The sequence below is a fragment of the Crinia signifera genome, chromosome 1 (genome assembly GCF_055691185.1).
Source record: "Crinia signifera chromosome 1, ASM5569118v1, whole genome shotgun sequence".
NCBI classification, from domain to species: domain Eukaryota; kingdom Metazoa; phylum Chordata; class Amphibia; order Anura; family Myobatrachidae; genus Crinia; species Crinia signifera.
Genome location: NC_139217.1, coordinates 263,777,567 through 263,844,754, shown reverse-complemented (window position 1 = coordinate 263,844,754; position 67,188 = coordinate 263,777,567). Strand labels below are relative to the sequence as shown.

Below are 67,188 nucleotides of genomic sequence, written 5' to 3'. Positions count from 1 at the left end.
TCCACTTTTATTGCTATGTGTTGTAGGGGGTGGGGACTAAACGAGTGGATTCCAATTATTGGGAATTGGGAACTCATGCATTGTTAGAGTACTTAAGTAGTCATTGCATACGGCTGTGGCCGGATAGGCTGTGGGCCGATTTTATCTGTGGGCCTAGATTGAAGTGGGCCGTTATTAAAGTGGGAAAACTGATTCATAACTACAGCGTTATACCAGATTCATCTGACTCATCATCTCTTGTCTCCAACAGGTAACACACTGAACATCTCCTCTGTACTGCAGAGCATTACATCTATTGTGTGGGATTGATTTGTACTTCTAGGTAACACACTGAACATCTCCTCTGTGTACTTTACAACAGTACCTAGCATGTGTGTAGGGAGGAATTTATTTTTATTGTAGGTGATATATAGAATCCTGGAATGCTAGTTTTGTTTTCTGCTGTCCACTTTTATTGCTATGTGTTGTAGGGGGTGGGGACTAAACGAGTGGATTCCAATTATTGGGAATTGGGAACTCATGCATTGTTAGAGTACTTAAGTAGTCATTGCATACGGCTGTGGCCGGATAGGCTGTGGGCCGATTTTATCTGTGGGCCTAGATTGAAGTGGGCCGTTATTAAAGTGGGAAAACTGATTCATAACTACAGCGTTATACCAGATTCATCTGACTCATCATCTCTTGTCTCCAACAGGTAACACACTGAACATCTCCTCTGTACTGCAGAGCATTACATCTATTGTGTGGGATTGATTTGTACTTCTAGGTAACACACTGAACATCTCCTCTGTGTACTTTACAACAGTACCTAGCATGTGTGTAGGGAGGAATTTATTTTTATTGTAGGTGATATATAGAATCCTGGAATGCTAGTTTTGTTTTTCTAAGCCACTTTTATTGCTATGTGTTGTAGGGGGTGGGGACTAAACGAGTGGATTCCAATTATTGGGAATTGGGAACTCATGCATTGTTAGAGTACTTAAGTAGTCATTGCATACGGCTGTGGCCGGATAGGCTGTGGGCCGATTTTATCTGTGGGCCTAGATTGAAGTGGGCCGTTATTAAAGTGGGAAAACTGATTCATAACTACAGCGTTATACCAGATTCATCTGACTCATCATCTCTTGTCTCCAACAGGTAACACACTGAACATCTCCTCTGTACTGCAGAGCATTACATCTATTGTGTGGGATTGATTTGTACTTCTAGGTAACACACTGAACATCTCCTCTGTGTACTTTACAACAGTACCTAGCATGTGTGTAGGGAGGAATTTATTTTTATTGTAGGTGATATATAGAATCCTGGAATGCTAGTTTTGTTTTTCTAAGCCACTTTTATTGCTATGTGTTGTAGGGGGTGGGGACTAAACGAGTGGATTCCAATTATTGGGAATTGGGAACTCATGCATTGTTAGAGTACTTAAGTAGTCATTGCATACGGCTGTGGCCGGATAGGCTGTGGGCCGATTTTATCTGTGGGCCTAGATTGAAGTGGGCCGTTATTAAAGTGGGAAAACTGATTCATAACTACAGCGTTATACCAGATTCATCTGACTCATCATCTCTTGTCTCCAACAGGTAACACACTGAACATCTCCTCTGTACTGCAGAGCATTACATCTATTGTGTGGGATTGATTTGTACTTCTAGGTAACACACTGAACATCTCCTCTGTGTACTTTACAACAGTACCTAGCATGTGTGTAGGGAGGAATTTATTTTTATTGTAGGTGATATATAGAATCCTGGAATGCTAGTTTTGTTTTTCTAAGCCACTTTTATTGCTATGTGTTGTAGGGGGTGGGGACTAAACGAGTGGATTCCAATTATTGGGAATTGGGAACTCATGCATTGTTAGAGTACTTAAGTAGTCATTGCATACGGCTGTGGCCGGATAGGCTGTGGGCCGATTTTATCTGTGGGCCTAGATTGAAGTGGGCCGTTATTAAAGTGGGAAAACTGATTCATAACTACAGCGTTATACCAGATTCATCTGACTCATCATCTCTTGTCTCCAACAGGTAACACACTGAACATCTCCTCTGTACTGCAGAGCATTACATCTATTGTGTGGGATTGATTTGTACTTCTAGGTAACACACTGAACATCTCCTCTGTGTACTTTACAACAGTACCTAGCATGTGTGTAGGGAGGAATTTATTTTTATTGTAGGTGATATATAGAATCCTGGAATGCTAGTTTTGTTTTTCTAAGCCACTTTTATTGCTATGTGTTGTAGGGGGTGGGGACTAAACGAGTGGATTCCAATTATTGGGAATTGGGAACTCATGCATTGTTAGAGTACTTAAGTAGTCATTGCATACGGCTGTGGCCGGATAGGCTGTGGGCCGATTTTATCTGTGGGCCTAGATTGAAGTGGGCCGTTATTAAAGTGGGAAAACTGATTCATAACTACAGCGTTATACCAGATTCATCTGACTCATCATCTCTTGTCTCCAACAGGTAACACACTGAACATCTCCTCTGTACTGCAGAGCATTACATCTATTGTGTGGGATTGATTTGTACTTCTAGGTAACACACTGAACATCTCCTCTGTGTACTTTACAACAGTACCTAGCATGTGTGTAGGGAGGAATTTATTTTTATTGTAGGTGATATATAGAATCCTGGAATGCTAGTTTTGTTTTTCTAAGCCACTTTTATTGCTATGTGTTGTAGGGGGTGGGGACTAAACGAGTGGATTCCAATTATTGGGAATTGGGAACTCATGCATTGTTAGAGTACTTAAGTAGTCATTGCATACGGCTGTGGCCGGATAGGCTGTGGGCCGATTTTATCTGTGGGCCTAGATTGAAGTGGGCCGTTATTAAAGTGGGAAAACTGATTCATAACTACAGCGTTATACCAGATTCATCTGACTCATCATCTCTTGTCTCCAACAGGTAACACACTGAACATCTCCTCTGTACTGCAGAGCATTACATCTATTGTGTGGGATTGATTTGTACTTCTAGGTAACACACTGAACATCTCCTCTGTGTACTTTACAACAGTACCTAGCATGTGTGTAGGGAGGAATTTATTTTTATTGTAGGTGATATATAGAATCCTGGAATGCTAGTTTTGTTTTTCTAAGCCACTTTTATTGCTATGTGTTGTAGGGGGTGGGGACTAAACGAGTGGATTCCAATTATTGGGAATTGGGAACTCATGCATTGTTAGAGTACTTAAGTAGTCATTGCATACGGCTGTGGCCGGATAGGCTGTGGGCCGATTTTATCTGTGGGCCTAGATTGAAGTGGGCCGTTATTAAAGTGGGAAAACTGATTCATAACTACAGCGTTATACCAGATTCATCTGACTCATCATCTCTTGTCTCCAACAGGTAACACACTGAACATCTCCTCTGTACTGCAGAGCATTACATCTATTGTGTGGGATTGATTTGTACTTCTAGGTAACACACTGAACATCTCCTCTGTGTACTTTACAACAGTACCTAGCATGTGTGTAGGGAGGAATTTATTTTTATTGTAGGTGATATATAGAATCCTGGAATGCTAGTTTTGTTTTTCTAAGCCACTTTTATTGCTATGTGTTGTAGGGGGTGGGGACTAAACGAGTGGATTCCAATTATTGGGAATTGGGAACTCATGCATTGTTAGAGTACTTAAGTAGTCATTGCATACGGCTGTGGCCGGATAGGCTGTGGGCCGATTTTATCTGTGGGCCTAGATTGAAGTGGGCCGTTATTAAAGTGGGAAAACTGATTCATAACTACAGCGTTATACCAGATTCATCTGACTCATCATCTCTTGTCTCCAACAGGTAACACACTGAACATCTCCTCTGTACTGCAGAGCATTACATCTATTGTGTGGGATTGATTTGTACTTCTAGGTAACACACTGAACATCTCCTCTGTGTACTTTACAACAGTACCTAGCATGTGTGTAGGGAGGAATTTATTTTTATTGTAGGTGATATATAGAATCCTGGAATGCTAGTTTTGTTTTTCTAAGCCACTTTTATTGCTATGTGTTGTAGGGGGTGGGGACTAAACGAGTGGATTCCAATTATTGGGAATTGGGAACTCATGCATTGTTAGAGTACTTAAGTAGTCATTGCATACGGCTGTGGCCGGATAGGCTGTGGGCCGATTTTATCTGTGGGCCTAGATTGAAGTGGGCCGTTATTAAAGTGGGAAAACTGATTCATAACTACAGCGTTATACCAGATTCATCTGACTCATCATCTCTTGTCTCCAACAGGTAACACACTGAACATCTCCTCTGTACTGCAGAGCATTACATCTATTGTGTGGGATTGATTTGTACTTCTAGGTAACACACTGAACATCTCCTCTGTGTACTTTACAACAGTACCTAGCATGTGTGTAGGGAGGAATTTATTTTTATTGTAGGTGATATATAGAATCCTGGAATGCTAGTTTTGTTTTTCTAAGCCACTTTTATTGCTATGTGTTGTAGGGGGTGGGGACTAAACGAGTGGATTCCAATTATTGGGAATTGGGAACTCATGCATTGTTAGAGTACTTAAGTAGTCATTGCATACGGCTGTGGCCGGATAGGCTGTGGGCCGATTTTATCTGTGGGCCTAGATTGAAGTGGGCCGTTATTAAAGTGGGAAAACTGATTCATAACTACAGCGTTATACCAGATTCATCTGACTCATCATCTCTTGTCTCCAACAGGTAACACACTGAACATCTCCTCTGTACTGCAGAGCATTACATCTATTGTGTGGGATTGATTTGTACTTCTAGGTAACACACTGAACATCTCCTCTGTGTACTTTACAACAGTACCTAGCATGTGTGTAGGGAGGAATTTATTTTTATTGTAGGTGATATATAGAATCCTGGAATGCTAGTTTTGTTTTTCTAAGCCACTTTTATTGCTATGTGTTGTAGGGGGTGGGGACTAAACGAGTGGATTCCAATTATTGGGAATTGGGAACTCATGCATTGTTAGAGTACTTAAGTAGTCATTGCATACGGCTGTGGCCGGATAGGCTGTGGGCCGATTTTATCTGTGGGCCTAGATTGAAGTGGGCCGTTATTAAAGTGGGAAAACTGATTCATAACTACAGCGTTATACCAGATTCATCTGACTCATCATCTCTTGTCTCCAACAGGTAACACACTGAACATCTCCTCTGTACTGCAGAGCATTACATCTATTGTGTGGGATTGATTTGTACTTCTAGGTAACACACTGAACATCTCCTCTGTGTACTTTACAACAGTACCTAGCATGTGTGTAGGGAGGAATTTATTTTTATTGTAGGTGATATATAGAATCCTGGAATGCTAGTTTTGTTTTTCTAAGCCACTTTTATTGCTATGTGTTGTAGGGGGTGGGGACTAAACGAGTGGATTCCAATTATTGGGAATTGGGAACTCATGCATTGTTAGAGTACTTAAGTAGTCATTGCATACGGCTGTGGCCGGATAGGCTGTGGGCCGATTTTATCTGTGGGCCTAGATTGAAGTGGGCCGTTATTAAAGTGGGAAAACTGATTCATAACTACAGCGTTATACCAGATTCATCTGACTCATCATCTCTTGTCTCCAACAGGTAACACACTGAACATCTCCTCTGTACTGCAGAGCATTACATCTATTGTGTGGGATTGATTTGTACTTCTAGGTAACACACTGAACATCTCCTCTGTGTACTTTACAACAGTACCTAGCATGTGTGTAGGGAGGAATTTATTTTTATTGTAGGTGATATATAGAATCCTGGAATGCTAGTTTTGTTTTTCTAAGCCACTTTTATTGCTATGTGTTGTAGGGGGTGGGGACTAAACGAGTGGATTCCAATTATTGGGAATTGGGAACTCATGCATTGTTAGAGTACTTAAGTAGTCATTGCATACGGCTGTGGCCGGATAGGCTGTGGGCCGATTTTATCTGTGGGCCTAGATTGAAGTGGGCCGTTATTAAAGTGGGAAAACTGATTCATAACTACAGCGTTATACCAGATTCATCTGACTCATCATCTCTTGTCTCCAACAGGTAACACACTGAACATCTCCTCTGTACTGCAGAGCATTACATCTATTGTGTGGGATTGATTTGTACTTCTAGGTAACACACTGAACATCTCCTCTGTGTACTTTACAACAGTACCTAGCATGTGTGTAGGGAGGAATTTATTTTTATTGTAGGTGATATATAGAATCCTGGAATGCTAGTTTTGTTTTTCTAAGCCACTTTTATTGCTATGTGTTGTAGGGGGTGGGGACTAAACGAGTGGATTCCAATTATTGGGAATTGGGAACTCATGCATTGTTAGAGTACTTAAGTAGTCATTGCATACGGCTGTGGCCGGATAGGCTGTGGGCCGATTTTATCTGTGGGCCTAGATTGAAGTGGGCCGTTATTAAAGTGGGAAAACTGATTCATAACTACAGCGTTATACCAGATTCATCTGACTCATCATCTCTTGTCTCCAACAGGTAACACACTGAACATCTCCTCTGTACTGCAGAGCATTACATCTATTGTGTGGGATTGATTTGTACTTCTAGGTAACACACTGAACATCTCCTCTGTGTACTTTACAACAGTACCTAGCATGTGTGTAGGGAGGAATTTATTTTTATTGTAGGTGATATATAGAATCCTGGAATGCTAGTTTTGTTTTTCTAAGCCACTTTTATTGCTATGTGTTGTAGGGGGTGGGGACTAAACGAGTGGATTCCAATTATTGGGAATTGGGAACTCATGCATTGTTAGAGTACTTAAGTAGTCATTGCATACGGCTGTGGCCGGATAGGCTGTGGGCCGATTTTATCTGTGGGCCTAGATTGAAGTGGGCCGTTATTAAAGTGGGAAAACTGATTCATAACTACAGCGTTATACCAGATTCATCTGACTCATCATCTCTTGTCTCCAACAGGTAACACACTGAACATCTCCTCTGTACTGCAGAGCATTACATCTATTGTGTGGGATTGATTTGTACTTCTAGGTAACACACTGAACATCTCCTCTGTGTACTTTACAACAGTACCTAGCATGTGTGTAGGGAGGAATTTATTTTTATTGTAGGTGATATATAGAATCCTGGAATGCTAGTTTTGTTTTTCTAAGCCACTTTTATTGCTATGTGTTGTAGGGGGTGGGGACTAAACGAGTGGATTCCAATTATTGGGAATTGGGAACTCATGCATTGTTAGAGTACTTAAGTAGTCATTGCATACGGCTGTGGCCGGATAGGCTGTGGGCCGATTTTATCTGTGGGCCTAGATTGAAGTGGGCCGTTATTAAAGTGGGAAAACTGATTCATAACTACAGCGTTATACCAGATTCATCTGACTCATCATCTCTTGTCTCCAACAGGTAACACACTGAACATCTCCTCTGTACTGCAGAGCATTACATCTATTGTGTGGGATTGATTTGTACTTCTAGGTAACACACTGAACATCTCCTCTGTGTACTTTACAACAGTACCTAGCATGTGTGTAGGGAGGAATTTATTTTTATTGTAGGTGATATATAGAATCCTGGAATGCTAGTTTTGTTTTTCTAAGCCACTTTTATTGCTATGTGTTGTAGGGGGTGGGGACTAAACGAGTGGATTCCAATTATTGGGAATTGGGAACTCATGCATTGTTAGAGTACTTAAGTAGTCATTGCATACGGCTGTGGCCGGATAGGCTGTGGGCCGATTTTATCTGTGGGCCTAGATTGAAGTGGGCCGTTATTAAAGTGGGAAAACTGATTCATAACTACAGCGTTATACCAGATTCATCTGACTCATCATCTCTTGTCTCCAACAGGTAACACACTGAACATCTCCTCTGTACTGCAGAGCATTACATCTATTGTGTGGGATTGATTTGTACTTCTAGGTAACACACTGAACATCTCCTCTGTGTACTTTACAACAGTACCTAGCATGTGTGTAGGGAGGAATTTATTTTTATTGTAGGTGATATATAGAATCCTGGAATGCTAGTTTTGTTTTTCTAAGCCACTTTTATTGCTATGTGTTGTAGGGGGTGGGGACTAAACGAGTGGATTCCAATTATTGGGAATTGGGAACTCATGCATTGTTAGAGTACTTAAGTAGTCATTGCATACGGCTGTGGCCGGATAGGCTGTGGGCCGATTTTATCTGTGGGCCTAGATTGAAGTGGGCCGTTATTAAAGTGGGAAAACTGATTCATAACTACAGCGTTATACCAGATTCATCTGACTCATCATCTCTTGTCTCCAACAGGTAACACACTGAACATCTCCTCTGTACTGCAGAGCATTACATCTATTGTGTGGGATTGATTTGTACTTCTAGGTAACACACTGAACATCTCCTCTGTGTACTTTACAACAGTACCTAGCATGTGTGTAGGGAGGAATTTATTTTTATTGTAGGTGATATATAGAATCCTGGAATGCTAGTTTTGTTTTTCTAAGCCACTTTTATTGCTATGTGTTGTAGGGGGTGGGGACTAAACGAGTGGATTCCAATTATTGGGAATTGGGAACTCATGCATTGTTAGAGTACTTAAGTAGTCATTGCATACGGCTGTGGCCGGATAGGCTGTGGGCCGATTTTATCTGTGGGCCTAGATTGAAGTGGGCCGTTATTAAAGTGGGAAAACTGATTCATAACTACAGCGTTATACCAGATTCATCTGACTCATCATCTCTTGTCTCCAACAGGTAACACACTGAACATCTCCTCTGTACTGCAGAGCATTACATCTATTGTGTGGGATTGATTTGTACTTCTAGGTAACACACTGAACATCTCCTCTGTGTACTTTACAACAGTACCTAGCATGTGTGTAGGGAGGAATTTATTTTTATTGTAGGTGATATATAGAATCCTGGAATGCTAGTTTTGTTTTTCTAAGCCACTTTTATTGCTATGTGTTGTAGGGGGTGGGGACTAAACGAGTGGATTCCAATTATTGGGAATTGGGAACTCATGCATTGTTAGAGTACTTAAGTAGTCATTGCATACGGCTGTGGCCGGATAGGCTGTGGGCCGATTTTATCTGTGGGCCTAGATTGAAGTGGGCCGTTATTAAAGTGGGAAAACTGATTCATAACTACAGCGTTATACCAGATTCATCTGACTCATCATCTCTTGTCTCCAACAGGTAACACACTGAACATCTCCTCTGTACTGCAGAGCATTACATCTATTGTGTGGGATTGATTTGTACTTCTAGGTAACACACTGAACATCTCCTCTGTGTACTTTACAACAGTACCTAGCATGTGTGTAGGGAGGAATTTATTTTTATTGTAGGTGATATATAGAATCCTGGAATGCTAGTTTTGTTTTTCTAAGCCACTTTTATTGCTATGTGTTGTAGGGGGTGGGGACTAAACGAGTGGATTCCAATTATTGGGAATTGGGAACTCATGCATTGTTAGAGTACTTAAGTAGTCATTGCATACGGCTGTGGCCGGATAGGCTGTGGGCCAATTTTATCTGTGGGCCTAGATTGAAGTGGGCCGTTATTAAAGTGGGAAAACTGATTCATAACTACAGCGTTATACCAGATTCATCTGACTCATCATCTCTTGTCTCCAACAGGTAACACACTGAACATCTCCTCTGTACTGCAGAGCATTACATCTATTGTGTGGGATTGATTTGTACTTCTAGGTAACACACTGAACATCTCCTCTGTGTACTTTACAACAGTACCTAGCATGTGTGTAGGGAGGAATTTATTTTTATTGTAGGTGATATATAGAATCCTGGAATGCTAGTTTTGTTTTTCTAAGCCACTTTTATTGCTATGTGTTGTAGGGGGTGGGGACTAAACGAGTGGATTCCAATTATTGGGAATTGGGAACTCATGCATTGTTAGAGTACTTAAGTAGTCATTGCATACGGCTGTGGCCGGATAGGCTGTGGGCCGATTTTATCTGTGGGCCTAGATTGAAGTGGGCCGTTATTAAAGTGGGAAAACTGATTCATAACTACAGCGTTATACCAGATTCATCTGACTCATCATCTCTTGTCTCCAACAGGTAACACACTGAACATCTCCTCTGTACTGCAGAGCATTACATCTATTGTGTGGGATTGATTTGTACTTCTAGGTAACACACTGAACATCTCCTCTGTGTACTTTACAACAGTACCTAGCATGTGTGTAGGGAGGAATTTATTTTTATTGTAGGTGATATATAGAATCCTGGAATGCTAGTTTTGTTTTTCTAAGCCACTTTTATTGCTATGTGTTGTAGGGGGTGGGGACTAAACGAGTGGATTCCAATTATTGGGAATTGGGAACTCATGCATTGTTAGAGTACTTAAGTAGTCATTGCATACGGCTGTGGCCGGATAGGCTGTGGGCCGATTTTATCTGTGGGCCTAGATTGAAGTGGGCCGTTATTAAAGTGGGAAAACTGATTCATAACTACAGCGTTATACCAGATTCATCTGACTCATCATCTCTTGTCTCCAACAGGTAACACACTGAACATCTCCTCTGTACTGCAGAGCATTACATCTATTGTGTGGGATTGATTTGTACTTCTAGGTAACACACTGAACATCTCCTCTGTGTACTTTACAACAGTACCTAGCATGTGTGTAGGGAGGAATTTATTTTTATTGTAGGTGATATATAGAATCCTGGAATGCTAGTTTTGTTTTTCTAAGCCACTTTTATTGCTATGTGTTGTAGGGGGTGGGGACTAAACGAGTGGATTCCAATTATTGGGAATTGGGAACTCATGCATTGTTAGAGTACTTAAGTAGTCATTGCATACGGCTGTGGCCGGATAGGCTGTGGGCCGATTTTATCTGTGGGCCTAGATTGAAGTGGGCCGTTATTAAAGTGGGAAAACTGATTCATAACTACAGCGTTATACCAGATTCATCTGACTCATCATCTCTTGTCTCCAACAGGTAACACACTGAACATCTCCTCTGTACTGCAGAGCATTACATCTATTGTGTGGGATTGATTTGTACTTCTAGGTAACACACTGAACATCTCCTCTGTGTACTTTACAACAGTACCTAGCATGTGTGTAGGGAGGAATTTATTTTTATTGTAGGTGATATATAGAATCCTGGAATGCTAGTTTTGTTTTTCTAAGCCACTTTTATTGCTATGTGTTGTAGGGGGTGGGGACTAAACGAGTGGATTCCAATTATTGGGAATTGGGAACTCATGCATTGTTAGAGTACTTAAGTAGTCATTGCATACGGCTGTGGCCGGATAGGCTGTGGGCCGATTTTATCTGTGGGCCTAGATTGAAGTGGGCCGTTATTAAAGTGGGAAAACTGATTCATAACTACAGCGTTATACCAGATTCATCTGACTCATCATCTCTTGTCTCCAACAGGTAACACACTGAACATCTCCTCTGTACTGCAGAGCATTACATCTATTGTGTGGGATTGATTTGTACTTCTAGGTAACACACTGAACATCTCCTCTGTGTACTTTACAACAGTACCTAGCATGTGTGTAGGGAGGAATTTATTTTTATTGTAGGTGATATATAGAATCCTGGAATGCTAGTTTTGTTTTTCTAAGCCACTTTTATTGCTATGTGTTGTAGGGGGTGGGGACTAAACGAGTGGATTCCAATTATTGGGAATTGGGAACTCATGCATTGTTAGAGTACTTAAGTAGTCATTGCATACGGCTGTGGCCGGATAGGCTGTGGGCCGATTTTATCTGTGGGCCTAGATTGAAGTGGGCCGTTATTAAAGTGGGAAAACTGATTCATAACTACAGCGTTATACCAGATTCATCTGACTCATCATCTCTTGTCTCCAACAGGTAACACACTGAACATCTCCTCTGTACTGCAGAGCATTACATCTATTGTGTGGGATTGATTTGTACTTCTAGGTAACACACTGAACATCTCCTCTGTGTACTTTACAACAGTACCTAGCATGTGTGTAGGGAGGAATTTATTTTTATTGTAGGTGATATATAGAATCCTGGAATGCTAGTTTTGTTTTTCTAAGCCACTTTTATTGCTATGTGTTGTAGGGGGTGGGGACTAAACGAGTGGATTCCAATTATTGGGAATTGGGAACTCATGCATTGTTAGAGTACTTAAGTAGTCATTGCATACGGCTGTGGCCGGATAGGCTGTGGGCCGATTTTATCTGTGGGCCTAGATTGAAGTGGGCCGTTATTAAAGTGGGAAAACTGATTCATAACTACAGCGTTATACCAGATTCATCTGACTCATCATCTCTTGTCTCCAACAGGTAACACACTGAACATCTCCTCTGTACTGCAGAGCATTACATCTATTGTGTGGGATTGATTTGTACTTCTAGGTAACACACTGAACATCTCCTCTGTGTACTTTACAACAGTACCTAGCATGTGTGTAGGGAGGAATTTATTTTTATTGTAGGTGATATATAGAATCCTGGAATGCTAGTTTTGTTTTTCTAAGCCACTTTTATTGCTATGTGTTGTAGGGGGTGGGGACTAAACGAGTGGATTCCAATTATTGGGAATTGGGAACTCATGCATTGTTAGAGTACTTAAGTAGTCATTGCATACGGCTGTGGCCGGATAGGCTGTGGGCCGATTTTATCTGTGGGCCTAGATTGAAGTGGGCCGTTATTAAAGTGGGAAAACTGATTCATAACTACAGCGTTATACCAGATTCATCTGACTCATCATCTCTTGTCTCCAACAGGTAACACACTGAACATCTCCTCTGTACTGCAGAGCATTACATCTATTGTGTGGGATTGATTTGTACTTCTAGGTAACACACTGAACATCTCCTCTGTGTACTTTACAACAGTACCTAGCATGTGTGTAGGGAGGAATTTATTTTTATTGTAGGTGATATATAGAATCCTGGAATGCTAGTTTTGTTTTTCTAAGCCACTTTTATTGCTATGTGTTGTAGGGGGTGGGGACTAAACGAGTGGATTCCAATTATTGGGAATTGGGAACTCATGCATTGTTAGAGTACTTAAGTAGTCATTGCATACGGCTGTGGCCGGATAGGCTGTGGGCCGATTTTATCTGTGGGCCTAGATTGAAGTGGGCCGTTATTAAAGTGGGAAAACTGATTCATAACTACAGCGTTATACCAGATTCATCTGACTCATCATCTCTTGTCTCCAACAGGTAACACACTGAACATCTCCTCTGTACTGCAGAGCATTACATCTATTGTGTGGGATTGATTTGTACTTCTAGGTAACACACTGAACATCTCCTCTGTGTACTTTACAACAGTACCTAGCATGTGTGTAGGGAGGAATTTATTTTTATTGTAGGTGATATATAGAATCCTGGAATGCTAGTTTTGTTTTTCTAAGCCACTTTTATTGCTATGTGTTGTAGGGGGTGGGGACTAAACGAGTGGATTCCAATTATTGGGAATTGGGAACTCATGCATTGTTAGAGTACTTAAGTAGTCATTGCATACGGCTGTGGCCGGATAGGCTGTGGGCCGATTTTATCTGTGGGCCTAGATTGAAGTGGGCCGTTATTAAAGTGGGAAAACTGATTCATAACTACAGCGTTATACCAGATTCATCTGACTCATCATCTCTTGTCTCCAACAGGTAACACACTGAACATCTCCTCTGTACTGCAGAGCATTACATCTATTGTGTGGGATTGATTTGTACTTCTAGGTAACACACTGAACATCTCCTCTGTGTACTTTACAACAGTACCTAGCATGTGTGTAGGGAGGAATTTATTTTTATTGTAGGTGATATATAGAATCCTGGAATGCTAGTTTTGTTTTTCTAAGCCACTTTTATTGCTATGTGTTGTAGGGGGTGGGGACTAAACGAGTGGATTCCAATTATTGGGAATTGGGAACTCATGCATTGTTAGAGTACTTAAGTAGTCATTGCATACGGCTGTGGCCGGATAGGCTGTGGGCCGATTTTATCTGTGGGCCTAGATTGAAGTGGGCCGTTATTAAAGTGGGAAAACTGATTCATAACTACAGCGTTATACCAGATTCATCTGACTCATCATCTCTTGTCTCCAACAGGTAACACACTGAACATCTCCTCTGTACTGCAGAGCATTACATCTATTGTGTGGGATTGATTTGTACTTCTAGGTAACACACTGAACATCTCCTCTGTGTACTTTACAACAGTACCTAGCATGTGTGTAGGGAGGAATTTATTTTTATTGTAGGTGATATATAGAATCCTGGAATGCTAGTTTTGTTTTTCTAAGCCACTTTTATTGCTATGTGTTGTAGGGGGTGGGGACTAAACGAGTGGATTCCAATTATTGGGAATTGGGAACTCATGCATTGTTAGAGTACTTAAGTAGTCATTGCATACGGCTGTGGCCGGATAGGCTGTGGGCCGATTTTATCTGTGGGCCTAGATTGAAGTGGGCCGTTATTAAAGTGGGAAAACTGATTCATAACTACAGCGTTATACCAGATTCATCTGACTCATCATCTCTTGTCTCCAACAGGTAACACACTGAACATCTCCTCTGTACTGCAGAGCATTACATCTATTGTGTGGGATTGATTTGTACTTCTAGGTAACACACTGAACATCTCCTCTGTGTACTTTACAACAGTACCTAGCATGTGTGTAGGGAGGAATTTATTTTTATTGTAGGTGATATATAGAATCCTGGAATGCTAGTTTTGTTTTTCTAAGCCACTTTTATTGCTATGTGTTGTAGGGGGTGGGGACTAAACGAGTGGATTCCAATTATTGGGAATTGGGAACTCATGCATTGTTAGAGTACTTAAGTAGTCATTGCATACGGCTGTGGCCGGATAGGCTGTGGGCCGATTTTATCTGTGGGCCTAGATTGAAGTGGGCCATTATTAAAGTGGGAAAACTGATTCATAACTACAGCGTTATACCAGATTCATCTGACTCATCATCTCTTGTCTCCAACAGGTAACACACTGAACATCTCCTCTGTACTGCAGAGCATTACATCTATTGTGTGGGATTGATTTGTACTTCTAGGTAACACACTGAACATCTCCTCTGTGTACTTTACAACAGTACCTAGCATGTGTGTAGGGAGGAATTTATTTTTATTGTAGGTGATATATAGAATCCTGGAATGCTAGTTTTGTTTTTCTAAGCCACTTTTATTGCTATGTGTTGTAGGGGGTGGGGACTAAACGAGTGGATTCCAATTATTGGGAATTGGGAACTCATGCATTGTTAGAGTACTTAAGTAGTCATTGCATACGGCTGTGGCCGGATAGGCTGTGGGCCGATTTTATCTGTGGGCCTAGATTGAAGTGGGCCGTTATTAAAGTGGGAAAACTGATTCATAACTACAGCGTTATACCAGATTCATCTGACTCATCATCTCTTGTCTCCAACAGGTAACACACTGAACATCTCCTCTGTACTGCAGAGCATTACATCTATTGTGTGGGATTGATTTGTACTTCTAGGTAACACACTGAACATCTCCTCTGTGTACTTTACAACAGTACCTAGCATGTGTGTAGGGAGGAATTTATTTTTATTGTAGGTGATATATAGAATCCTGGAATGCTAGTTTTGTTTTTCTAAGCCACTTTTATTGCTATGTGTTGTAGGGGGTGGGGACTAAACGAGTGGATTCCAATTATTGGGAATTGGGAACTCATGCATTGTTAGAGTACTTAAGTAGTCATTGCATACGGCTGTGGCCGGATAGGCTGTGGGCCGATTTTATCTGTGGGCCTAGATTGAAGTGGGCCGTTATTAAAGTGGGAAAACTGATTCATAACTACAGCGTTATACCAGATTCATCTGACTCATCATCTCTTGTCTCCAACAGGTAACACACTGAACATCTCCTCTGTACTGCAGAGCATTACATCTATTGTGTGGGATTGATTTGTACTTCTAGGTAACACACTGAACATCTCCTCTGTGTACTTTACAACAGTACCTAGCATGTGTGTAGGGAGGAATTTATTTTTATTGTAGGTGATATATAGAATCCTGGAATGCTAGTTTTGTTTTTCTAAGCCACTTTTATTGCTATGTGTTGTAGGGGGTGGGGACTAAACGAGTGGATTCCAATTATTGGGAATTGGGAACTCATGCATTGTTAGAGTACTTAAGTAGTCATTGCATACGGCTGTGGCCGGATAGGCTGTGGGCCGATTTTATCTGTGGGCCTAGATTGAAGTGGGCCGTTATTAAAGTGGGAAAACTGATTCATAACTACAGCGTTATACCAGATTCATCTGACTCATCATCTCTTGTCTCCAACAGGTAACACACTGAACATCTCCTCTGTACTGCAGAGCATTACATCTATTGTGTGGGATTGATTTGTACTTCTAGGTAACACACTGAACATCTCCTCTGTGTACTTTACAACAGTACCTAGCATGTGTGTAGGGAGGAATTTATTTTTATTGTAGGTGATATATAGAATCCTGGAATGCTAGTTTTGTTTTTCTAAGCCACTTTTATTGCTATGTGTTGTAGGGGGTGGGGACTAAACGAGTGGATTCCAATTATTGGGAATTGGGAACTCATGCATTGTTAGAGTACTTAAGTAGTCATTGCATACGGCTGTGGCCGGATAGGCTGTGGGCCGATTTTATCTGTGGGCCTAGATTGAAGTGGGCCGTTATTAAAGTGGGAAAACTGATTCATAACTACAGCGTTATACCAGATTCATCTGACTCATCATCTCTTGTCTCCAACAGGTAACACACTGAACATCTCCTCTGTACTGCAGAGCATTACATCTATTGTGTGGGATTGATTTGTACTTCTAGGTAACACACTGAACATCTCCTCTGTGTACTTTACAACAGTACCTAGCATGTGTGTAGGGAGGAATTTATTTTTATTGTAGGTGATATATAGAATCCTGGAATGCTAGTTTTGTTTTTCTAAGCCACTTTTATTGCTATGTGTTGTAGGGGGTGGGGACTAAACGAGTGGATTCCAATTATTGGGAATTGGGAACTCATGCATTGTTAGAGTACTTAAGTAGTCATTGCATACGGCTGTGGCCGGATAGGCTGTGGGCCGATTTTATCTGTGGGCCTAGATTGAAGTGGGCCGTTATTAAAGTGGGAAAACTGATTCATAACTACAGCGTTATACCAGATTCATCTGACTCATCATCTCTTGTCTCCAACAGGTAACACACTGAACATCTCCTCTGTACTGCAGAGCATTACATCTATTGTGTGGGATTGATTTGTACTTCTAGGTAACACACTGAACATCTCCTCTGTGTACTTTACAACAGTACCTAGCATGTGTGTAGGGAGGAATTTATTTTTATTGTAGGTGATATATAGAATCCTGGAATGCTAGTTTTGTTTTTCTAAGCCACTTTTATTGCTATGTGTTGTAGGGGGTGGGGACTAAACGAGTGGATTCCAATTATTGGGAATTGGGAACTCATGCATTGTTAGAGTACTTAAGTAGTCATTGCATACGGCTGTGGCCGGATAGGCTGTGGGCCGATTTTATCTGTGGGCCTAGATTGAAGTGGGCCGTTATTAAAGTGGGAAAACTGATTCATAACTACAGCGTTATACCAGATTCATCTGACTCATCATCTCTTGTCTCCAACAGGTAACACACTGAACATCTCCTCTGTACTGCAGAGCATTACATCTATTGTGTGGGATTGATTTGTACTTCTAGGTAACACACTGAACATCTCCTCTGTGTACTTTACAACAGTACCTAGCATGTGTGTAGGGAGGAATTTATTTTTATTGTAGGTGATATATAGAATCCTGGAATGCTAGTTTTGTTTTTCTAAGCCACTTTTATTGCTATGTGTTGTAGGGGGTGGGGACTAAACGAGTGGATTCCAATTATTGGGAATTGGGAACTCATGCATTGTTAGAGTACTTAAGTAGTCATTGCATACGGCTGTGGCCGGATAGGCTGTGGGCCGATTTTATCTGTGGGCCTAGATTGAAGTGGGCCATTATTAAAGTGGGAAAACTGATTCATAACTACAGCGTTATACCAGATTCATCTGACTCATCATCTCTTGTCTCCAACAGGTAACACACTGAACATCTCCTCTGTACTGCAGAGCATTACATCTATTGTGTGGGATTGATTTGTACTTCTAGGTAACACACTGAACATCTCCTCTGTGTACTTTACAACAGTACCTAGCATGTGTGTAGGGAGGAATTTATTTTTATTGTAGGTGATATATAGAATCCTGGAATGCTAGTTTTGTTTTTCTAAGCCACTTTTATTGCTATGTGTTGTAGGGGGTGGGGACTAAACGAGTGGATTCCAATTATTGGGAATTGGGAACTCATGCATTGTTAGAGTACTTAAGTAGTCATTGCATACGGCTGTGGCCGGATAGGCTGTGGGCCGATTTTATCTGTGGGCCTAGATTGAAGTGGGCCGTTATTAAAGTGGGAAAACTGATTCATAACTACAGCGTTATACCAGATTCATCTGACTCATCATCTCTTGTCTCCAACAGGTAACACACTGAACATCTCCTCTGTACTGCAGAGCATTACATCTATTGTGTGGGATTGATTTGTACTTCTAGGTAACACACTGAACATCTCCTCTGTGTACTTTACAACAGTACCTAGCATGTGTGTAGGGAGGAATTTATTTTTATTGTAGGTGATATATAGAATCCTGGAATGCTAGTTTTGTTTTTCTAAGCCACTTTTATTGCTATGTGTTGTAGGGGGTGGGGACTAAACGAGTGGATTCCAATTATTGGGAATTGGGAACTCATGCATTGTTAGAGTACTTAAGTAGTCATTGCATACGGCTGTGGCCGGATAGGCTGTGGGCCGATTTTATCTGTGGGCCTAGATTGAAGTGGGCCGTTATTAAAGTGGGAAAACTGATTCATAACTACAGCGTTATACCAGATTCATCTGACTCATCATCTCTTGTCTCCAACAGGTAACACACTGAACATCTCCTCTGTACTGCAGAGCATTACATCTATTGTGTGGGATTGATTTGTACTTCTAGGTAACACACTGAACATCTCCTCTGTGTACTTTACAACAGTACCTAGCATGTGTGTAGGGAGGAATTTATTTTTATTGTAGGTGATATATAGAATCCTGGAATGCTAGTTTTGTTTTTCTAAGCCACTTTTATTGCTATGTGTTGTAGGGGGTGGGGACTAAACGAGTGGATTCCAATTATTGGGAATTGGGAACTCATGCATTGTTAGAGTACTTAAGTAGTCATTGCATACGGCTGTGGCCGGATAGGCTGTGGGCCGATTTTATCTGTGGGCCTAGATTAAAGTGGGCCGTTATTAAAGTGGGAAAACTGATTCATAACTACAGCGTTATACCAGCGTTAAACCGAAGTGAAACTGAAGGAGAAAACAACAACGGAGAAAACCAAAGTCTACTTTGAGTGAGTTAAATTCATTCACACTACTCCTGGCTGCTTAATCTGGCAATTCAACCATAACATCAGCATTTTACATTTGCAAACAACTTTTACTATCACTGTTAAAGCTTGTACTTGCACTGTCTGTTTGGAAAATGACCAGCTGTACCTCTAATGACCTCACCTCTCCTGCTCTTCCATTGATAGTAGGTGTCCTCTTTCTCTATACATCCTCTCTGGGTGAGCTTATGTGCTCACTCGACTTCCACTATCACATCTATGCTGATAACAGTGAAATCTACCTCTCCTCTCATGATCTCTCTCCCTCTATCCTCACTCATATCTCTAACTGTCTCTCTGCTGTCTACTCTTGGATGACCCAGCGCTTTTTTAGACTTAAAATATCAAAGACTAAGCTGTCATCTTCCCACCCTCCTGCATAAAACCTGACCATCGCTTATCCTTACCTACTGTTTATGCTCACTTCTTTACCTTCTGTGTCACCCCTGTCTGTCTATCCCTCCCCTTTAGAATGTAAGCTCTCACGAGCAGGGCCCTCTCTCCTCATGTGCCTTTCTTAGAATATATAAACCTCTGCCACCCTGATGATTGCTTCAGTGTCCTGTCCCCTGATGCAACTATCTATATTAACCATGTGCTTGTCCTAAACTGTCTTGTACTGTAATTTGTTATGTGTTTTTGATTATAACTATGCTCTGTAAAGCGCTGCGGAATCTGTGTGCGCTATATAAGAAACTGTAAATAAATAAATAATAAATAAATGGGCAGTTACACATGTTCAAAGGACCTGCCCTATACAGTGGGTGTCCATATTGCATATTACATTGTGGCACAGCACATATGGCAAGAAGAGACAAAAAGAGAAAAAAAACAAAAACATTGACAATAATAAAAATTAACTACACATAACACTTTGTGGACAATGAGGCACCTTTTTGCAGAACGTTATTATTACACTAGATATGCCAGACTTACGAGCACCCGGGGGCATAGACAAGCGAATGCCCAAGGGGCAAAATTAGGTACATGGACATGGGTAGACATCAGTTACACTACTTTACCACCTATATGTCCCATTTATACATAATGGCACTAACAAGTCTAACCAGGGTTACAGCTTGGCACCTTCCCCCATATAACCTTGTCTTACTTAACTTCTAAAGGACGGACAAACAAAATGTATATCGGGATGCATGGCGTCAACACTACATATGACTAAACAGTGTTTATAACAAGGTTACCCACTCTATAATCCTAATCTATACTGTTATACAATAATATTGATAGAGAGTACTAATTACCGTGGTGTACTTCCATCTTTTGTGAATACAACAATACAGGCATGAAGATACTTACTGTGAAGGCGAGCCACCACCCTGGGTCCAAGCCACCATATATTACCTTTAGTAAAGTTGTGACGAGTGAAGCAGAGCGAGCCACAGAGCGTGGTGAGTGAAGCGAGCCTGCGAGTGGACAACGGTGCTGTTTATGTATCAGTTAAGTAGCGGCTAATGTAACTGGCATAGCATTGGCCGCAAAGATGAGAAAGAACGCATATACATATATTTATATGTCCATTTTTATTATGTGCATTAAGGCAAGGAATATATTTCTCCAATCATATATATTCACCCTATATGCAACCCCCCTTTCTGTCTGCACTGCTGCAAATAGTGCTCCCCAAAGTGAGCCCCTCCTAGTCCAAACATGTGCAGTGATCAGTCTGTGTGTCCACTACTGCAGTAGTGACTGCACCGTCCACACAGTCAGTCAGCCTTAATGTATGTGCTAACTTACTTCAGTGGAAGGTTTAGTTGGGGATTCCCTGGCCGGGCCACCGCCAGGCATTTACTCCTAATTGGAGGAGCACACAGAAGCAGCAGCAGCTCTCTGCCCTCCTACATCCTCAGGCAGCACAGCGCACGACAGAAGGGACGGAAAGGGAGCAAGGGCTGGCTCAACGTGACAGGGGGTGTGGCCACAGTCCGGGGGGCAGCAGCATCAGGCTCTGCATAATGTGAGTGACAGTGGCAGCCATGACTGAGGGGATCGGCGGCAGTGCGGCACGCATGCAATTGTGTGGGGGGTGCCGGTGGTCATTAGGAGGTGCCTGTGCACCTCTGGCACCCCCCATGTGCATGCCTATGTGGGCTTAACAGACAGGCTGGCGGGCAGCCTGTCTGCTAAGCGCACATAGGCTGGCACTCTACACGCGAAGGCACCGCACAGTGACAAGACACAGCAGGGGGCCCCCGGCAAACCATTGGTGCCCGGAGCACAGGCTCCGCCGACGCCACCCTAGCTACACCTCTGGGTAGAGATAGTGAGAGTTGGAGAGGCTGACGGGGAGTCAGTGGGGGAAATTTACTAAGATGTGTATTCTACTTCACATGTGATGTTGCTATGGCCAACCAATCAGAATCGACTTATTTATTTAGCAACCTCTAGAACATTGTAGACAGGATCTGATTGGTTGCCCATAGCAACATCACATGTGAAGTAAAATACACATCTTAGTAAATGAGTGGGTGATAGGTGAGAGAAAAGAGAAGTGACAAGGAGACATAGTGGAGGTGGAGTGGCAGTAGGTGACAGTAACGTACAATGGCACTACATCGCCTCCTTTCAGAAGTGGCCTTAAAATTACAATAAAATAAAAATTAGATCAAAAAAATGATGGTGGCAAGTAGGGAATAGGGTTAGGCTGTGGAGTGATGGTGGTGGTGGGGGGGGGGGGGGGAATAGGGTTAGGCTGCAAGAGGGGAGGGTTTGAATTCAGCTACAAGAGGAGGGCTAGTTTACAGATGGAGAAGCTCTCATTTGAGCTGCTCCTGGTGATGGACTTTTTTTCCCACAGAGATCTAATGTGTTTCTGAATGGTGTAACGTCTGATCCTTTCACTCTTTGCGCGAGGACATTGTTTCTGGAAGTAATCCTGTCAGCCCACTGACTGAGAAATGCCATGTTAGTTTTAGAGAGTAGTTTCTTCTTTTCAGGTCAACCCGGAAGTTATTCCATCTATCTGCCAATGGGATACATACTTTTGTTCAACGTTCATAATTGTCAACAAGTAGACGACTATAATCATGCTGGTAATGGTAATTGAATTTGGACATTATAACTGTCAATATACAGACTGCATTACCTGGCAATAAAATAACAAATAGATATACTGGATCTTGTCTGAGCAGTATTGGTTTTTCTCTCTAGAACAGTGGTTCCATCCCAACCTCAGTCCTAGAGTACCCCCAACCAGAGGCGGAACTACCATTGGTGCAGCAGGTGCATTGCACCAGGGCCCTGAAGACTAAGGGGCCAACTGCCAACTGCTACCACCCACTGCTGTGCTCCATATTGTTAACTTGGATTGGAGTTGAAAAGGGGGGCTCAAATTATATTTTTGCACCTGGGCCAAATGACCACAAGTTCTGACACTACCCCCAACAGATAAAGTTTACCTTGTCTCCACACAGAATCACAAGTAAAATAATTAGCTCCACCTGAGGATCTCAGTAGCGAGGAGAAGCAGGAGGGGACACCGACAGGATCTACTAAGATCTTGCCGCCGAAGCGGGGGAGCGCTAACTCCCCCCTCCGGCGATGTCTCCTCCAGCTGACAGAGCATCAGTTAACACTGCCGCGCTGTCTGCTTCTCCCCGGCCCGCTGGACTGCGCATGCGCAGGATCTCGCTACTCACGCGAGATCCCAGCGCAGCTCAGAGCCAGCATCAGGGACAGCGCTGTCCCTGCTGTAGGCATAGGGCATCACCGCCTGCAGCTGTCGAAGTCGATTGCTGCAGGCGGCGGAACAGTCAGCGATGCTGACCGTTCATAAATTGGGCAGGAGGCAGGCGCGCAGCACGAAATATCGTAACTGCGCTATGCCTTCTGCCCCACAGCACCACACGATAGACACCCGCTCAGCGGGTGTCATAGATCAGGGGAAGCGCTATCCCCTGCCATAAGGCATGGGGATAGCGCATATTCCCCTGATCGTCAGTTCGTAAATCTACCCCACTGGCTTTGTCAATGTTTTCTTAGTATGTTTACATGGCATACAATTCAGACAAAAGAAGTGACCATTGTTGTCCCTTTCTGTTTTCTTCTGTTCTATTGGGATGAAACTGCTTGTGAGTTCTTGTTTTAAATTTTTTGCCTTTTTGTAGATAACTTTTGGTCTGGGTGGTATTATGCCTTGAAGGTTTTCATCTAGCTTTAGGATATGCCAGTGCTTATTCAAAATTCCTGACACTTTTCCATAATTGTTGCTGTATTGTGTAATGAAGGCCAGTTGCTATCTTGGTAAGTGCTGCATGGTGTGTGTGTTGTGCATATACTTCATGTATGTGAACAGTGTGTCTGTACACATATGTTTTACCAGGTACCCTGGGCCCCCTGGAGCCTTAGTCGTGCTGTTCCAATGAATAGGCCAACACATGAAAAAGGTTGACATGCAATGTCAACATGGTAATGGTCAAAAAATGAGTTTGTCATTTTTTTTTAAACCAACCTATTCTTACTTCTCCATCTATGTCGGCAAAGAGGGAGAACACAATAGTGCTGAGCAAAGTGAGCTGTACTACACTAATTGGGAGTCTATATTAACAGACACACTAAAATACTCAGTAAAAAATCCGTTAACCTTTTATCCATGTTGACTTATTTACGGTCAAACTAATGATCCACACCTCTGGATGGACTGCATTGTTGCACAAGGCACATTGTCTAGGTAAAATACCATTCATGCAACAGTCATATTTGAACTAGCATCGCTGTGATTAGTATACTGCATTGTCTCGGTAAAAGTACAAATTTCTTTTTAAAATTAGATAGTGACTTGAACATGGTCTGTAACATCTCACCATTTGCTTATCTCAGTTTTATTGCTCACTTTCTCTAGTGGGAGAGGGTCATTGGGTGCGGTCTTAATTACTGAAGTTAGAAACAGCTTTTACAGACCTACTTATTAGAGTATAGGAGGCTGGATATAGAAATCAGGCTTTAGAAATTGTCAGAATTCAAAGTAGGAAGATTCTAAGTAGTAAGATACAACCGCATACTGTCAGCCTAGACTTGAACTGGACAGAAACTGAAGGAAACTACAATCAACATAAGTGCAACTCTTAACTGCTAAAACTTTGAATATTACTCTTTCTGCTTGAAAATGCACTGTCTGTTTTGAAAATGCACAGCTGTACCTCTAATGACTTCACCTCTCCTGCTCTTCCATTGATAATAGGTGTCCCCCAACATTTTATTCTTGGCCCTCTTCTTCTCTATACGCCCTGTCTGGGTGAGCTTATTTGCTCACTTAACTTCCACTATCACCTCTATGCTGATAATACTAAAATCTAACGATCCTTTCCTGATCTCTCTCCCTATATCCTCACTCATATCTCCAACTGTCTCTCTGCTGTCTACTCTTGGATGACCCAGCGCTTTTTTAGACTTAAAATATTAAAGACTAAGCTGACCTCTTCCCACCCTCCTGCATAAAACCTGACAATCTCTCAACCTAAGGAGGTGTGAATCTGCACACAACTATTTATTTCCTATATTTCAGGAAAATTGGGTCCACCTTGTTCACTTTTTGTTTGTTGGGGGTGCTATCTATAAACAACCTGTGCGTCAGGAAATTTTCTAGAGGAAAGAGAGAGCGGTTGTAAAGGCAGATGCACACCAAAAGGGTACAAGGGCTGTACCCCACAAGAAATTGTTTTTTGTGTATATTGAGAAACTTTTCTTAAAAGTGCCCCTTACGTTTTTCTTTTATTAGTTGAAACTCAGGGTCACAAAACATTTTTAGACATGGTGAAATGAGAGGTTAAAAAATACAAACAATTACTGACAACATATATATGTGTGTAGGGATTTCAGTGGTGAAATTGTGAAACAGTTATAGAATTTAAAATGTGGAGTCCTGTTTTGCGATGTTAGATGACTGCCTTCTATAAGGTAATTTTATCCCGGGCTATATTGCCGTTCTATGGTTCAATTACTTTAATACTGGTTCCCGTTTTACACTCAATAGGGGGTATGACTGATTAATACATTATTATTTAACAGTATCCTTCAGGTCCAGAGGTTCCTCGTTTGTGGAGGAATGTTTCCTACAGTGTGTGGACTTTATAGGAACAGGTGCAGTTGGTACTGTTCGTCTGTTCGTGTTAGTTTTAGTGTAAGATATTGCAACACTATGCATTACTTTTAAATAGCAACAAACAGTTGGAGACTGTGTGTTTCCTTTTCAGGAAGGTTGCAGTGCTACACGATTGTATACAATTTTTAGGTTAGATGATCTGGTTGTTACTGTATCAATCAATCATCCAGAGAGAGAGGGGGTGGGCTATGATGATGTTTACAGCTAGTGTGTACTTAGTCCCATACACAGTATAATCATAGTGTATGGTACCTGCAGTTCAAGTATATTTTATTAAGTTCACAGTATACTCATGGGTTGTACTGTCCCCTTGTTGTTAAATCATTTGTGGGGCTGTGATCATTTTAAGCCCTTACAGCTTTAGTTCTTTGACTGCCTGCTTCGTGTGTAATTCTAGGCAATGCAGGTATGGTGTCTGGATATTAATTCTGCTTCAGACACTTTCCAGTGGTGGTCAGAGGATAGTGCCTCCTGATTATTGCCACCACTTCCCCCTGATTCTCTCCATCATACAATCTGATGGCTAGGGATAAGAGGTTAGTGCTCTTGTTTAATAAAGTCCTCTGTCCCTGGGACACGCCCCCTTCTGTCAGTCACATACACATTGTATTAATGTTGAACAATTTCAATTATAATATGGCAACAAACAGGACTCCACAGAGTCCAACACGTGTTTCTCCCGTCTAAAACAGAACATCTGTCTTGAGAAAGTTTGCAGTGCATTTTGGGTACGAAACGCGTTGACGCAATCTACAGTCTTGTGGAGTCTCCAACCCGCCCCCAGCCGGCGTATGCTCAACACGCTGAACGCCTCTACAGACCCTGCTTCAAACTATAACAGCAGCACGGAGAAAGTTTCCTCATCTGCGGTGAGCGCATAAAACCAGCTTCTCCCTGCAGACCATCCGCTCCTTAAACAAACTGAGCAAGGGAGATCCTGGCCGTCACTGACAGGTGTGCAGCAATTATATCAGCCGTCAGCCATACAGCGCACCACGATCCGGAGATCCCGGCCGCTACTGACAGCTGTGCAGAGATTACACCAGCCCATAGCCATACGGCGCACCACGCTCCGGAGATCCCGGCAGTCATTAACAGTTGTGCAGCGATTACATCACCCCCCAGCCATACGGCGCATTACGCTCCACGAGTATCAAGGAACCAAGTGAATTACTTTGCATTTTGACCGGTGACTAACCCTATTGCCATACAAACTCTCTTTGCGTGTTATCCTACATGCTAATGGACTGGCTACATAGTAAATTACCGGTTTACTAATCCTACTAAACCCAGAGGCTATTACCTGCTTGCCTTATCGCTGCTACTACTACTAATTATATTGCTGCTAAACAAGGATATTTTCTGTGGTACCACTATCCTAATTAACTGGAGACTCCATTGATATATTAATCCTAGTGCCCATTATCAATATAGCCCTATCTTAGAGTTATTTGTTGTATTCATTTTATGTATAAAATGTTATAAATTGTATGATCTTTCTGTAAATTTTTATATAAAGGTTGAATATGTACAGTGTGTCCGGATTCATTATTCTTGATCAGCAGACTATCATTATTCAATACCATAGCAGCGCAGTGCATCAAAAATCTTTTTGTCTTAGTTTTCTTGTATCTTTGGTGAGCTCCGGTGAACTCACTCGATGCCTGCAGCAGCTGATTTATAATTAATGTAACACATTAGTGCCCTACTAAACTCTGTATTAAGCACCAGGATTGTGAAGTCAGGTGGGGGCTTTTAAACCTCTACTTGACTACACACCATACCCATTATGGGAGTACAAATATATTGTATTCTAGCAACGCTATATTTTTATTTTCTTGACATTTTATATACAAACAGCAGCAGTCCATGGGCAGAAGGAGGTGGGCAGAGTGCACTCAGTGGAGCAGAGGCTTATATACAGTATACACACACACACACACACACTGTACTTTGCAGTATCAGCCGCACCGGATGCCAGACACCAGACAGGACAGTATTATGATTAGGGCTGAGGAAGGGAGAGGCCGCATACATAATACAGAGACACTATCTATCGGCTCGAACTGCACCATGCACCCGGAGTGTGTCTCTGTGTTGCTAGACCACTAACTTCTGCCAACATGTATTTTTCTCAAAAGTCCAATATCAGAAAGTAACCAATAAAATGCTTGACCCAGCCAGCTGGATGATGGTATTCAATATCCCCAAATGTAACTCATGCAAGCTAGAGCAGGAAACTACAAGCAGACTCCTCCTGATAAAGGGCAGCTGGTTACAGGGGTGTGACATCAGAGTCAGGGCCATATTTCCCACTAGGCCCGTGAGGCACGGGCCTATGGGCGGCACCTGATGAGGGAGGCAGGCAGTGGTGTGGGGGTCTAGTTCTACCCATGGTAGAGACCCGACGACTAGATATCCCTGGAGCCGCTGATGTCCCCATTGAAGATTGCAATGGCCGCAGCTGCAGCTTCCAGGCAGCCGGCAGGAAGAGAGAGATCCAACGGTTGGTGGACGAGGGATCCTGGAACCCGTCGACATCCCCCGAAGATATGTAAAGATAGCTGCGGCCGCGGTTGTTATCTTCCGCACGTCCCTGCAGCAGTAAAGACACTGGGAGCCGCAGACAGAGAGGGAGACCTTAGGACGGACGGCTGCTGTGAAGACCCCTGTGTCTTAACAGTGGTGGACGTCGGGGGGGGAATGCTGCTGAAGATGCCGGGACCCGCTGGAGGATGGGAGCAGTCCGCGGAGGGGGAGGCTTGCCTACCGTGATCTATTGAGTAAGGTGTGTGTGTGTGTGTGTGTGTGTGTGTGTGTGTGTGTGTGTGTGTGGGGGGGGGGGGGGGGGGGGGGGCAGCAAGTAATGTGGTGCCTAGGGGCACTCTGATACTTGAATCCGGCCCTGATCAGAGTAGGGGTCCTTTAGCTCACTACTCTAGGAAGGAGCAGCTGGTTACATGGGTGTGACATCATAGTAGGGGTCCTTTAGCTCACTACTCTGGGTGCAGGAGCAGCTGCCCTATGGAGGCAGCCATGCCCCATAGCAGCTGCAACCCTTACACCCATGGTAGTTACGCCACTGCCTGTGCTCCAGCTGGAAAACATGCACTGTTGAATTCCATGAGGACATGATTTGACAAACAATGCTATATACCTTTCAAATGTGCTTTCATGTCTGCCTCTAATTTGCTTTCATTACAGCTGCCACAAGGAAATTAAATTAACAGTAATACAGCCTAATTATCGCTTAGTAACATTCAGATCGTTAATGTATTACAGGACTCTAAAATTTACAAAAAGACGAATCAAGGAAAAGTTGAAATAATAGTCAAGATTTCTAAATTAACATAAGGCATTTACAAAAGCAAAAAAAAGTTTATTACATAATGCTGAACAGCAAAAATACAAGGGAGTAGGCATATTCTACAGTACAATTATATTGAATATGTATACTGCTTAGGTTGCAATATCTATACCATGTTTTGACTGTAACCAATGCCAAATATAGAGGTTGTGCTATATAGGTCACCATGAACACATGTGCTGTTAGATACATATGTTACATTGCCATCAGTGTTTCAAATAATGAACATCAGACACTGACCAAATATAAAAAAATAATAATAATAATAATTAAGACAAAATAAAATTCTCTGCTACCTAAGGCAAAATAAAATAATTTGTTACCCTGGGAACAGTGTTCTAGGCATGTGACTGCAGTTATCAGAATACTACTTTAAAGGCAGGCATGTCCAAACTATACCCCCCCCCCCCAGCTGTTGTGAACTACAGGTCCCATCATGCCTTGCCACAATTTTTTGATTAGGGCATGTCAAAGAATTGCAAGGCATGCTGGGATGTGTAGTTTCACAACAGCTGGAGGGCCATAGTTTGGACATGACTGCCTTAAGGCATTATAAAGAGAATCACAATAAACATTGCGGTGTTCACAACGTTAGCAAACCCAAGGAGAATGTCCATGTTTAGAACGTTCGCTCAGACACGGTCATGGTTTGGTGAGCATGCTGACTGAAAAGTCAAAAAGATCTTTATTTCTTTTCCGCACCACACTGAGCTCCTCCTCAAGTTCTGTTGTCCGAGAGCGAAGCTGATCTACAAGTACCGTTAGGTTCTGAGAGAAAGAATAATAACAAAATATATACTTAGACCAAAGCAATATATACTTCACTCATGAGCATGCACAAGAAAACTTGCACAGCTTGGCAATTTAGCACTCACCTTGCCCTCAGTTTCACCAAGCAGATTGTGCAGCTGTTCTGCTCGCTGCAAGTAAGTGTCTTCAGACCCCTGAGAGCAAAAACATTCATAAAGCACCATAACCATTATATGGAGGAGAGATAACACTTCAGCTATAAAAGGCAGACTGTCTGAGATGTACAACCTCACCCTCCTTCCATTATGTCCAAAGGCACAGAGATAGAAGTGTGCAATAATGTTTTCTTGGACTTAATACGCTAGTAAGTGAGCTCATAAATCTTAGATTAGCACAAACATTTCACAGTTTAAGTAAAAGTATTCCTGGTTCAATGCAAGCCCCTAATACTTACATGCTGGGGTTTCCCAAGCCTCAAAATGATACCATCACTCTCCGGACCCTCACAACCCTCAGCACCCTGAAAGTGCTTGCTGAAGCGAGGGAGGGGAAAGCTTGGCTTACTATCTGCTCGCAGCATGTTGCCTGGCGTAGGTATAATGAAGGCATTTGTCACTGGACCTAGAAAGGCAAAGAGAAATCAGAATATTCATAAAGTTCAGTGGTGCTGGATTATTAACCAGAGGTCAAAGATGACCATACCTCTGTGGTTGACTGTACGTAGACATTGCTTGCTCTGGATGTCCCATACACACACAGTTTCATCATGAGACCCTGATATCAGCATACTCCCATCCAGTGACACGGATAGACAAGTCACTTGGTCTCTGAAATTAAGGAATACCATTGTAATGCTGTTGAGAGTCTAAAAATACCAGCTTAAGCAGGGTGTATGCATACACAAGCCCTATCATTTCAATGATATCATAAACTACAAAAATTCCACCCACCAGTGTAATTAAATGGGTAATACCCAAATTACATTTAACTTAAGATGGGTATTCAGCTATAGATATATATGTCCAATCTGTCTGGTGGGAACAAAAATCTGGCAATGTATTGGAGAAAACGTCATTAATTTGCTCTCAAATGCTAGAAACACACACACACACACACACACACACACACACACACACACACAAGAAGTGATTTGGACAAATCTGCTACATCAATTGGATTGAACCAATTTGTCTGTATACGGCTGCCATCAGGGGGGCTGTGGGTATTCCAGTCCTGGGCCCATGCAGAAAGGGGGCCCAGAACTAGAGTCAATATGGTATTTGTCATAAACAAAAGTTTGCATTTCCCTGGAAGCAGTGTAGAGATCGAGTAGTGCGGCCACTGCTGCAGACACTGAAGGTCTTACCAAACATGCCAGGGTTTTCAGAAGGGAGGGGGGAGGTCCACAATTTTTACTGGCAGCCCTGTCTCTGAATTGGCTGACCTGATCGCTGCTGAGCGAATTTGCACAGCGGACGATTATTGATAGACACTGTGCACGCATACGGACCACAATGCACATGTGTGATTCCTGCTGGTGAAGGAATATTGCTACTTTTTTCCTTTGCAAGCCATTCACAAGGGGATTTGCAGAAAGCCGGACTCTGGGGTCAGTAACCGGACATTTAGTGGGAGTCCTAAGAAAAAACGCAGGTATGCCAGAGAAAATGCTAGGGGTGCCTAAGCTTTTTAGGGGAGATGACTGTATTTATTGCGGCTGCCGAATAAGTCCCTGGCTACTCCTAGCTTGCGATGACTGGAGCCGAGTAGAAAAATCATTTGGCTGGGAATTCTTCCATCCATTCGCACAGCGTGCATATAGTTCACAAGGCAAAATTTTTACTATAGCTGGGCAGCATCTACCTGCTTGTTGGCCGCAGCCTTTTTTCCCCAGCAGCTATCAGATCTGAATCAGGTCCATTGTCTGTTTCCCAGAGTTTGGGAGCAAATGATTTTCTCCAATACAGCATCAAACTTGTTTCCACCAGACAAATTGGACAGAGAAATTTTTAGGTGCCCATACACTTGTCCTATTTGGGCCAGGCCCAAATCGGATGTGTCCCGCATCCAATCAAACGCGTGGTCCTGTGCACGTCGAATGATGGACAAGCTGCACAGAAGATATATTCTATGTGCAGCCGTCAGCAGCACATTGTGGGTGTTATTTTAGCACCCATGATGTATCACATCCGTTCCTCAGGTGGGGGAAGCGCAGAACAGGCGCAGCTGGCTGCAGTAGCATGAAAAAAAAAAAAACACACAACAACAAGCCACCTCACATGTAAAAATGACATGTATGCAAGTTAGGGGAAATTAGATCAAGTATATGGGGGAATTTACACTCAGTAAAGCAATTACCAGAACTATTAGATGACTACCAATCAAGAATTCTGCAAACAGTTCTATATTCTATTCTGACACTATTGTCAACTTTCAGTAATACAGTTTAGTGGGTATACAATTTGACTGATTATAATGTCTACAATGTTGTATTGAGGCAATAAGGCACACCACAGGTCTTACCTTCTTAGCTCTCATTTGTTTAAAAGGAATGTGACACGCTTCTCGGGCTCGAGAAGCGCATCACATTCAATTTAAACAAAAGAAAAAAGAAGGTAAGACCTGTGGTGTGACTAGTTTGCATGAACCCAGTGCAGCCCGGATCCAATCTGTGTCAAAGTGCTCTCTGGACCACCCGGGACACCCACTATCTCTTACATCATCTTTTTACCATTGTTTTATATGCGTATTTGGAAACTATATCAATAAAAATATTTTATACATACGTCGGTGGAAAAGATACCTTTATGCGAGGAATCCTAATTATATCATCGTGAGTACAGTTATGCTACCCATTTGTTGATCCTTGAAAAGAAACTGCTATATGTGTTCATCTACTTGCTTATTTGTAAGTTAGGTACGCTCCTAATGAGATGTACTTAACAAATCAGAAATTTATCTAGAAAAAAAAAACAGATCTACAATTGCCCTTTTTTTAATTGTTTTTTTTATATACACCATGGATTGGAGAACAAAAGAATCAGCAAAACAACGCAAAAGAAAAGGAAAGAATAAACATTCATTAAAAGAAAACAGGGAAGTCTACACTTCCATATAACACTCTTCTGTCTTTTCTCCTCCTCTGCTCTGTCCTCTTTTTTCCTTTTCACATCAAATAGTCCATCCATAAAGGAAGCGCCCATTCTTGTTCCAAAACCCCCATTTATATCCATTGTTTTCCAAATCTCATTTTTTTTATAACAAGAGAGCAGCATCCTTGGAGCGCTCAATTTAATCCAATAACATCGACTCATATGATTTGATTGCAATTTATAAGTTGTTATCATTCAACTGGCAGCTGGGAGGAAGGTACGTTTTTAACTGAGGTAGTATCTGCATAGTAAAGCCTGCAAATATGTAGGTGTCTGCAGTGTATTCTGTTGTAGAGGTCATGGTCTGTGCCATGTGCTCTACAACACAGATATCAGTTAACAAGTTGTTCACTGTATCGCTTAAAACTAGTATCATCATTGCATTGACTTTATTTTTATGGAGTGGATATTTGTAAGGTATGGCCTTGGAATTAATATGGTAAAGACTAGTGAAAGAGAGGGGAAAAAAACCAAATAATCAGCTTTTAGGTAGGAATCATTTGCATGAGTGCAGAAAATGAAACACCCTAGCTGTGATTATTAGAATGTTATAGGTTTAAGCTGTTCCTGACACTTGGCATACAGTAACAAGCACTGACCCAAACACACATTTCCTACCTGTGTCCTTTGAACACCTTCTCCTGGTCAGTGTTGAAGGTTTTGTCTCGCTGTACTGGCTGAATATAGAATATAAGATTATCATCTATATCTCTATATAAAATGTATGATCATTATTCTATGATACAACATAAATGTGGACTCACCCATGCACACAGGTCCACCTGGAATATAGAGCCATCACTGCCGCCACAAAATAAATGATACTCAGCTGGGTCGAATGTTACTGACATGATCCGCACATCAAAGAGGACAGACACCAATAGTTCTCCAGAGGCAAGATCCCACAGCTAAAAAGCAGAAATAGATTTTTTAATGAGGGACAATTGAACAATGCTTTCTTGCTAGGAAAACGCTTTCATAAAGAAATCAGTAACATAAAACGAGAGGTGGCATCAGGGAGAGAACATCAAATCACAAGGTTCCATAATGGCAGGCCTTGTGGATATTTACAGGTCTCATTAGGATAGTTTTCTAAACTTTCTGCATTTCCCTACCCTGCAGTATTTATTAAACAGTTTGTTGCTGTTGTATGTGCATATATATTAGTATCTAGTACAGAGGTCTATAAGTATGATTTAGGTAATATTAAAGGGCACCAAATCTGGTTTCTGCACATGAGTTTTTTTTATTTTGAGCCGACATGTAATGACAGGCAGTATTTCATGCCCTACCATCAACTACTGGGAGAATTAGTGTGTTGAGCATATTGAGGAACTGTGCAGTCAGCATGGCGAGAGGACGCTGTACACTTAGACGGTGTCCACGTCAACATTCAGGACCAAAAAGAGTGAAAAACTCATGACCCATACCCTCTCCCGTCGCAAGATTCTGCAAAACCCTAAGGAACAAACCTTAGTTATAGCTCAAATCAGTTCGAGTGCTTACGGTTCGGGATTGACTCCTAAGCCAACTAGCTAGGGACACAGAACTCCAAAAGACCTTTGGGGGAAGTGACATTGTCCCATTTATGTAGTACAGTGGTGCTGTCTCTGCACCAGACTAGCCACGTTTGCATAAACAAAGTGCCAGTATGACAATGTACACATTAACAACTTTTGTAAGTGAGATGTGCAGGTTGCTTAAGGCATTTATTAAACTGGGCATTGCTGTGTGCACAAGTAGCATATAATGTGCTAGGAGAATCTTACACTGCAATTATCTCTCACCGATGTATTTTTCTGCAACCACACAAATAAGCTTGTTTTTACAACATCTAGACTTGGGACTATATCATCTGAATATTAAGAGCTGACTCTTTGCAAAGTGTAAATAAAATGTAGATGTATGAAATGCTCGTTAAGGGGAGAAGCCCTCTCAGCACAGCATAGGCGAATCTAGGGGGTGGTCCGGGGGTGCACAGGACCACCCATTAGCCCATTTTGTAGCTGAGGGTCAGGGCTTTCCAACGAGCCCAGCCCCGTGTCTCTAGCCCTCTGGGAACCGGATATATGGCCAGGCAAAGCTGGAACGTTTTCTCTATAGGATAACCCACTAATTCCGACCCCCACCCAGTTCAACGGTTGCCAGTTCCCCCTTCGGCATCACTGAAGCTCGAGGTTGATCTAGTCAAACCTAAATCGCTGGGCCTTCAATCTGATACCAGGCTGGATCCATATGGGTTAATTGGTTCCAGGGATATTGAGGTTAAACCGTTTTTTTAATTTCTTAAATGTAATTTCATGAGTGTTTATGTTCTTTGAGGGCAGGTTTCTCTGGAACCAAACAGCCCAGTTTCACAGGACTAAAATCATTCGAAGCCAACTCAAAAGTTCTTCAATATGATACTGGTCTCATGTAAATGGGTCAGTTGGTTCCGAAGATATAGCTGGTTGGTTAAAGGGGGGTAGGAAGAGGGGAGTGGTTGTCTCTCCCTCTCACACCAGAAAATGCAGGGACTAGGCTGGTGTATAAGGGGTCAGCCTGGGAATGTCCCTGCATGATCCTGGGACCATATTCCCGGGTAAATCTCTGCATTTTCTGTTGTGAAAGGGGTATTCTTTCAAACAGCCGTGACCTGCAGTGCTCTGAATACAGCCGGGCAGCCCCCTGCCCAGCTGTCAATGACTGTCACCCCTGCAGCTTCTGCTCCAATTCTTTTCCCTGCTTTCACCTCAGCCCGCCCCCCCTTTAATCATATGGTGCCGGCGCCCGGCGTGCTCCCCCGACATCACGCACAACAACAGCGCGCACAATATTTCAAATGTCCCCTCAGCTAGAGGGGACACCAGGAGGGGAGTGGGAGCGTGCTCTGCACTGCGCTCTGCTCCTCTTCCCATAGAAGCAGCTGCACCGCTCTCCATCTCTCCCTGCAGCAGCAGCGAAGGCTCATATAAAAATTTACTGTAAGTGGCACTTTTGGGGGCATTGCTTAAGGGACGCTACAAGTGGCAGTATGTGGGGGCATTACGCATAATGTGTGGCTTAATGTGTAAGGGGCATTACGGTGTGCAGCATCATGTGTAAGGGGCATTATGTGTGCAGCATCATGTGTAAGGGACATTATGTGTGCAGCCTCATGTGTAAGGGACATTATGTGTGCAGCATCATGTGTAATGGGTACTATGGTGCGCGGCATCATGTGTAATGGGTACTATGGTGCGCGGCATCATGTGTAATGGGTACTATGGTGCGCGGCATCATGTGTAATGGGTACTATGGTGCGTGGCATCATGTGTAATGGGTACTATGGTGTGCGGCATCATGTGTAATGGGTAGTATGGTGTGCGGCATCCTGTGTAATGGGTACTATGGTGTGCCATCAAGCAAGAACCCCCTAGCAATGAGCACGTAGGTAAGCAGCACTTATGTGGCAAATATGTAATGGGCATTACGGTTTGTTATATAGTATGTAATGGGCATCATGATGTGTGGCACAATGTGTAATGGGCATTATGGTGTGTGGCCAAATGTGTAATTGGCATTACGGCTTGTGGCTTTATGTGTAATGGGTATTATGGAGTTTGCTAATATGTGTAATCGACATTACTGTGTATGGTCTAAAGTGTAATACCACACCCCTTTTTGTGATGCCACGCCTCCTTCCCATGAGACCACGCCCCCTTTTTGCCGCGCGGCTGCGCCGCGCAAAGGTACCGCTGCTGTTGTGTCTAGATCTGGGACCACCCATTATCATAATTCTAGATTCGCCTATGCAGCACAGATATGGATTCTTCTCCGTGTATGGTGGGGAAGCGTGCTCAGTGACAGGGCGATATGCTCCCCTGTCATTACCTGCACTGCTAGCATGTAGATAAGCAGATTCATTGCAGCACTGACTGTTCCAACACCTACAGCTAGCTTACCCCTGCTGGCATTCTGACCACCAGCAGCCCCGCCGCCGGTCATCCATATGTATCCCCCCCCCACTCCCCAATAACACTGCACAGAAGAACTGTACTGTATATCATTTTAAAAAGTTAATTTACCTTAACCGTTTGGTCCAAAGAAGAAGTGACTGCTCGTGACTGAGGTCCTCCAGTACCACACTGCAAATCAGTGATGGGAAGTGTGTGTTGAGTCCACATGTGTCGTGGTTCCGAGCCTCGAGATCCCTCAGACTGTAACACACTAAAATGCAAGAATACTACATCTTAGGGACAGTGTTTCCCAACCTCAGTGCTGATGGTAAACTCAGGCTAGGTTTTGGCGATATCCATGCTTAAGCATCCATTGTTTAATCATAATAATTGCAGTATCATTTAAGTCACCTGTGCTCAAGTATGAATATCCTTAAAACCTGGCTTTTTACTCTGCCTTGAGCACCATGATTGGGAACTTCTGTTATGGACACATATGCTACCAAGAATAGAGAGAGTACAATGTTGAGAGCAGTTGGTTTGGTTTCGCTTTTAAGACCTGGCCTTACCTGAAGAGGTTCCACACAAGCGCCAGGCTGTCCTTGGCTCCAGACAAGAAATGGCTGCTGTCATCTGTGAAAGTGAGGCAGGTGAGATCTTGATAGTGACTGTTAAGGATAGAAAGGAGGTTCCCTGTGCAAATCTGAAAAATGATGGTGAAAATTTAGGAACAGTTAAGATTTGTACTTAAGTATAAGCATGACCACAAAAATAATTGCCTATAGCAGGGCTAATCAACCGGCAATCTATGGGACAGACCATCACAGAGGCAGGATGTCATATGGGCCACAACTACAGCAGTAGCTTGTTACCTAGAACCACAAGTGTCACTGTGTATGCAGAGAATCCTGTGTCAGATAAGATTGCACATGCCCGACCCCAAATGCCCGACTATGATCTACTATAGACTGCAATGCTAAGTAAGATTCATAAAAACAACAAAAATATTTCAAATGGGGAGATGTAGTTAGAAGTTAAAGAAAGAGAAGGCATTCTTTTTGCACATTTGCATTAGTGTGTCATCACTAGGACATGGATTTGTCTAATATTTTGAACAAAAATTCCAGGAAGGTCCATTTAGTTCTACATCACAATAGTAACTATGGATACAGTGTTAAATAGCCCCATAGAGTAGCATTGAATATTTACATATAGTAACAAATAACTGCACACATCCCACCTCCTCTCTTTCACTTATCACAGCAGAATATACCTAAAAAAATACTACCTGCACCATGAAAGAAAGACACACACACACATTTTAATGTATAGAACATGTCAATTACACATGAGAGGTGATGTGGAGTTTGGGCATCAGTGTTCCGTCACCCCCCACCCCATCAGAGGCCCAGGTTACCTCCCACAGGTAGATGCTCTCTGCAATGCCAGCCACCAAATACAGCCCGTTGGGAGATGCAGCCAGGCAGGTCACTTGTCCTGAGCACACGATCTTCTGCTGCAGCTGGTCCTAAAAAGGCACATAAAGCCACAGGCTTGTTACTTTGTGGTGGCTGCACACTCGGGCAGACTAGCATGAAAGGCAGTACGAAGCAATGGGTACCGAGCACAAACTCGCCTTTCTCTGCAGCTCCCAGACATTAATGTAATTCTTCCCCAGCTGCCCTCCAAGAAGATATTGGCCCCCAAGCAGTGCGAGGCCGCGGGGCGTACTGTTCCCTCCGCGGTAGGTGAGCAGCACCGCGCCAGTCTGCGGATCCCATACCGAGCAGTTCGCCACTTGTCCCGCCGCATCCGCGCTCAGCACCAGCTCTAAGGGCGCCGCCATTTTTTCCCCCCAGTGAGAGGATCACGTGCTCCCAAATCGTATGGAGCCGGCGTGTCACGTGGTCCTTGTTTTAGTTTCTCTACCTCGTCTTGTGCCGCTCACACTGACACTCACGCATATGCAGTAGCATGTAGCAGCTGCGCGTTATAGCTGTCAATTCAGTTTTAATTCTTGGAATTGGGCTTGTTTTTTTTTTTTCTTTTTCTAAACTGATTTCTTTTAATGATTACTTGGTATGGGCTTAATTTTTTTTGTGTACAAGTAAGATAGTAATTAATGAATTCCACACAGATCGCCAGTGGCGCACGTGCGGGGGGGGGGGGGGGGGGGGTCTGAGTACCCAGAAACCCCCCCCCCCCCCCCCCAGGAAACTAAGAGCCCAAGTCTGAAATCTGAGGGTCCCCTCTTTCCATGAGTACAAGAATTTACAAAATAGGCCTTGGGGAACCGGAGATATCTGACTTCAAAGCAGTGGTCCCCATCCAAGCCTGTTAATTGCTCTTCCCAGTCAGATATTTCAGGTTCTGTCTGACTTATGCTGTGTACACACGGGGGCGATAGGGGCTGAAATCGCTGGGAATATGGTTGCTGGTGACCATATTGCCAGTGATGAGAGTGTGCGATAACCTGCCGGGTGCGCGCTCCCGTTTTCTGCCCCATTCTAATCGCTGGTCGCAGGAGCTTGCGAGCTGATTACCTCTGATTACATCTGCGGCACCGCCGGCTGAGGTTCCTTTTCATCAGCGACCATCTCTGGTCGCTGACGAAAAGGAGAAACTGAGCAATATATTGCTCAGCCATATATTGCTAGCAATATATGGCTGAGCAATATATCTCCCCCCGTGTGTATGGGGCTTTAGAGTTTTTTCTGAGGGTATATTCCAAAAGCTGTAACTCTCCCCCTTTGCTGGACACTAGTAGCTTGTCTCTACTGTACCCAGAACCAGAGATATCAGCCTTCAAGCAGATGGTTACTGCTCCAGTTCCACACACCTGGTATGTAGATTTATATGCTCGTTGGCAGATTGCTCTGCCTCTGATCCCCTAGTTCCCAATACCATTTGGTAGGTGGTATTCTCTAGTTTGTAATTCCATTAAAGTCTAAGAAATCCATTTCCGTGAACTGACGATATCTTCAATCAAGCAAGCTGTCCTCCCACCAGAAAATTATGAATAATAAGCCCACTCCACTATACACCCCTCCTCTGCGTATTAAACATTCTCTACCACCCTGCAAGTTATGTATCAGGACCCCTTTATTCAGCCCAATGCCCCCTTCTCCCACCATCTGTGCAGTAAAGGGGTAATTAGTGGAAATCAGGGCTGTCTTAACAGCAGTGTGGGCCCCTGGGCAAAGCAATGCACTTGGGCCCTTACCCTTTCTCCCCTCCTAGGGGTGGGGGGTGCTATCAGCAGCAGCTTTGATGTCCCACGGGTGGCAGGGGGTGCTCTATCTTCCACTCAACATGTAGGACCTGGAGCAGTAACTTCTGCTAACTACTCCTTTACTATACAGGTGGTGGGAGGGTGAACACTAACGTGTTAATTGACTGCAATTATCACCATTATCTGGAAATAGATTTCTTAGGCTTCAATAGTATAAAAACCTAGAGTCCCAACTTTCAGGAGGTGCTGGGAACTTGGGGAGCAGAGATCAGGAGCCAGAGCAATCCATTGACAAAAATATAAAACTATACACCAGACATTTGGAGCTGGAGCAGGGACCGGCTGCTGGAAGGCTGATATCTCTGGTTCTGGGCATGATAGAGATATCAGCTAGCTAGCGTTGACAGAACAGGGAGAGTCCTAGCTTTTGGAATATACTCTCACCCTGCCTCCCTGCACAGAAATCTAGGGCAGCTCTAATGGGGAAGGGCCCATAAGGGGCTCAGGTTAAAGGATCAATGCTGAGGGGGGGATATATATATATACCACATAAAAAGCCTGTATTTTTCCCTTTGTACCTTTAATCTATAGCAGGCATTCCCAACCACGGTCCTCAAGGCACACCAACAGTGCAGGTTTTGTAGATATCCAGGCTTGAGCACAGGTGACTTAATTAGTATCTGTGGGATTCTGATTAAACCATCTGTGCTGAAGCCTGGATATCACTAAAACCTGCACTGTTGGTGTGCCTTGAGGACCGTGGTTGGGAATGCCTGCTCTATAGGAAACCTCACAGGACCAGTGCTGCCTCTAATAAAAACCCTTCCATTATTAGTGATGGTCTTCAACCATTCATGATTTATGGCTGATGTTGAATACTTTTACCATCGATGGGAGATAAACAGATGGTTTATCTGCAAAGCTATTTTACCTATTGTACATGTCTGCCTAATGCATATCGACCAGTCATTTTTTCACCATCCTGCCTGCACTATCAAACAGATTGGATGCGGGAGAGCCACCTACCCTTCTGGGGCTGCGGGGCTCTTCCTGAAAAATCTCCCACAGATTCCTGTAAGGGTAGGAAAGTATGCATGAAATAAGATGCCCATTGCGCTGCAGCTCTCACTTTTAGCTGGGTGCCGACTCTTTCTTCAAGCCATGTGCCAGGCATCTTAGTCCAGAAGGGCTGCGATTGTTCCCTCCTGCAGCTTTGCTGGTTGCCACTGTGAGTCCCAGTGTTGCATGGCAATCAGGACGTCTTGCTGGCTACATGCTGGGGCCCATAGATGCCCCTGCTGCTTGGCAACTGGGATTTCTGGACACTTCCATGTTCCTCCTTGCCTAGCTACCAATCTGGAAGTGGTGCTACGTGCAGCTCTTCACCTGTTGTTAGTTTTAATTTATTACCTGTCTGTTCTAGGTCTCCTATTATTGTATTTACTTTCTTATAAATCTATTTCTGACAACAAATCCTTACTGGTTATAGTTAGTTTGTGCTTGCACTTGTGACTCATTGGTCCCAGTCTGTGTGCTGGACATCCAGTATTGTCCATGGATACATTGTCTGTCAGCTGTATTAACTATCATTCTCCAGTCCTGTCTGGTCTAATATTAGAGCACTCTCCCCACAAGACCCTTTCCTGCACCTTTGCATAATACCAATTGGCTCATCATCTTGCACTTTCTTCCGGACCAGTTCACCCTTTCCAGGATCTCAAACTTTCAGCAGCTCCATCAGTGTCGTGCCAAAAGGACTGCCCACAACATACAGTATGCTCTGAATTTCCTGGATTTACTGGGCAATTATCCGGGACTCGATTGAAATCCATGCAGCCTATTCTATAAGGAGATTCCATTACTTCCCTTTCTCCGTTTGGTAACTATGATATGCTGGTGCAGTGAATTATAACAGTGCTAATCTTTTGGAGTCACCATATCAATCTAAGAGATTATATCTCTCAAACCCATGAATTGTTTTTAAACATCATAACATTGTTTTTTATGTTTGTGAGAATTCTCATTCATTATGTGTTTTATTTTATTGATAAATGTCATATGAATATTTTCAACAGTGGTAGTGTACATCTTTCAGTTTAAACCCCAGCGCTGTACATACTTTTTCTAATATTAGATTACACCTACTATCTCCCCTTGTATGAGATTAGCCAATATAGCTTGAGAGCATAAGACCTGGCGGTATCTCAATTACCGGTGAACACGTTAACTTCTATGGAAACAGGGGCAGCTGTTATAGGCTTGAAGAAATCTCCTCTGTAGCTATAACAGTCTCATCCTTACCTGCAGAGTATCATAGCATAGTGGCGTGTCTGTGTGTGTTTAAACTGTATGCTCCAGTGAAAGGGGTGTGGTATGACCTCCCAATAGTCAGAATTCCAACATTCATTAGACCGACCTCAGAATCCCAACTGTTGGTCATGGCCCCCCAAGAGGGAGAATATCCTCTATTAGTTGGGATCCCGACTGTCGGACTTTTAACATTCGGGATTCCAACGTCTGACTGTTGGGAAGCCATCCCAATGAAAGTTACACTATATAAATCAGCAGTTCTCAAACTGTGGGTCCTGACCCCAAACTGGGTTGCAACCAGCTTAACATGGGGTCGCGACACCATGTTGCTGACTATCAGGCTGATGACTTCTCTAATCTCTCAGTCAGTGATCCAAGGAGTCTGAATAATCGGTTGAATTGTATGTTACTTCAGACACCCTTGCATAATTTTGAGCTTCCACAATGCTGCCATACTGTACATGTGCAGTCTGCTGACCAGGGCCGCCACTAGTAATTTTGGGACCTTCTTTTCCCTCAAAATTCTACACACAATACCACATAATGACAATGTGAAAAAAGTTTTTGAGAGATTTTTGCAAATGTATTTTAAATAAAACAAACTAGGAAATCACATGTACATAAGTATTCACAGCCTTTGCTTCACTGTAGGGATGGTATTGGCCTGGTGATGAGCGGCATCTGGTTCCGCCTGGCATTCACGCCAAAGAGTTCAATCTTTGTCTCATCAGACCAGACAACTTTGTTTCTCATGGTATGGGAGTCCTTCAGGTGCCTTTTGTCAAACTATAGATGGGCTGCCATATGCTTTTTAGTAAGGAGTGGCTTCAATCTGGCCACTCTACCATACAGGCCTGATTGGTGGATTGCTGCAGAAATGGTTGTCCTTCTGGAATGTTCTCCTTTCTCCACAGATTAATAGTGTATCTTTGACAGAGTGACCATCAGGTTCTTGGTTACCTCTTTGACTATGGCTCTTCTCTTCGAATCACTAATTTTAGCTGGCTGTCTAGCTCTATTAACAGTCCTGGTGGTTCTAAACTTTCATTTACAGATGGTGGAGGTCACTGTGCTCTTCAAAGGAGCAGATATTTTTCTGCAACCCTTCCCCAGATTTGTGGCTGGAGACAATCATGTTTCGATGTCTACGGACACTTCATGGCAATACTTCATGTGAATACTTATGTACATGAGATTTCTTCTTCTTTTTTTTTTTATGAATTTGATAAAATCTCCCAAAAACTTTTTTCACATTGTCATTATGGGGTATTGTGTGTAGAATTTTGAGGGGAAATATTAATTTATTCCATTTTGGAATATGGCTGTAACATAACAAAATATGGAAAGAGCGAAGCGCTGTTAATACTTTCTGAATGTACTGTATTAATAATATTGCAATTTTAAAACCAGTCCCTTATGAAATATAACCAAAGGTCCCTGTAGGTCTACAACAAGCATGACATGTAAGGCTGGGTAGACACTGAGCAATATATCCAAAAAGGACTGCACTTCTCTTGGGAGATTCCATCATTAGAGGAGTAAATCTGGGAAATGCTATTAAAGTAGAGAAACAAGTAAGATGTAACAAGGGCCGCATAGGCCCGAGTGTAATTAAGAGCCTGTGAATTTGCAAGTGTAAATAAAGCTGGTTAGACAGGATGATAAGGCCTAAAGCAAATAGTGAGTGGCAGGTAGGTCTGCCCTATCAGGTAGCCGGGGGGCGGCAGCTTAGAGAGGGGTACTTATAGGCAAGCAAACAGGAAGGACTTCCTCTTTGAGTCTGGATTCCCACCCTCCCTTCCCTTCTACGTGCTATTTGGCTTTCGAGCTTTTCACCAAATTTGATTTTAGATTCTATTACAATCGTCGGTTGAGCGCTCTCGACCAGCACTCAGGTGTGGTGACAGGTGGTCTCCGTGGGGTATGGCCCGCCCCTCTGCCAAGAAGGTAGGCGAGTCCCGACTCAACGCGGTGGGGCGCTGGACACTTCCTGGAAGTGCCCGCGTCTGGCCCTAGGAGGGGCGTGGCATGCCGCCGCGGCGCAGGCTGTACACACAGTTTTGAGTGATGTTAGCGAGTGGGGCGACCTGGTCGCTGCCATGAGTGACATCCGCGTGAGGGTGCTGGTCTCAAGTGCTTCTTCTTGCCATCCCTAAAACAATTAGGGTCATACCATCTTTACAATACATAATCTAGATGACCTTTAAACTTACGCACTTGGTGTCCGTGTATTATTTATAGTTTAAGGTGTCAGTGTGAGTTATTTCTAGGCTTAAGTGTTAGACAAAGGTATAAGATAAAGCAGCATAATTCACTAGGCGCCTTAGGTGCTTACCTGGAGCCACAGCTCCAAGAGATAAGAGCGCATGCTAAGAATTGTAAAGGCAGCAAGAAAAGATCTTCCCGATGTCATCGTCCACCTAGACACAAATGACCTGGTTAATGCTGAAGTCATGGCCATAAAAGATGAATTTAGGAAGTTAGGAACCACTCTAAAACAGGTGGCAACCACTGTAACTTTTTCAGAAGTATTGCCAGTACACAGAGGGGAAGATAGAACTCAGATCTTTAGAAACTTCAACGTTTGGTTAAGGAATTGGTGTAATGAGGATAGATTTGGATTGTTAGGTCATAGTCAAGCTATTTGGCAAGACAGAGCCTTATATCAAAGTGATGGCCTGCACCCATCTTCAAGTGGAAAGAGAATACTAAGTGAGAAGTTTGGATGCTTCATCAGCAATTATTTAAACTAGCAGAGGGGGGCAGTGAACCAAATAAGAATGAAGAAATCTGCTCCCCCAACCTAGAGGTATTGTCTCTGCAAGCAAATGGAACAGGAAGCCTATCCAGTGCAACAGGAGATAATGTCGAATAACCGAATAGATCTAGGCAGAAAGATGAACATAGCTAGCACCAGGAGAAGCACAAACAAAACTTTAATAGCTATGTGTGCAAATGCTAGGAGCTTAGGAAATAAAATCCTAGAACTAATTGCAATAATGACAAGGGATGAACTTGATATTGTGGCTATTGAGTCACTGTGCAATGAAAATACCAAGATATACTTTATTTAGGAAGGACAGAATGGGAAGAATCGAAGGAGGGTTTGCAATTTATGTGAAAAAATCATAAAGACCTGGATACAAAGTATTGAAGAAAAAACTGAGGCCCTTTGGGTAACCATAGAAAAAGGTGATTCTTTGTATAGGGGTGATCTAAAGACCACCAGGTCAGGAAGAGGAACTTGGAAAGAGCCTATTGCAGGACATCAATAACATGGCATTAAAAGGAGAGGTAATAATAATCATGGGAGACTTTTATCTACCTGATGTAAACTGGGAGGTGTCTGTTGCAAGTTCCACCAGAAGTAGGGACATTCTGAATTCCTTGCAAGGAGCATCCCTCCAGCAATTGGTGAGGGAGCCCACTCGTAAGGAAGCAATATTAGACTTAATACTTACAAATGGTGACAGAATATCTGATGCAAATGTGGATGAAAACCTGGGATCCAGTGACCAACAAGCAGTTGTTACAGTTCTGTAGGTGGTCAGAAGACCTGCTCCCTGACTCTGTTGCCCCAGCCTGACGTCCACGAGATACGTGCGGAGCTAGTCTTCTCCTGTACCCGTCTCGGCTGAAGGGCGAATTATGTCCGCCCCACTCCGCTTCAGGCAGGTTTTATGTTCAGGACAACGTATCTGAGGAGGCAGACCAGCAGCAAAAGGACCTCTAACTAAACCTGACGTGCAGGACTGAGACCCCTACAGGGATGGCAACAATGCCCAAATGGTGTAATATAATAAAATATAAATGGCAACAATGCTCAACGATGGAATATAATGAATACAATACTGCAAAGCACAAGGGTAACTGGCAGGGTGCACCCCTGACTTATCTGCAACGAATGCTGACAGCAGGTTCAGGCTAGGACACTGCAGGCTGGATGAAGCAGGTACTGCAGACTGAGGTGACCAAGGAACAGGTACACGCAGACTGAGGCACAAACAAAGCTGGCACACAGGACGCTGGATACAAGGTGCTGGGACCGGGAACACTCTGGAAACGAGGACTGGCAGCAGGTTCTGAAGGACACTGCAGGTACTGAGGACTGAGGCACAAACGAAGCTGGCACACAGGACGCTGTACACAAGGTGCTGGGACCGGAAAGACTCTGGAGCACAAACATAGAGGGAATACAAGGCAGGATACACAAAGCTATCAGTAAGCTATAACCGGCAGTGACTGCATGCTGAGAACCTCACTAAATCACCTTGCATGCAGCCACACCCAAGCAGCAGGGAATGCAAGAAACTGAGGAAGCTGGATCCACAAAACCCGGAGTACAGATCCAGGGAAAACATACAAACTGCAAACAGAATATGAAAAACTGCACATTTACACCGATCCGCTGGAGGTGGATCGTAACAGCAGTATGGTTCAGAATAAAGACAGAGACTGACTCATCGCACACAAAAACAAAGGTGTTAGATTTTAGGAAGGGTGATTTTGTAGAGATGGGAAACTCTGTAAGGGATTCTTTGGCAGAATGGAAGAACTTGGATGGAGTGCAGGATAAGTGGGAAAAATTAAAAAGTGCAATACTAAAAGCAACAGAACTTTATGTCAAAAGAGTTAGGAAAAACACAAGAAAAAGAAAGCCAGTGTGGTTTGCAAAAGAAGTAGCAAGTATTATAAAAGCAAAAAAGTTGGTCTTTAAGAAATATAAGCAGATGCAGAATAATAAGGACAAAGAGGTGTATCTTGTTAGACAAAAGGAGCCTAAGAAGGTAATCAGTTGTGCACAAGCACAGGCTGAGGAGAAAATGGCCCAGTCAGTGGGTAAAGGGGGGACATTTTTTTTCAGGTATATCAGTGAAAGGAGAAAAATGTGGAGTAATAAGACTAAAGACAGAGAGTGGAAGTCTTCTTGAGGGAAACAATGTAATAGCAGATCATATTTATAATTATTTCTGGTCAGTATTCACTGCTGAAAAAGAGGGTAAGGGGCCACAGTTAAGTTGGAAGTATAGTCAGAAAATGAGGGAGAAACAAGTACATCTCTAACAGATCTCTCAAAACTGAAAGTGGATAAATCAATGGGGCCAGATGGGATAGATCCAAGGATACTAAAAGAGCTTAAAGGGTAGCTGGTAAAAACATTAACAGAATTATTCAACCAGTTGCTAGCTACTGGAGTAATCCCAGAGGACTGGAAAACAGCGAATGTAGTCCCACTGCACAAAAGTGGAAGCAAGGAAGAGGTAAGCCACTATCAACCAGTGAGCCTTACATCAGTAGTAGGGAAATTGATGCAAACACTCTTAAAACAAAGAGTTGTAGAATATCTTAAAAACAGCAATTTACTGGATCCGAAACAGCATGGGTTTACTGGGGGAAGATCATGTCACACAAATCTTATTGACTTTTTTGACTGGGACTAAAGTAATAGATCAAGGTGGGGCTGTAGATGTAGCTTATCTAGACTTTAGTAAGGCTTTTGACACTGTCCCAAATCGCAGACTGTTAAATAAACTTGAAATCTTGGGATTGGATTCTAAGATGGTTAAATGGATAAAATCTTGGTTGCAGTACATAAAACAGAGAGTTGTAATAAACGGAGTACAGTCACAGGAATGAAAGGTTACAGGTGGAGTACCCCAGGGATCTGTACTTGGACAAGTGCTTTTTAATATCTTTATTGGTGATATTGCAGATGGAATTGAGGGAAAAATGTGCCTTTTTGCAGATGACACAAAGGTATGCAACAAGGTACACACCAAAGGAGCAGTACAACAAATATTTGATCTAGGTAGATTAGCGGAATGGTCAAGAGCATGGCAACTACAGTTAAATGCCCAAAAATTAGGGTAGGTAGTCCCTGGGTGCCTGGAGGAGTTGGGTCAGAGAGAGGCCACCTCCCGCGGGAATACCACCCACTCCCATCCCAGCCGCCACCAGCAGCAGCAGGTGCCAGTGCCATGTCTCCAGCCCAGCAATCCCAAACCTGGACCCCACCCATGTCCAGGTTACTGTGTTCCAAGGTGGAAGGTGGGTGGCTGGTTGCTCTGTGTCTGCTGCCTCCCTGCATGCTGCTGGGGCTGAGATCCGACTCTGGAAGTCAGCATGTAACCCCTGGCAGAGCATGTACTGCAATTCCATGACAGCGAGCGTGTTAACCCCTGGCAAAGCATGTAAACCAAGGCAGAGCATGTAAATCCATGGCAACGAGCATGTTAACCCATGGCATAGCATGTAACTCTGGGTAGAGAATGTAAACCCATGCAAAGGGGATCTTAAGTCCTGGCAGAGCATGTATCCCCTGGCAGAGCAGGTTAATCCCATGGCAAAGAGCATGTTAACCCCTGGAAAAGCATGTTAACATCTGACAAAGCATGTAACTCCGGGCAGAACATGTAACCCCTGGCAGAGCATGTAACCACTGGCAGAGCATGGTTAATCCCATGTCAAAGAGCATGTTAACCCCTGGCAAAGCATGTTAACCCCTGGCAGAGCATGTAACTCCGGGCAGATCATGTAATCCTGGGCAGAGCATGTAACCCCTTGCAGTGCAGATTAATCCCATGGCAAAGAGCATGTTAAACCCTGGTAGAGCATTTAAATCTAGGCAGAGCATGTACTCCCATGGCAACGAGAATGTTAACCCCTGGCAGAGCATGTAATCCCTAGCAGAGCAGGTTAATCCCATGGCAAAGAGCATGTTAACCCCTGGCAGAGCATTTTAACCCCTTGCAGAGCATGTATCACCTAACAGAGCAGGTTAATCCCATGGCAAAGAGCATGCTAACCCCTGGCAGAGAATGTAAACCCCTGGCAGAGCATGTAACTCTAGGCAGAGCATGTAACCCCTGGCAGAGCATGTAACCCCTGGCAGATCAGGTTCATCCCATGGCAAAGAGCATGTTAACCCCTGGCAGAGCATGTAACTCCAGGCAGATCATGTAATCCCAGGCAGAGTTTGTAAACCCTGGCAGAGCAGGTTAATCCCATGGCAAAGAGCATGTTAACCCCTGGCAGAGCATGTAAATCCAGGCAGAGCATGTACTCCCATGGCAACAAGCATGTAACCCGGAGTTACCTGTAACCCCTGGCAGAGCATGTTACCCTTGGCAGAGCATGTAACCCCTAGCAGAGCAGGTTAATCCCATGGCAAAGAGCATGTTAACCCCTGGCAGAGCATTTTAACCCCTGGCAGAGCATTTTAACCCCTGGCAGAGCATGTAACCCGTGGCAGATCAGGTTAACCCCATGGCAAAGAGCATGTTAACCCTGGCAGAGAATGTTAACCCCTGGCAGAGCATGTAACTCCAGCAGAGCATGTAAACCCATGGCAACGAGCATGTTAACCCCTGGTAGAGCATGCAACCCCTGGCATCAAGCACAAAGCCCATAGCAACAAGCATTTAGGTAAGCAGAACTTACAGTGTGTGTTATAAATTATAATATGTGCAGAATTATATGTAATAGACATTACAGTGTGTGGCATAATATGCAATGAGCATTACGGTGTGGGGAATAATGTGTAATGGGCATTATGGCATGTGGTAAAATATAGAATAGGTATTACGGTGTATGGCATAATGTGTACTGGCAACTACGGTGTGTGGCATAACGTGTAATGAGCATTATGTCATGTGGTATAATATGTAATGGGTGTGTTGCATGTGTAATAGGCATTACAGTATAAAGTTTTGACCCAGTATCCACCTTGGAAGCAATGGCATAACAAGGGTCCACACAGTGTGCGGGAAGCTCCGTCCGTGTGGGCCCCAGGAAGTTGTTGTACCAGGGCCCAGGATTTCTCTTTCAGCAGCCCTGGATCTAGGTGTCACTATTTCAGGGGACTTAAAGGCAGGTAGGCAATGTAACAAAGCAATGAAGAAGGCAAGTCAGATGCTTGGTTGCATAGGGAGAGGTATCAGCAGTAGAAAGAAATAATAATGCCACTGTATAGGTCATTGGTACAACCTCTGTGTTCAGTTCTAGAGGCTATGGGTGAGATGTACTAAAGGAAAAATGCGGTAAAACCCCCGTCTTAATGCATTTTCCTATGTACTATTACCCGGCCGCACCGTTATCGCAGGGCAGGGTATCGCCCTATAGAAGCCTATGGGCTTCTTTTCGACGTCCGCTGTGTCGCCGCAACCCCGCCGCCTCGCCAACCCCCCCCCCCCCCCTCTCCCCCTCCCTTGGGCTTACCTTATTGCAGGTCCTCCTGGACCCCGGAAGGTAATCCCTTCATCCCCCTATCAACGCAGCCGGACGTCCTTCCGGCTGCAGGGGGGAGGAGGAGGCGCCGGGGACAGCCTGCTTAGCTGTCCCCGGCGTGTAGGCAGCAGAAGCCGGCCGGGAGGTGACAGAGACCCCCCGCAGACCAGAGTACAGGTATCGCGGGGTGGCTCCGTTACCGCACCACGATGCCAGCCGCATATGTTAGTACATATGCGCTGGCATCGCGGCGGGGGGGGGGGGGGGGGTCGCGAAGGGCGGCAATGTATTTTAATACATCTCGCCCTATATCTCCAGAAGGATATAAATACATTAGAGGCTGTACAAAGAAGGGCAACTAAAATGGTGCATGGCCTACATAACAAAACGTACCAGGAAAGACTAAAAGATCTTAATATGTATAGTTTAGAGCAGAGAAGGGAAAGGGGGGACATGATAGAAACTTTCAAATATATCAAGGGTTTTAACAAGGTACAGGTGGGAGACATTCTTCACAGGAAGAGGAGCAACAGAACACGAGGACATGCACTGAAACTAGAGGGAGGAAGATTCAGGGTAAATTTGAGGAAAATTTACTTCACAGAAAGAGTAGTAGATAAGTGGAATAGCCTACCATCAGAGGTGGTAGAGGCAAATACAGTAGAAAATTTTAAATATGCTTGGGATAGGCATATTGCTATCCTTACACAAAAATAAGGATCAAATATGGTTTGAGGTAACATGTTTAAAAAAAGGGGCAGACTAGATGGGCCAAGTGGTTCTTATCTGCCGTCAAATTCTATAATTCTATTTTTATGCACAATATGATATCTTTAATGATATATCACACTTAGGGCCAGATTCTCTAAGCTTCAAAAGTGATAAAAACGAGAGTGATAACCAGCCAGCCAATCAGCTCCTGTCTGACATTTTTCAAACACAGTCTGTGACATGGCAGGTAGGAGCTTATTGGCTGGCTGTTTATCACTCTCTATTTTAGCACTTTTGAAGCTTAGAGAATCTGGCCCATATTGTCTTGTATTTTTTGCTCAATATCGTTAACGATGCGCACTCCCTCGCATCAGCCGTACATGCAGCCAAATGTTGACTATATTGCCAATGATTGCATGTAGGAGCGGGGTAGGCGCAGTTGACTTCACTGAATGATATTGTTAACTGTATAGTTCAGTGTGTGAGTGTGTGCACTATATTGTTTGTCCACGAGTACAGCGCTAATCAAGGATGATATCGCTGATTAAGCGAATCGTCTAGTGCAGTGGTTCCCAAACTTTTTTGAATCACGACACCTAAGGGTATCAGCATTTATTTATGGCACACCTAGTGTAAAAGTTCTTTTTTAATACATTTTGAAATGAAATATTAAATTAATTGAATTGTGGCCACCTGTTACACATAGGGTTAGTTATGTGGTGGTGTACAGTTATGCTTTTGAATGTTCGAATGTTTTATAACTGGCTGCGACTAGCGCTGATTTGACTATTTGACTATCACCAAGCTGAGGTACTCCTGGAAGTGTTCTGAATCACCCCAGGGTGCTACTACACCAGGGGCGTTTAAAGAGAGGAGGAGGCCCATGTGCAGCCTCCTCCTCTCTGCTGGGAGCAGCACAGTGTGTAGTAGAATCTGAGCACTAGAGCACTTAGACCCTACTGCGCATGCACGGATCTCTGGAAAAATGGCACAGCATGCAGCGCAGCATTGTGGAGTCTGAGCACTAGAGCGCTCAGACCAGTGGCGTAAGTATAGCACCGCAGCCCCCGCGGTCGCGGGGGGGGGGGGGCGCTGTGCATATGGGGGCGCCGGTGGGGCTGCGGTGCTATAGTAATCCCCCCGCCCCCCATCCCCCGCATGCTTACCTGTCCGCGCGTCCCGGCTCCCCTCCTGGCTTCAATCAATGCTATGGAGACGGACCACGATAAAATGGCCGCCCCATAAAGCAGACTGTTCTCTGAAACTGTCTGCGGTATAGGGGCGGCCATTTTATCGTGGTCCGTCTCTATAGAATTTATTGAAGCCAGGAGGGGAGCCGGGACACGCGGACAGGTAAGCATGCGGCAATGAGGGGAGGGGGCACGGGGGGGCCAGACGGACGGGCGAGGGGGGGCGCCCCCCATTAACGGCGCGGGGGGAGCACCCCCCATTAACGGGGGGGGGGGGGGCGCCCCAAACAAAGCTACGCCGCTGGCTCAGACTCTACTGCATATGCGCAGATCACCAAAAAAATGGCCACTGCGTTATTTCCCAGTGATGTTATTAGCACTCTTGCTGCTGCTGGACTCTGGAGGGTAAGTATCAAAAACAGTTTTGCAATGTGTGTGGTATGGGCTCACCTGGGACTCTGGCCCGTGTGCACCGCCCACACTGCAATCATTATAAATATGCCACTTCACAGCACACAGGAACCACTGGTTTAATGTGTATCCAGCAAAAGTGTTATCTTTTTTTTTTTATAAACATGCATCTAAAAGAATTAACCACAAGGGGGAGGTACAGCACCAATTATAGAAATGTAGACTGGCATGAATTCAGCAAAAGCCTTTGTCAATGAGCAGGGAGTGTAATGCGTTATATCAAATCTTTACCAAAATACAAAGCATGATAACAGACAAGGCTATATAACATGTTTAAATATTACTTCATATAAACTATATTGTATTTATAACCACGCTGTAGTGTAGTTGCCAGCTTCCTATGTTAAAAAAGCTATGGATGCCCTCCACCAAACAGTAGCGCTAAACAGATAGATAATACTTCCCTGTTTAGGGGCCCATTTGTGGGTTTAGATCAATTGCGGATGTTTTGTCGTGGGATATGAAAGACAAAAAAACAACAAAGACCTCCATCCTCGTGTAATACTGTTACTTTAAAACACAATGTGCAATTCAATAGAAGAAATTCATATCCCATAAATGATGAAGAATATGATCGGGGAATTCCCCCTCTCAAAGAACTCACACTTTAAAGAAATTATAACAGCTTATCATAAACAAACCAAACGATTTTTCTTATGCTGTACAGATAATCAGATAGGGTCGGGGGTTCCCCCTTTCCATTTTCAAGACCTCACACTGGAGGTTGAAACGCGTTGGTAGTGACTTCTATAGGAGCAGTGGTATTTGTCTTGGCGATCTGACAGCTACCAGAGGCACCAATCACGGCAGATGCGTAACTAGATATTCATAGGCCCCATAGCAAAAGTTTGTAAGGGTCCCCTATTTAGCAACTGATGGTGATAAATGTATGCAAAACATATTAGTTTGACAGCAAAGATGGGCCCTCTTCAGCTCTGGGCCCCATAGCAGCTGCACCCCCTACACCTATGGTAGTTACGCCCCTGAATCACGAGGCCCCATTGATTTCTAACATCTGGACCTCTGGAGCGTCAGCTAACTTTAGATATACCACCCAGCTTATGTTTTTAGTATTTTAGTTATTTCAATAAAGGATCCATTCTAACTTTCTGGCGGAGTATTGGCTTCATTTTTCAGAGCAAGACCTTGTGACACGCTTATTCCAAGTTACAAAGGAGTGAATAAATGGAAAGGGGCAACCCCCGACCTTATCTGATTATCTGTACAGCATAAGAAAAATCGTTTGGTTTGTTTATGATAAGCTGTTATAATTTTTTTAAAGTGTGAGTTATTTGAGAGGGGGAATTCCCCGATCATATTCTTCATCATTTATGGGATATGAATTTCTTCTATTGAATTGCACATTGTGTTTTAAAGTAACAGTATTACACGAGGACGGAGGTCTTTGTTGTTTTTTTGTCTTTCATATCCCACGACAAAACATCCGCAATTGATCTAAACCCACAAACGGGCCCCTAAACAGGGAAGTATTATCTATCTGTTTAGCGCTACTGTTTGGTGGAGGGCATCCATATCTTTTTTTACCTTTCCATATTGGAGGTGTTGTGTTTCCTCCAAGCCCTCACTGATATCTGCTGCTATCCTGCGCAACAGGAACCCCACCAACCCCCCATTTTTTGCAGCTTCCTATGTTAATAGGTAATAGTTGAAATGTTATTTAGGAGCGCTCTTTTGTAATGGTGAAAAATACAAAATAAAAAATTATGGTACTCTTTACCTAGAAAGGCGCCCGCGATTGGAATAGCGGGCGTCGGGGGTAAAAAATCGCGGCCATCGCGGGTAAATCGCGGGTACATTAAAAACGGGTGCCCGCGATGACCGCGATTTTCCCATAGGGATCAATGTTAAAAGCGGTGATTGACCGCGATTTTAATGTTAAATGCCTCAATGCCCGCGATTTGCCCATAGGAATCAATGTTAAATGGGCCACAGAGCCCTAATAGTCACCGTGAACTCTGAAATGGCCCCCACAATTGTTAACGCCACCCCACGATCAACGTGAACCCGAAGCGTGGCGAGCGCAGCGAGCCCGCGAGGGGCGGCGGTACGCGTCCTCCGACCTTTTCATGCCCTACTATCCACGTCGGCGTGGAGTTGAGAATAGAATAGTGTGGCGAGCGCAGCGAGCCACCGAGCCCGAAGCGTGGCGAGCGCAGCGAGCCCCGCGAGGGGACGCGGATACCTTCACAGGTAAACGCGTCCCCTCGCGGGCTTCACAGGTGTCCGCTTTTCGCCACGGACACCTGTGAAGCCCGCGAGGGGACGCGTATAACTGTGAAGGTATCCGCGTCCCCTTGCGGGGCTCGCTGCGCTCGCCACGCTTCGGGCCTCGGTGGCACGCTGCGCTCGCCACACTATTCTATTCTCAACTCCACGCCGACGTGGATAGTAGGGCATGAAAAGGTCGGAGGACGCGTACCGCCGCCCCTCGTGGGCTCGCTGCGCTCGCCACGCTTCGGGTTCACGTTGATCGTGGGGTGGCGTTAACAATTGTGGGGGCCATTTCAGAGTTCACGGTGACTATTAGGGCTCTGTGGCCCATTTAACATTGTTTCCTATGTAAAAATCGCGGGCATTGAGGCATTGAACACTAAAATCGGGTCCAATCTCATTTTTAACATTGGTCCCTATGGGAAATCGCGGTCATCGTGGGCATCGCGTCGCACCCGATTTTTAGTGCATGCGATGGGCGCCCTTCTAGGTAAAGAGTACCAAAATTGTATATATATATATATATATATATATATATATATATATATATATACATACAGTGTTCAGAAGCACTCTGGTCTAAATCAGCGTATCAGCACTTGAAGAAAGAAAGAAACCAACACGGTATTCTTATATCGACGTTTCGGACGTTTAAGCCCTTTATCAAGACATGAAGAATATACAAAACAGTACTCACATTTATACATGCATGGTGTACATGAACCCGCTGTGCCCCCATCACCGATTCGAGAACACGCCGGGTGCCGGGTGACATCATGTAAGCGCCAAAGCGCCAGCCGGTCCGGACACCCCCCTGGGCGTTTCACTCGAAGTGTAAACCATCACCTAGGTGACATAAACAATACAAGTTACACATTAAAAGAACGGACAGAATTTGACAGCTGGGTAGCGCTGTCCATGGATACATAAGCAATACATTCAAAGCCCAAGTGGCGCTACTATGTTGCAAACATAATAACAAATAAATCAACAAACTACGGCATGACGGTGCCTTGGCTAAATGTTGAGCGCTACATGTCCCATGGGCGAGAGACCAACTAACACACTGGGTGTCGCTGTGACTGTAATAATCGGTGTATCCACCTAGCCTCCAACTGTAGCAGTGCTTGCCCTCTGTCACCACCTCGCCTGTTGGGGGGTATGTGATCTATAATTTTGTACCTGAGTGATGGTAAGGTGTGGTTGTGCAATTTGAAATGGCGAGCTACGGGTTGGTCTGACCCCTTGCCTTCCAGTGCAGCACGGATGCTCGAGCGATGCATTGCTATACGCTCTTTAAATTGTTGAATGGTTTTACCAATATATAATTGGCCGCACGGGCACTTGATATAATAAATTAAATACTTGCTGCTACAGGTTAATGCATGTTTAATGTATATTTTATCCCCTGTTCTTGGATGAAAAAAGTGATCGCCAATCTCTAAATTGGAGCAAGTCGTACAGCCCAGGCACCTGTAATTGCCTATTTTACGGGTAAGAAAGTGTGATTGCACCGTGTTGTTCATTATGCACAACTATGTCTTTTATATTTCTACCTCTGCGGTAAGAGGGTAATATGGTACTGTTTCTCAAAGATGGTAAGTGGTGGTCGGTGGATACTAAGGGCCATACTTCTCTGGCTGCGCTCATGAGGGATCTGCTGTGATTAGTGAACCTTTGGGTCCATACTTTCTTGTTCTCCATGTTTTTATGATTGGTGGATTTCAGGGCAGTTGCCCGATCTAGTGCCAGAACTTTGGTTTTGGTGTTTTTTAATAACTGGTGTGGGTATCCTTTTACGAGGAAATCATTAATCATAATGTCAATTTCTTTAATGGCATCGTCATGATTGCTACAGATCCTCAGGGCCCTCAGAAATTGTGAGTATGGTAACCCCCATTTAAGCGAAGGCGGGTGATGGCTTGAGCCAAGGAGGGTTGTGTTCCTGTCAGTGGGTTTTTTGTGCTCTTCCGTTATAGTGACAGAAACATCTAGAAAACTGATGTTACATGGGCTACAGCTGTAGGTAAATTTGATAGATTGATCTGCTTGATTGGCCCTTATCATTAATTGATGGAAGTCCTCCTCTCTGCCTGACCAGAGGATGAACACATCATCTATGTACCGAAAAAAGGCTTTGATGTGGCCAGCAATCGTGGGGTCTAAAAAGAAAATATCCTTTTCAACTTCGTGCATGAATATGTTGGCCAGGCTCAGGGTGACGCAAGAACCCATCGCGACCCCCGAGCACTGGATGTAGAAGGCATTATCGAAAATAAAATAATTGCGTGATAAGGCCAAATCAAGCAGCTCCATGAAAAACATGGCATCAGGACCTTGGTACAACTCACTACTTAATACTGCCCTTTTGACAGCTTCTATACCACGCCCATGTGGAATGCTGGTGTACAAGGACACCACATCCACAGTACATAAAATACAATCTGTGGATAAAGGAGACAACTTATCAATTTCAGTAAGGAAGGTGTTCGTGTCCTTTATGTACGTAGATTGTTTCTGCACAATTGGTTGCAGAATCATATCTAAAAACTGCGAAATAGTATAATACAAAGAGTCTCTGGCCGATATAATTGACCTCCCCGGGGGATTGACGGAGTCTTTATGTAATTTGGGGATGGTATATAGAACAGGAACTCTGGGATGATCCGTGGTAAGGACCAATTTGATTTTATTGGGCATTATCCCCGATTTTACTCCTAACTCGAGGAGAGTGTCAAGTTCAACTTTAAAATTGCTAGTAGGGTCTGTATCCAGTTTGCGGTACACGTCCGTGTCAGCAAGCTGGCAATATACTTCACGTTTATATGCGTACAACTATACCTCCCCCCTTATCAGCAGAGCGGATGACAATGTCCTGATACAAACCAAGATTGTTCAGGGCATCACTCTCAGCAGCTGACATGTTCCGTTGGGCCGAATTGCTTGCGGTGCTGGTTTCTGCGATTTTGTAATCCATGTAGTTTAAGATGGTTTTGATAGCTATGTTGTGAGATTGGGGATCAAATGTTGTTTTTTTATTCATGGTCGGTGTGGGCTGTACTGGTGTAGTGGTTGTCCCAAAGTGTTCCCTCAGGCGCAGACGTCTTCCGCATTTATACAGTTCGACTTTGTCATCAAAAGCATTGGGGAGGGTTGTCGATATAAACGATAAACCTTTTTGTAATACAGCAATCTCGGTTGGGGGTGAGAATACGTACAGATAGGTTGAACACTGCATCTACTTGCCGGCTTTCTTTCTTCCTGATTTTGGCCCACTCGCCTCCGCGGCGGGTTCTGGTGGTGGTAGCGGACCTGTTTTGGCCTGCGTCATAACCCCTAAAGGGACACATTGGTTGTTGCCTCTTCCCCTCCGATATTGGGGCTTTGCACAATCTTGGTCGCTTGACGACTTGCCTCCGCTTGATTGGTCGGTGTCAAAATGGTATTTTCTGCGTTAGTTTCTAGGTCTGTCTTGTGACTGACCCCTACCATATGCCCAACTGTAGACTTTGAAGTCTGTGTAATCTTTGTTGACAGTTTCGTATTTGGATTTTTTAAATTGGATCAAGTCCTTTTGGTATTGGTCAATCTGTGCCGTCAATTTTGCTAGCCAATCTTGCGATTTATCGGTTGTAATCTTAGTGATATGGGTAGCTTCAAATTGTTAATTTTGTCCTTTACAATGGTCAACTCCCATTTGGATTCCTCTATAACCAGGAGGATCAGGTCATATGAACATTTGTTGAGAACCGCTGTCCAGCGGCGGCAGAAGTCCGGATTTGATCGTCCAATTGTTGGTATGTTTTTTATGCGGAATCCTCTCGGGATTTTCTTTTCACGGAAATAATCTGAGAGGGTAACTCCATGAAGGTTGAAGTCTACCTCTCTTTTTTTCAACCGTATGAGTTGAGTGACCAATTGTTCAATCGAGTCTTCAGATCCAAAGTCTTGTAGTTTACCAGGAAACAGTATCAGATCAGCGTCTGAGTCGGTTAAAACCAGAGCGTCTCCCAGAGGTAATGTGATCTCTTTGAACCCTGGGACTGCTGTCGGTTCTGTCATGCCTGGACTTACCTCGGTAAATGTGTCCCACAGGCAGAGAATGGTTAAAAGCAAGCTAGCAGAAGGTCTATGATAACACAAATAGCAAAAACTGCGTGCGGTGCCAGGATTCCACCAATTGGAGTTGCTGGAAATATATTGAAGGAGAGTATCCTGCACTCATGTGTGCAAACCAACGCGACCAGTGCTGCAATTCCTTGGCATAGGAAATCATACATACAGTGTTCAGAAGCACTCTGGTCTCAATCAGCGTATAAGCGTATCAGCACTTGAAGAAAAAAAGAAACCAACACGGTATTCTTATATCGACGTTTCAGACGTTTAAGTCCTTTATCAAGACATGAAGAATATACAAAACAGTACTCACATTTATACATGCATGGTGTACATGAACCCGCTGTGCCCCCATCACCGATTCGAGAACGCGCCGGGTCATGTCATGTAAGCGCTGAAGCACCAGCCGGTCCGGACACCCCCCTGGGCGTTTCACTGGAAGTATATATATATATATATATATATATATATGTATATATATAGATATATATACATAGGTAGCGGACCAGGGGCTTGTGGCAGAGTCCTTGGTAATGAGGGTGCACTCCACGGGTTTTGGTAGAAATCAAAAAGTGTTTAATGTAATTGGTGTCAATACATGGTCGTCAACGTTTCAAGGCCGTGTCGGCGTTTTCATCAGGACGTGCAATGTTGTGCATAAAGTGCCGGTGCAAAATAGGAGAAGAATGGATGTGCTTTCTTACCTATATGTAGCCTCCGTGAACCGTGTAGTCCTCACTGCCGTGGCGTTCCCGGGGCCTGCTTCTGGGAGCCAGGTGTCCGTCCACTGTTACGTACGGCCGTCACTAGGCAACCCTAGACGCTCGGCTCCCTGGTTGTCCTTGGCAGCGGGGGAGTGTGTGTACAATCGGACCAACCATAAAATCTGTTGGATGCATGTGCAAAAACTGGTGTTGAAAGCATATTAAAAATAGAAGGCTAATATTAAAGGTGATGAATAAATGAAATAAAGATGAAGATGGTAGTAAAAGCATGGAAAACCTGCTATATACATAAAGGTAAAAATGTAAAAATGTAGCAGTTTGAAAAATTGATGATGGCACTGTATGGACTTCAAAGCACCTCTTGATGTATAGCATAATTTCTAAATATATTTTATATTATACGATGACATAAATGCATTTCAAGATCCTCTTTGTCCACCGGAATTCTCTAAGGTGGTGTTATCACACATATATATTGTTTAAATAAATGCATTCCACGCCATCATTTCGTTCATCCCTCCCGGCGTTAAGGTGTTCAATTTAAAAATCCATTCAGCCTCTCGCTGAGTTAACAATTTCTGGCGATCTCCTCCTCTGCTGAGGGGGGTGATCTATTATTTTGCATCTGAGGCTCGCTAATGTATGGCCATGTTCTTTAAAATGTCTTGCGACCGGTTGGTCGACACTTTTGCCCTGTAGGGTGGCTGTAATAGAGGAGCGGTGTAAGGCCATTCATTTTCTGTGGCTTCTTATGGTTTGGCCCACATAGTATTTGCCGCACGGGCAAATGATTATGTAGATAATGTATGGTAATATAGACGACCTCCTGCTGCTATGGTCGGGAGAGCTTGAAGACCTGGAAGATACCATCAACTACATAAACTTATTGGACAGCCCCATCAAACTAACATATACAATCACCGACACTGAAGTCAATTATCTGGACGTTAAAATCCCTCTAAATAACAACAAAATCAACACTACCATCTTTCAGAAAGAGACAGACAGAAACACTTTGCTACAATATAGCAGTAATCACCCACCATCTCTAAAAAAAGGACTGCCCAAATCTCAAATGATAAGGGCAGCCACAATTACAAGTGACAGCTCGAAAGCAATGTGGCCCATTGTAACAGGAGACAAAAACCTTCCCGACTTAAAACACAAAACAATAATGCCCAGCTACAAAAGGGGTAGGAACCTAAGGGACCTACTTGTCAAAACTAACATAGAAAAGGAACCTGCTCCTACCTTATTCAATGTTCAAAAGAAAAAACCAGGCTGCTACAAATGCCCTTCGTGCACAACGTGCAGCTATATGGAAGCAGGACATGACTTCAAACACCCCCATACGGGCAAAAGATTTAAAATCAAGCATGTGTTGCACTGTAGATTACCATACATTATCTACATAATCATTTGCCCGTGCGGCAAATACTATGTGGGCCAAACCATAAGAAGCCTCAGAGAACGAATGGCCTTACACCGCTCCTCTATTACAGCCACCCTACAGGGCAAAAGTGTCTACCAACCAGTCGCAAGACATTTTAAAGAACATGGCCATACATTAGCGAGCCTCAGATGCAAAATAATAGATCACATCCCCCCCCCTCAGCAGAGGAGGAGATCGCCAGAAATTGTTAACTCAGCGAGAGGCTGAATGGATTTTTAAATTGAACACCTTAACGCCGGGAGGGATGAACGAAATGATGGCGTGGAATGCATTTATTTAAACAATATATATATGTGATAACACCACCGGTGGACAAAGAGGATCTTGAAATGCATTTATGTCATCGTATAATATAAAATATATTTAGAAATTATGCTATACATCAAGAGGTGCTTTGAAGTCCACACAGTGCCATCATCAATTTTTCAAACTGCTACATTTTTACATTTTTACCTTTATGTATATAGCAGGTTTTCCATGCTTTTACTACCATCTTCATCTTTATTTCATTTATTCATCACCTTTAATATTAGCCTTCTATTTTTAATATGCTTTCAACACCAGTTTTTGCACATGCATCCAACAGATTTTATGGTTGGTCCGATTGTACACACACTCCCCCGCTGCCAAGGACAACCAGGGAGCCGAGCGTCTAGGGTTGCCTAGTGACGGCCGCACGTCACAGTGGGCGGACACCTGGCTCCCGGAAGCAGGCCCCGGGAACGCCACGGCAGTGAGGACTACACGGTTCACAGAGGCTACATATAGGTAAGAAAGCACATCCATTCTTCTCCTATTTTGCACTGGCACTTTATGCACAACATTGCACGTCCTGATAAAAAGGCCGACACCGCCTTGAAACGTTGACGACCATGTATTGACACCAATTACATTAAAAACTTTTTGATTTCTACCAAAACCCGTGGAGTGCCGCCTCATTACCAAGTGCTCTGCCACAAGCCCCTGGTCTGCTACCTGTATCCCCCTGTGGAGGAAGGCACCGCGGTATTTGCCATTTTCGTCCGGAGTGCCGAACTTCTCCTGCTGCTATATATATATATATATATATATATATATATATATATATATATATGGTACTTATTTCCTAGCACGGCGCCCGTGATCGCATACCTTAACTTAAGGTATGCGATGGACGCGACCAACACGATTTCAGGGCTATTTTTAGCCTTTTCCCTGACAATTAAAAAATCACGTCCATCGCATGCCTTAAGTTAAAGCATGCGATGCGACCGATGCGATGGACGCGATTTTACATAGGGAACAATGTTAAATGGGCCAATGGACCCGATTTTTCATTGTATACCCACCCTTATGGGTATTTTACATGTGAAATCCCCCCCCCATTGTTAACGCCACCCCACGATGAATGCAAACTCGAAGCGTGGCAAGCGCAGCGAGCCCACGAGGGGCGGCAGTACGCGTCCTCCGACTTTTTCATACCCCCACTATCCATGTCAGCATGGAGTTGATTTTATATAGTGTGGCGAGAGCAGCGAGCCACCGAGCCCGAAGCGTGGCGAGCGCAGCGAGCCCTACGAGGAGACGCGTAATACCTGTGAAGTAATGCGCGTCCCCTCGCGGGGCTCGCCATGGTTCGGGCTCGGGTACTATATAAAATCAACTCCACGCCGACGTGGATAGTGGGGGTATGAAAAGGTCGGAGGACGCGTACCGCCGCCCTTCGCGGGCTCGCTGCGCTCGCCACGTTTAGGGTTCACGTTGATCGTGGTGTGGCGTTATCAATGGGGGGCATACAATAAAAAATAGGGTCTGGGGGGCATTTAACATTGGGCTCAATGTAAAATTGGGTCTCAAGGACCATTTCACATTGGTTCCGATGTAAAAATCACATTGATCGTGTCGATCGCATCGATCGCATCGCATGCGATTTGGTTGCATGCGATCGCCGCAATTTTTTAGGACTCGATAGATATAATCAAAATCGCAGGCACCGTGCTAGGAAATAAGTACTATATATTATATGGTGCCCTTCAACTTTAAATTAGGGTTATTCCTGTCTTTCCTTTTACCAATTTATACACAATAAAAAGTTTTTCATTATACATAGAACATATATATATATATATATCAATAGTTGGGTGGGTGGGTTGGTTAGGTAGATAAATGGTTAGTCATTGGAAAGACAGAAAGATAGATAAGTGGGTAAGGAGATAGATGGTAAATCATTATATAGCAAGGTGGATAAATATATATATATATATATATATATATATATATATATATATAGGTTGGGGTGTGAAGCGCAATACCTGTAAAAGATAGGTGGGTGATCCTTCACTCCTTGTATAATAGTGCAGCTCGGCCAGCAGGGGGTTGTTATTCTTGGGACCCGCATATTTTGTCCACTGAGCGCAATACAGATAGATGGATATATATAGATGAATAGATGGATCGATAGTTTTAGGTAGATAAATGGTTAATCATTGGAAAGACATAAAGATAGATAAGTGGGTAGGGAGATAGATGGTAAATCGTTAGATGGTTGGGTATATAGATAGGTGGGTGTGTGAATCGCAATACCTGTAAAAGATAGGTGGGTGATCCCTCACTCTTTGTATAATAGTGCAACTCGGCCAGCAGGGAGTTTTTATTCTTGGGACCCACATATTTTTTCCACTGAGCGCAATACAGATGGATAGATAGATAGATAGATAGATAGGTGGGTAGGTAGATAGCTAAATAGAGAGATAGATCATTAGACAGACAGATAAATGGATGGATAGGTAGATAGATTGATAGATACAGATGGAGCCCTTGGCCGGGGCTCACCAGACCATCCCCGCTGGCGAGCGCCGGCGGCAGGGGCTACACTGAACTGGGACACGCGTGCCACTCACACGCACGCGCGTCCCAGTCTCTCGGCGGGGACGCCGCGTGTCCCTGCCCATCTCCGCTTCAGGGAGATGGGCATGGTAAGGGGGGCACTAGGGGCGGCGAGGGGTACCTGCGGCGACAGCGGGGGAGGTGGCGGGGACCGGAGGCATGATCCATCGCCGGGAGGCGCGTGCCCCCTTGCGGGGCTGGTGTGATGGCGGGGCTGGCGTTAGAAATGCCAGCCCTGCAAAGGTGAAGCCAGACCCATCTGTAGATAGATAGATAGATAGATAGATAGATAGATAGATAGATAGATGGTAACTCATTAATTAAATAGCCAAATCATAGATAGATTGATTTATTTATTATGTAGAGGCATGGATAAAGAGGTGGGTGATTCCCTCCCATGTTTTGAAAACCCTGCACACACTACATGAAAATTTTAAAAGATATCGCTCAGACGTTTTTTTTGAGCGATGTCTTTTCTATTTAAAAAAATACTTTGTGTGTATACTCAATATCATAAAGGCTGTGTGCTCTTATGCATCCTTAATGACCACCCCCTACCCCTTCACCTGAACATGCAGGTCAACTTTGGCCATATAGCCTATGACCCGCATGTTCAGCAGGTCACTGGGACATCACTGAATGATATCGGTAACCAATTTTGTTCAGCGTGTACGCACTATGCAATTTAAATAGTGGAACCACCCATATAGATAACTATATTGACGGTGCCCCAAGTCTCCCAGTGTGTACACGGCTTAAGTGTCAATGTATACTGAGAACATATTATATGGCCTGTTTCCTTTTTTTTGGTGAGAATTCTCCATTAAAACAGATTATGAGGTCATAACAGCCGACTGCTGGAGGGTGACCTGGAGTGGACTGCAGAATAGTCCTCAAGTCAACAAACAAAGATGAAGCACAGCAACAGGAGACCAAAGTCAGGTAATTAATGAAAATTAATTACTGATAATATCTTTTTGGTATACATTTGCACTTCACAAATAGTTCTTCTTGCCAGGGACTCTTCTATTATTGTACATTGTGATTTTTTTAGTGTACAGTTAAATAGATACCTGTACCGCAATACCTGTAGATAGATGGGTGGGTATGTAGACAGATAGTGAAACATTAGACATATAGGTGGGTGGGTAGATGGTAAATCATTAGATAGATAGATAGATCGATAGTTGGATGGCAGTGGCGTAACTATACGTTTTTCGCCCCTCTGCCGCAAATTTGGCAGCGCCCCCCACGAAGAGTTAACAAGTTCTCCTCCCCCGCGGCCGGTACCTCCTAGCGTCGGCGCTTCTGACGGGTCCCCGGCTCTGGCTGCTAATAAAAGTACTCGGCACTCGGTCCCCGGCTCTGGCTGCTAATAAAAGTACTCGGCACGCGGTCCCCGGCTCTGGCTGCTAATAAAAGTACTCGGCACTCGGAAAATGGCTGCCCCCTGTACTGCAGACAGCTTTTGATGTATGGGGGCAGCCATTTTCTGTGTGTCACTTTCTGTTAGCAGCCGGGCCGGGACCCGTCACCCGACAGAAGCGCCAGCGGCAGGAGGTACCAGCGGGCGGGGTGCGCGTCGCTGGCAGCTGGGCAGCCAATGTGGGGAGCATGTTTAAAAGTAGGAGCCGCATCTCACCTACCCAGCATCCGGCAGCAGCAAGGGGAGCGACCCGACCACACTGTCACTGACAGCTAGCCGGAAAACCCGGCACAGGAGTAGCCAGTCGCCCGGCTCCCCGAACCCAGAAGCGCTGCCGGGCGGACAGCAGCAGGTAACTATAGCCACCCAGAACCCCCGGCGCCCACACCTTCTTAGCGCCTCCCCGCCACCGCGGGGGCTGCGGGACTATAGTTACGCCACTGTTGGGTGGTTAGGTAGATAAATGGTTAATCATTGAAAAGACAGACAGATATATAAGTGGGTAGGGAGATAGGTGGGTATATAGATAGGTTGGGGTATGAAGCGCAATACCTGTAAAAGATAGGTGGGTGATCCCTCACTCCTTGTATAATAGTGCAGCTTGGCCAGCAGGGAGTTGTTATTCTTGGGACCCGCATATTTTTTCCACTGAGCGCAATACAGATAGATAGATAGATAGATAGTTGGGTGGGTTGCTGGTTAGGTAGATAAATGGTTAATCATTGGAAAGACAGAAAGATAGATAATTGGGTAAGGAGATAGATGGTAAATTATTAGATGGATAGGTGGGTATATAGATAGGTGGGTGTGTGAAGCGCAATACTTGTAAAAGATAGGTGGGTGATCCCTCACTCCTTGTATAATAGTGCAGCTCAGCCAGCAGGGAGTTGTTATTCTTGGGACCCAGATATTTTTTTTTTCCACTGAGAACAATACAGATAGATAGATAGATAGATAGATAGATCCAGTGGCATGGGCAGCAGGGAGGGTGGGTTCCGTCTGACCACCCCAAGGCTGACACTAACCCACCACACATAATCACCAGTTGGGCTTCAGGCTGTCAGTCATCCAGCATTGGTATCCCAACCACCTGAATAAAAGGATTGTAAATCACCCCCCTCACACCCATCCCTTATATACATATATGCCTATCCCTCCCCACATCTATTATACATGCCTGCCTATCACCCCACATCCATTATACATACACATATGACTATAACCCTCCCGCAACCAATATACATACATACATACATACATACATACATGACTATCACTCTCCACCCCCCCCCCACACACATCCAATATACATACATACATACGTACATGCGCAATACGAGTTTCGCTCTGGCACCCCTCAAAAACCGTGAGGTAGATCAAGGTTTGCGAGGCACCAGGAGGTTCTGTTAAAAACATCTCTGCGGCTGTCAGATGTGCAGACACAGTGGCCCTATTTCTGCAGCATACATCTCCTGCAGCTCCCGGCCTAGCAACCACTGCACTGACACCCTGCGCCCTCATGGTACCAGCTCCCCCCGCCACCGCTAGGGCTGCGGTGCA

The 67,188-nt window shown here is 43.9% G+C and overlaps 1 protein-coding gene across 1 annotated transcript; it reads right to left on the bottom strand.

Annotated features, from left to right (window-relative positions):
- Positions 1-28,830: 28,830 nt before the first annotated feature.
- WDR18 (WD repeat domain 18) lies at positions 28,831-38,566 on the bottom strand. Its single transcript, XM_083182241.1, has 10 exons — positions 38,308-38,566; positions 38,089-38,199; positions 37,241-37,374; positions 36,801-36,942; positions 33,519-33,662; positions 33,373-33,431; positions 30,305-30,429; positions 30,057-30,223; positions 29,728-29,796; positions 28,831-29,620 (listed from the first exon to the last, which is right to left on the bottom strand). The coding sequence occupies exons 1-10, from the start codon at positions 38,515-38,517 to the stop codon at positions 29,495-29,497; spliced, it is 1,287 nt and encodes a 428-aa protein (XP_083038367.1). The 5' UTR covers positions 38,518-38,566; the 3' UTR covers positions 28,831-29,494.
- Positions 38,567-67,188: the final 28,622 nt, after the last annotated feature.

Bases quoted from the DNA above. Each gene is read 5' to 3' on its own strand.
- WDR18 (XM_083182241.1), bottom strand. From the start codon at position 38,517: ATGGCGGCGCCCTTAGAGCTGGTGCTGAGCGCGGATGCGGCGGGACAA. The intron at 30,430-33,372 runs GTAGGAAATGTG...CCTTAATTTCAG, and splicing joins AAGGTGTTCAAAGGACACAG to AGACCAAGTGACTTGTCTAT. The intron at 30,224-30,304 runs GTATGGTCATCT...TTGCCTTTCTAG, and splicing joins ACGTACAGTCAACCACAGAG to GTCCAGTGACAAATGCCTTC.